This window comes from Hyperolius riggenbachi, chromosome 8, assembly GCF_040937935.1.
Source record: "Hyperolius riggenbachi isolate aHypRig1 chromosome 8, aHypRig1.pri, whole genome shotgun sequence".
Classification (NCBI taxonomy): Eukaryota; Metazoa; Chordata; class Amphibia; order Anura; family Hyperoliidae; genus Hyperolius; species Hyperolius riggenbachi.
In genome coordinates, this window is record NC_090653.1 from 209,723,635 (window position 1) to 209,795,723 (window position 72,089).

A 72,089-nucleotide genomic window follows, 5' to 3' on the forward strand; every position below is an offset into this window, starting at 1 on the left:
TGGGAGAAACACCTCTGTAAATGACAATCTTTTGATTTTTTTACACACAATTGTCCATTTACAGCGGAATTTCTCCCACCCAGCATGGGTATGTGTAAAAATACACCCCAAAACACATTGTACTATTTCTCCCGAGTACGGCGATACCACATGTGTGGCACTTTTTTGCACCCTAACTGCGCTAAAGGGGCCCAAAGTCCAATGAGTACCTTTAGGATTTCACAGGTCATTTTTGTTTCAAGACTACTCCTTACAGTTTAGGGCCCCTAAAATGCCAGGGCAGTATAGGAACCCCACTAATGACCCCATTTTAGAAAGAAGACACCCCAAGGTATTCCGTTAGGAGTATGGTGAGTTCATAGAAGTTTTTATTTTTTTGTCACAAGTTAGCGGAAATTGATTTTAATTGTTTTTTTTCACAAAGTGTCATTTTCCGCTAACTTGTGACAAAAAATAAAATCTTCTATGAACTCACCATACTCCTAACGGAATACGTTTGGGTGTCTTCTTTCTAGAATGGGGTCATTTGTGGGGTTCCTATACTGCCCTGGCATTTTAGGGGCCCTAAACTGTTAGGAGTAGTCTTGAAACAAAAATGACCTGTGAAATCCTAAAGGTACTCATTGGACTTTGGGCCCCTTAGCGCAGTTAGGCTGCAAAAAAGTGCCAATCATGTGGTATCGCCGTACTCGGGAGATGTAGTATAATGTGTTTTGGGGTGTATTTTTACACATACCCATGCTGGGTGGGAGAAATACCTCTGTAAATGACAATTGTTTGATTTTTTTTACACACAATTGTCCATTTACAGAGAGATTTCTCCCACCCAGCATGGGTATGTGTAAAAATACACCCCAAAACACATTATACTACTTTTCCTGAGTACGGCGATACCACATGTGTGACACTTTTTTGCAGCCTAGGTGCGCTAAGGGGCCCAACGTCCTAATCACAGGTCATTTTGAGGCATTTGTTTTCTAGACTACTCCTCACGGTTTAGGGCCCCTAAAACGTCCTAATCACAGGTCATTTTGAGGCATTTGTTTTCTAGACTACTCCTCACGGTTTAGGGCCCCTAAAATGCCAGGGCAGTATAGGAACCCCACAAGTGACCCCATTTTAGAAAGAAGACACCCCAAGGTATTCCGTTAGGTGTATGGCGAGTTCATAGAAGATTTAATTTTTTGTCACAAGTTAGTGAAAAATGACACTTTGTGAAAAAAAAATCAATTTCCGCTAATTTTTGACAAAAAATAAAATCTTCTATGAACTCGCCATACACCTAACAGAATACATTGGGGTGTTTTTTTTCTAAAATGGGGTCCGTTTCTGGGGTTCCTATACCGCCCTGGCATTTTACGGGCCCAAAACCGTGAGTAGTCTGGAAACCAAATGTTTCAAAATGACTGTTCAGGGGTATAAGCATCTGCAAATTTTGATGACAGGTGGTCTATGAGGGGGCGAATTTTGTGAAACCGGTCATATGCAGGGTGGCCTTTTAGATGACAGGTTGTATTGGGCCTGATCTGATGGATAGGAGTGCTAGGGGGGTGACAGGAGGTGACTGATGGGTGTCTCAGGGGGTGGTTAGAGGGGGGAATAGATGCAAGCAATGCACTGGCGAGGTGATCAGGGCTGGGGTCTGAGGGCATTCTGAGGGTGTGGGCGGGTGATTGAGTGCCCTAGGGGCAGATAGGGGTCTAATCTGATAGGTAGCAGTGACAGGGGGTGATTGATGGGTAATTAGTGGGTGTTTAGGGTAGAGAACAGATATAAACACTGCCCTTGGGAGGTGATCTGACGTCGGATCTGCGGGCGAACTATTGGTGTGGGTGGGTGATCAGATTGCCCGCAAGGGGCAGGTTAGGGGCTGATTGATGAGTGGCAGTGACAGGGGGTGATTGATGGGTGGCAGTGCCAGGGGGTGATTGATGGGTGGCAGTGACAGGGGGTGATTGATGGGTGGCAGTGACAGGGGGTGATTGATGGGTGATTGACAGGTGATCAGTGGGTTATTACAGGGAAGGACAGATGTAAATAATGCCCTGGCGAATTGATAAGGGGGGGGGGGGGTCTGAGGGCAATCTGAGCGTGTAGGCGGGTGATTGGGTGCCCGCAAGGGGCAGATTAGGGTCTGATCTGATGGGTAACAGTGACAGGTGGTGATAGGGGGTGATTGATGGGTAATTAGTGGGTGTTTAGAGGAGAGAATAGATGTAAACACTGCGTTTGGGTGGTGATCTGATGTCAGATCTGCGGGCGATCTATTGGTGTGGGTGGGTGATCAGATTGCCCGCAAGGGGCAGGTTAGGGGCTGATTGATGGGTGGCAGTGACAGGGGGTGATTGATGGGTGGCAGTGACAGGGGGTGATTGATGGATGATTGACAGGTGATTGACAGGTGATCAGTGGGTTATTACAGGGAAGAACAGATGTAAATATTGCACTGGCGAATTGATAAGGGGGGGTCTGAGGGCAATCTGAGCGTGTAGGCGGGTGATTGGGTGCCCGCAAGGGGCAGATTAGGGTCTGATCTGATGGGTAACAGTGACAGGTGGTGATAGGGGGTGATTGATGGGTAATTAGTGGGTGTTTAGAGGAGAGAATAGATGTAAACACTGCGTTTGGGTGGTGATCTGATGTCGGATCTGCGGGCGATCTATTGGTGTGGGTGGGTGATCAGATTGCCCGCAAGGGGCAGGTTAGGGGCTGATTGATGGGTGGCAGTGACAGGGGGTGATTGATGGGTGATTGACAGGTGATTGACAGGTGATTGACAGGTGATTGACAGGTGATCAGGGGGGATAGATACAGTACACGGGGGGGGGGGTCTGGGGAGAATCTGAGGGGTGGGGGGGGTGATCAGGAGGGGGCAGTGGGCAGGGGGGGAGATAAAAAAAAAATAGCGTTGACAGATAGTGACAGGGAGTGATTGATGGGTGATTAGGGGGGTGATTGGGTGCAAACAGGGGTCTGGGGTTGGGCAGGGGGGGGGTCTGAGGGGTGCTGTGGGCGATCAGTGGGCGGGGGGGGGCAGATCAGTGTGTTTGGGTGCAGACTAGGGTGGCTGCAGCCTGCCCTGGTGGTCCCTCGGACACTGGGACCACCAGGGCAGGAGGCAGCCTGTATAATACACTTTGTAAACATTACAAAGTGTATTATACACTTTGTATGCGGCGATCGCGGGGTTAACATCCCGCCGGCGCTTCCGTATAGCCGGCGGGATGTTGCGGCGGGCGAGCGGTGACAGGCGCCGGCGGAGGATCGCGTCACGGATGACGCGATCGCTCCGCCCATGCCCTTAGAAGGACCGCCGCCTCTGTGGGTGAGCCGGTCCTTCAGGGCTCCACTTCCCGGCCGCCTCTGTGCGTTAGGCGGTCGGGAAGTGGTTAACTAAGGACTCTAACCTCTTGTGCTAGTACGATGGGTTTTAAATGCCACAATTCTTTTTTTTTTTTTTTTATCCTTTCATTTTTGAGTCATATGCTGGGAAGATAGTGTTTACTGTCACTGTTCATTTTATATGATTTCATAGCTGGGAAGATGGTTTTAAATGTCACAATTCTCTTTAGCTTAGAATGTAACCAGCCCAGTTACAATTTGAACTTGGAATTTACGATGTCTCCCCATCACCAGAGTCTACTTCATGTTATGTTGAGGAAACTGTTGATCTTATCAATTTAGCCAGGATGCCTGGGAAAGCCACCTGAAGTAACAGTTAAGGCATCAAATTACATTTATGTATGCTAAAGAATGTTTCTCTTCTGTATGTCAGTATATAAAGCTGTGTTTTTCAGTTTTTGTCAGGAACAAGTCCAATGAAGGCTTTTTATAAGCCAATAAATTAAGTTAGCCAATAAATGGTATCATCCTGATTCAAAACTCCTTGCTCTCTCTTTTACAAAGCAGTTTCTAGGCTTAATAGCTCTCAGGGCAAAATTGGAATAAAAAACAACCCTCTCCCTCTTTGCACACTGTTGTGATGAGGTACCCCCCAGTATTAGGTAGCACCCAGAATAGGTTGTCCCTCCAGTAGTTGGTAGTCAGCCAGAAGGAGCCCCTCGTACATGTAGCCAAATGTGTCCCCCAGCATGAGTAGCTGGAGCGGGTGCCCCCTGTATGGGTAGCCAGAGAGCCCACCTATGTGTAGGTAGGCAGAGAGCCTCCCCATTCAGTATAGGTAGCCAGAGAGTCCCCCAAGTATAGTATCCAGAGGCCCCCCACCACTATATGCAGGGCCGGCACTACAGAGGCAAAGGGGGCAGTTGCCCCGGGGCCCCAGGGTCTGTAGGGCCCCATGCATCCCCCTTTGCCTCTTTAAAAAAAATATCCTGCTGGCTGCTGCTGCAGCACGGAAACTGACAAACCCCAGAGCAATGTGGCGAATGGCAGACCTGCAAATCAGTGCGGGACCCGAGGCAGAGAGAGCACTTCATATGCGGAATTTACATCACAAGTCACTTTCTGCAAGTGATGCGTGCGGTTGCTGTGGCTGCTCTGATTAAGGTCCTGTGCTGATCTGCAGTTCTGCCAATCACTGCGCTGCTCTGGGATCTGTCAGTCACCATGCTGATATGCAGGTCTGAGAAAATGGTGAGTGGGACACCTTATTATCTATACAACTCTACTTATACTGGGGGCAGCACTCTACCAATACTGGGGGCAGCGCTCTATCTATACTGGGGACAGCATACTACCTATACTGGGGGCAGCATACTCAGGGTTGGACTGGGACCCTTGGGGCCCACCACAGAAATTTCAATCTAGGGCCCACACAGCCCATGACTTGGAGTTGGAGCACACATACCCAACCTTAAGCATCAGAACACTGTAACATGCTGTAGAAGCTGACAATGCTATAGAAATACATACAAGGGTGGGACATTAGTATGCGCCTAATGTAGGGATTAGATTGTGATCTCCTATAAGGACAGTCAGTAACATGACTATGAACTCTGTAAAGTGCTGCAGAAGATGTCACTGCTATATAAATACATAATAATAATATGTTAGAGATTAGATTGCTGCAGCCTGCAGAAGATGCCTGAGCTATATAAATACATACAAATAGAATAGTAGGACATTAGACTATGACTATGGTAGGATTAGATTGTGAGCTCCTCTGAGGAAAGTCAGTGACATGACTATGTACTCTGTAAAGTGCTGCAGAAGATGTCACTGCTATATAAATACAAAATAATAATATGGTAGGACACCAGACTATGACTATGGTAATTGGTAGGGGTTAGATTGTCAGCTCCTCTGAGGACAGTCAGTGACATGACTATGAATTATGTAAAGTGCTGCAGAAGATGGCAATGCTATATAAATACCTAATAATAATAATATGGTAGGACATATGACTATGGCAGTATTAGATTGTGAGCTCCTCTGATGACTGTCAGTGACATGGCTATGTACTTTGTAAAGTGCTGCAGAAGATGTCAGTGCTTTTTAAATATATAATAATATGGTAGGACATTGGACTATGACTATGGGAGGATTAGATTAGCTCCTCTGAGGACAGTCATTGACATGACTATGTGCTCTGTAAAATGTTTTAGAAGATGTCAGTGCTATAAAATTTAAATAAATTATCATAATTAAATGATAATTTAAATGATAATATTCAGACATTTAGAATGAGCTGTTGCTTATTTTTTTTTTCCGAAAGGGGTGTGTGTGTGTGTGTGTGTGTGTGGGGCACTCTACCTATACTAGGGCAGTACTTTACCTATACTGGAGGCAGCACTCTACCTATACCGGGGCACCACACTACCTATACTGGGGACACCACACTACCGAGGAAGAGAGACTAGTGGGAACTTTAAATTTTGCTGTTGGGGTACTGAACCACTGGGCTGGCTGCCGGCTGAGAGGGGGTGATTGACTTTGCCCTAGGGTAGGGAACCCCAGGTTACCTTTGCCCCAGGGCCCCCATGCTGCTTAAACTGGCCCTGACTATAGATGGCCAAAGAGCACCCACATCAGTATAGGTAGCTAGAGAGCCCCCCAGTATGGGTGGCCAGAAGATTCAACCCCAGCAGGGATGGTCATCGCTCGTTGCTTCCAGTGCCACAGCATTTGTTAGATTTTAATTTTGGAAACTGAGGGGTAGGATAGGTTTAGAATCTTTAACCACTTCACCACTGAGGGGTTTTACCCCTTGAGCACCAGAGCAATTTTCACCTTTCAGCGCTCCTTCCATTCATTCGTCTATAACTTTATCATTACTTATCACAATTAAATGAACTTTATCTTGTTTTTTCCGCCACCAATTAGGCTTTCTTTAGGCGGGACATTATGCCAAGAATTATTTTATTCTAAATATGTTTTAATGGGAAAATAGGAAAAATGTGGGAAAAAAATCATTATTTTTCAGTTTTCGGCCATTATAGTTTCTAAATAATGCATGCTACTGTAATTAAAACCCATGAAATGTATTTGCCCATTTGTCCCGGTTATAAAACCATTTAAATTATATAGTACATCAAAACAAACTGTGTTCCCAGGATACCAGCACGTGAACAAGCGCCAGTCAGGCGCGAAACGGCGTTGTGCAGTCCCCTTACCCTGGTCACCCACACCCTGGCACACCTCAGCGCTGACATCTGCAACAGGTTTGACGTATCAAGACTGTATGTATGCTTGTAATATGTTTGGCATCAAGACACAATAAATAAGAAAGTGGAACAAGGATACAGTTGCCCGGTTTGTTTTGATGTACTATATGTACTATATCCATTTAGACTTTCTTCCCAGTGATTGCACCGGTTGCACGTTCCTTTGCTTTGGTGTACATGCTGCCACACGGAGCGTAGAGGTGAAGAGAAGGGATTTATGCAGGCTGTCTTTCTGTCCTCCCTCAAGAAGCAGTACTGAGTGCCGGGTGGTGTGTGTTGCTACAGTGTACTACAACCATTTAAATTATGTCCCTATCACAATGTTTGGCGCCAATATTTTATTTGGAAATAAATGTGCATTTTTTTCAGTTTTGCGTCCATCCCTAATTACAAGCCCATAGTTTATAAAGTAACAGTGTTGTACCCTCTTGACATACATATTTAAAAAGTTCAGTCCCTAAGGTAACTATTTATGTATTTTTTTTAATTGTACATTTTTTAATTTTTATTTTATTACAAAAAAAAATGGGGAGTGTGGGAGGTAATGAGGTAATTTTTTGTGTATAAGTAATGTATTTGTATGTGAAAAATGCTTTAGGGTGTAGTTTTACTATTTAGCCACAAGATGGCAACAGTAACTTTTTGTTTAATGCGACCTCCTAGCGTCCTTCCGGACGCTTGGAGGAAGTACTAGGAGGCTGGGAAAGTGTTTTTTTTTTCACAATGATCGCACTGCTTATCGGAGAAGCAGCGGATCATTGCGGGGCTTAGATCAACGAACGGGAATGGATTTTCCCGTTCATTGATCTCCGGGCGAGTGGCCGGCAGCGTGTTTACTAGCGGGAGTGCACGCTAGAGCGAGCGGGAGTGCGAGCAGCGGCGGGAGTGCGGAAAGTATGGATTTCTCCGTCCCTGGGGGTGAAAGGATGGAAAAAGGGACGGAGAAATTCGTACGGGCGGGGGTAAAGTGGATAAATCCCAAATCTTCCTAAAAATGTAGTGATTCGATGATTCATCATACCATTTCTACTTTTTGTTTGAATTTTTTTTTATTTGTGAAACCAACCACTTTTGACTTTCAGCCCAGCTTTGTAGCAGGATTAATGTCAATAAGGGCCCATTCACACATTCACTCGGAAAAACGCTCAAACGCTAGCGCTTTTGAAATCGCTAGTGTAATAAAACTCTAGTGCATAAAGATGAGGAGAAGGAGGTGTTATCGGCGCTGCAGGTGCTTTATTCCATATTCATACTTGGTAAAATCATGCATGGATAAACGACATGTCACAAAAAGTCACATACCATGTTCAAGTAGTGCGGTGGGTGCTGGGCACAAACTGCCTGACGGCTGTTTCGCGCTATGTATGCGCTTCAACGCAGCCTCCGTTGAAGCGCATACATAGCGCGAAACGGCCGTCAGGCAGTTTGTGCCCAGCACCCACCCTACCCACCGCACCAACCGCACTACTTGAACATGGTATGTGACTTTTTGTGACATGTCGTTTATCCATGCATGATTTTACCAAGTATGAATATGGAATAAAGCACCTGCAGTGCAGATAACACCTCCTTCTCCTCATCTTTATGCACTAGTGATTCTTAACTACATCAGAGCACGCAGGGTGCACCATAAGACAAGAAGTGCAAGTATCCTGTCCGCACCACTCCAGTGTCAGCTGTTTTGTGCTGTAGTGCCAACTATGCATCTCTCTTTTTGTTGATGTAATAAAACCCTATGGGCCCGTTCTTACTTGGGCAATTTGCGCTAATTGCCGCAAATCGCCCAAAATTGCAAAACACAAATGCGTAGCCTGCACCATTTTCAGGTGATTTCCCGGCAATCGCGGTTCAGTGCTATAGAAGCGCTAAACGCGATTGCGGAGAAATAACTGCACTGTCCAGTGATTTTTCTGCGTGAAATCACGGAAAAATCACTCCTGCAAAGCGCCAGCAAAAATCTTGCTGTCGTTTTGCACTTCTAAGTGTGAATGGGCCCAACACGTCAGCATCCAAGAAGTTTTAAATCATGCTAAAGTTTAAGTAATATGGATCACCTGGCACAAAGTATTCATTTTCATAAAAGTTCAACTAATATCTCATGAGCTGCTGTAAGTTTAAATTTTAATGATATCCCTTGTTCAAATAAGACTCTGATGTCCTCTATCTGTCATAAAATCTGAAATAAATCAGGTGGAAATTGGCAGCACTTGGGAAGTGCAATGTAAGGGATGAACTGCTGTTAACTGCTGCACTGTTGCAAGAAAACAACCAGTATTATTATTATTATTAATATTATTATTATTTATTGTATTTATAAAGCGCCAACATATTACGCAGCTCTGGACAATAAATATATGCAATGATACATGATGACAGACATAACAAGGTTATACAACATAGAGCAAAGTTATACATGCAAATTGTACAAAATACATGATCATGCGATATAGGCAGGTTAGGTTGGCCCAGTAATACAAGTACAGGCTGTCATAGGACAGGAGCACATTATTCTGTAGATTACACTAGGGAATGGAGGACCCTGCCAGAGGCTTACAATCTAAAGGGTGGGGTGGAAACACTAGGTGTGGCTGTGAAATATTCAATAGAGAGTTACTGTGTGGTAGGAGGTGGATAGGCCATCATAAAAAGGTGGGTTTTGAGGGCTTGCTTGATTGTTTTGAAAGAAGGAGCAAGTCTGATGGGTGGTGGAAGGGCGTTCCAGAGGGTGGGGGCAGCTCTTGAAAAGTCCTGCAGGCGAGCATGGGAGTGGGAGATGCGTGGGGTGGTGAGGCGAAGGTCGTTGGAGGATCGGAGGGGGCGACCTGGTGTATACCTGTGAACAAGCTCCGAGATGTAGGTAGGGCAGGTTTTGTGCACAGATTTATACGTCAGGCATAGAATCTTGAAAGTTATCCTGAAACGGATAGGGAACCAGTGCAGGGATCCACAAAGGGGAGATGTGGATGCGGAGCGGTGCGAAGAATGGATGAGTCTTGCAGCCGCGTTCATCACTGATTGAAGGGGGGCAGTGCAGTTCAAGGTGAGGCCAGAAAGGAGGGAGATGATGAGGGCATGGATGAGCAGTTTGGTCGTGTCCGGGGTTAAGAAGGGGCGGATCCTAGAGATATTACGGAGGTGGAAATTGCAGGCTCTGGTGATGTTTTGGATGTGTGGGATGAAGGAGAGGTCAGAGTCCAAGGTGACACCCAGACAGCGGGCCTGGGAGTAGTGTTGGGCGAACACCTGGATGTTCGGGTTCGGGAACGTTAGCCGAACATGGCCGCGATGTTCGGCATGTTCGGGCCGAACCCCGAACTCCCTGAACATCCCGCTTTTGGGGGCCCTATGGGGTTGCAGGCATAAGGGGGGAGCATGCCCCGATCGCGGGGGGGGGGGGGTCGGAAATTCCCCCCACCCCCTCCGCTAGCGCTCCCCCCTCTGCCCGCTTCCCCATACAAAAGTTTAAGGAAAGTAAAATAATACCGGTGGTAGTGGCTGCCGGCAGTGGCACTGTGAAGTGAGTCAGGAGGAGGAGTCCGGAGAGTGACGCGTTGAGGGAGGCCGGGCAGCGGGCGGTTCAGCGGTAGTACCCTTGTGGTACTTCCGCCCTTTCTCTGACCTCACGTCCTCTGCATACGAGGGTACGCGTCACGCGTACCCTCGTATGCGTCATCACGCAGAGGACGTGAGGTCAGAGAAAGGGCGGAAGTACCACAAGGGTACTACCGCTGAACCGCCCGCTGCCCGGCCTCCCTCAACGCGTCACTCTCCGGACTCCTCCTCCTGACTCACTTCACAGTGCCACTGCCGGCAGCCACTACCACCGGTATTATTTTACTTTCCTTAAACTTTTGTATGGGGAAGCGGGCAGAGGGGGGAGCGCTAGCGGAGGGGGTGGGGGGAATTTCCGACCCCCGCGATCGGGGCATGCTCCCCCCTTATGCCTGCGACCCCATAGGGGGGCCGTATTCGGCCGAACAGGGCCCTGTTCGGCCAGGCATTGAGCCGTTCGGGCGAACCCGAACAGTTTGGCCGAACACCACCAGGTGTTCGGCCGAACTCGAACATCACCCGAACAGGGTGATGTTCTGCAGAACCCGAACAGTGGCGAACACTGTTCGCCCAACACTACCTGGGAGGTAGGGCGAATGGTTGTGTTGCCGGTTGTGAGGTGGAAATCTGGGAGGGGTGCCGCAGCATAGGGTGGAAAGATCAGGAGCTCAGTTTTGTCTAGGTTAAGATTCAGGAACCTAGCAGACATCCAAGAGGAAATTGTTGAGAGACACGAGGAGACCTTGTTTATGGTGGTGGATGAGAGATCGGGGGTATGGAGGTAAATGTGAGTGTCGTCGGCATAAAGGTGGTATTTGAAGCCCAGGGAGGAGATAAGCTTGCCAATTGAGGAAGTATATATGGAGAAGAGAAGGGGGCCCAGAACAGAGCCCTGGGGGACCCCGACTGAGAGGGGGGCAGGGGTTGAGGAGGAGCCATTGAAAGAAGTTGTGAAGGAGCGATTGGATAGGTAGGAGGAGATCCAGGCCAAGGCAAGACCATGGATGCCCATGGAATGTAGTGATTGGAGGAGGAGGAGTTGGTCAACAGTGTCAAATGCTGCGGAGAGGTCAAGGAGGAGCAGGATGGAATAACTGCCTTTGGCCCTGGCAAGGGTAAGGTTGTTGACCACCTTGGCGAGGGCTGTTTCAGTTGAGTGTGCAGTTCGGAGTCCAGACTGTAGGGGGTCAAGTAGGGTATTGGTGTTGATGTATTGGGTAATTCGTTGGTGGACTATGCGTTCGAGGAGTTTAGAAGCATAGGGAAGGAGGGAGATTGGGTGGTAGTTTGAGGGTAGGGATGGGTCGAGTGAGGGTTTTTTCAGCAGGGGAAGTACAGTGGACTGGTTGAACGCTTTGGGGAAGGTGCCTGTTTAAAGGGAGAGATTGAACAAGGAGGTGAGGACTGGGGCCAGGTCAGGGAAGTGGGGACGAAGAGTATTTGCGGGTACAGGATCGTAGGGGGAGGAGGTGGGGGGGGCCGCTAGCAGCAGGCTGACTTAATCAATAGTGGCAGGAGCAAAGGAGGTGAGGGGTGGATGAGACAGGGGAGCAGCTGGGAGGGAAGGCAAGGGGACAACCTGAGAAGCGTTGGGAAGGGAGGGATGAAGGAGGGAAATTTCATTGCGTATTGTTGCAATTTTAGTGGTGGAGTGGTTGGCAAAGTCGTTGGCTGAGAGGGAGGAGCTGGGATGGGGAAGAGTGGGGTTGAGGAGGGAATTGAAGGTAGCAAAAAGCCGTTGAGGGTTGAAAGCTTGGGTTCCAATCAGTGCTCCAAAGTACCTTTGTTTAGCCTCAGAGAGGGCAGTGTGGAAGAGTAACAGTTTGGCCTTGTAATCTAGGAAGTCAGAATTGAGACGTGATTTCCTCCATTTCTGTTCGGCTGCTCGAGTTTCTTTCCTGAGGTTACGTGTGTGGGTGTTGTGCCAAGGTTGGGGGATGGGGGGCTTGTTAGGGGGAAGATTAAGGGGGCAGCTTGATCTAAAGCAGATGAGAGGGCAAGGTTATATTGTGCAGCCGCTTCATTGGGGCAGTTCTATAAGACAATAAGTAAACTTCCCTATAAGACAATTAGTAAACTTCCCTATAAGACAATTAGTAAACTCCCCTATAAGACAATAAGTAAACTTCCAAAGGCATTTAATAATAAATACCAATTTAGTGATTAATGATTACTGTCCACACACTTCATCAGTAAGTTGGATATATCAAACAATTAACTGAAGCACACCAACAAAAAAACTATATTATTTCATTATTAATTATTCATGCCACATATTTCATGTACACATAACACTATTTTTAGCGTTATTGTGTGTTCTTATATTTTACTAATGATGTTTTGTCAAATTTGTTGCATATATTAAACAGCTACACTTTTTTTTTTTCTTTTTTTTTTTTGTATCATGATGTGTTAATTTATAAACCTGGTTTTAATGTGTGAATAATAATTTTGCATGCCCAAGAAAAAAAAGGAATTGTTAAATACTCAAGGCTTCATAGGTATTTTTTATTTACAATACAGGCTCCAACTGATTGAAAATACCCCCCCCCCCCCTCCCACACCACCACCACCACCACCACCACCATTTCTGTTTTGTGGGTTATTCTCAAAATATAAAAGATCCTTAAAGTCAGGAGTCATGTGATTATTTCCCTGAGATATAAAAGGTACAAAAATCCAGCACTCCAAGAAATTTAGTAAATTAATATTTATTCCGTCACAAAGAACTGTCAATGTTTCACAACCTGAAAGACCCCTTTCTCAAGACTTTGAAGGTACAGATGACATTTAGTCAATCAGTAAACAATCTTGAAAGAGGAGTTCTAGTGGCTAAGAAACATTACCCTTTGATTGAATTAAATTTCATCTATTTTATTTCTTTCAGTGATGGTTTTTTTTTTGTACATTCTATAATAAATACATATATATATATATATATATATATATATATATATATATATATATATATATATATATATATATATACATACATGTGTGTGTGTGTATGTACTATCTATGTTGCTTATTATTCTCTATCATTGAACTACCTCGGATTAAGTTCACATGAAAGAACTCTCATGCAGCATAGATACCGTATTTTCCGCCGTATAACACGCAATTTTTCTCCCCCAAAAATGGGGAGAAAAAGTCCCTGCGTCTTATATGGCAAAGGCAGGGAATCCCCAACTTCCAACCGACCGCCGATATGAACCGCCGCCACGTCGGGTATTCCCTGCCTGTGTGCGTCCTCCTGTCTCCTCCTCCTGTCTCTTCTGTCCTCGCCATGGTCCTCCTGTCCCCCGCATGTGTCCGCGGATTTCCGCATGCCCCCGCCCCCTCCCCTTGTGTTGTGTGGCCCCCCGGGTGTTTATCTGCAGCTGCTTACCTCATCCATCATGCCCGCGTGGACTGCAGACCTCCGTCTTCTGTGTGCGGCTTCCTCTAGTGTCGGCTGCTAATGACGCGTCATCAGTGATGCGTCATTAGAAGCCGGCACTAGAGGAAGCCGCACACAGAAGACGGAGGTCTGCAGTCCACGCGGGCATGATGGATGAGGTAAGCAGCTGCAAATAAACACCCGGGCGGCCACACAACACAAGGGGAGGGGAGGGGCGGGGAAGCCGCTGACACATGCGGGGGACAGAAGGACCATGGGGAGATAAAAGAGAAGACATAGTGGGGTGACAAGTGGATCATAGGGGCGACATGAAAGTGACAGGAGGAAAATGGGGGAGACAGAAGGGACAGGAAGGAGACATGAGGACCATGGGAGAGACAGCAGGAGACATGGTGGGGGTGACAGGAGGACACATGGGCTGACAGAAGGACAATGGGGGAGACATGGAGGAGGAGACAGGAGGACCATGGGGGAGACAGCAGGAGACATGGAGGGGGAGACAGGAGTACGCATGGTGGTGACAGGAGGACCATAGGGTGGGCACAGGAGGATGCATGAGGGACACATAAGAGACAGGAGGAGACATGGTGGGGGTGACAGGACACTGGGGGAGACAGGACGACCCATGGGGCAGACATGCAGACACAGGAGGACACATGGGGGAGACATGGAGGATACAGAAGAACACATGGGGGAGACATGAGGACACATAGGGACACCATAGGATACCATTTGAGAGATAACATGTACAAGGCACTTCTGGAATATGGACGCACCAGGTTTAGTATTTTTTTTTCTTGTTTTTGCCCTCTAAACCTTGGTGCGGCTTATATTCCGGAGCGTCTTATACGGCGCGAAATACGGTACTTTTTATGTTTTTTAAATTCAACATACTAATGTGAGTTCATAATTAATAACTATTTCTGAGATGAGCTGTTTTTAATAGTAAAGTAACTTTTAAAAAGTGAAACATTTCCGTCACTTTGAATAGACGGTCTCTAGTTAGGTAAAAGTCTTTCTACTCACATGAGCATGCAGTTATATTAACCATTTAAGCCTTTTGGACGTAGAGGCTACGTCTAAAAGGCCGCATGTGTGCTCCCGCACCCATTCGCACACGTGCATGTGTGCTCCCAGGCCTCGGTTCGTTACCCCAGGGATTAATGAATCGGGACATGGTGCCCGATCATTGATCCCTTTCCCCAGCAGAAAAGTGACGGCTTCATTTGGAAGCCTTGCTTTTTTTGCCTCTTGCGTCCCCCTATGTCCCTCTAAGCGTACATGTTACGCTTAGAGTGACGTAATGTAAATAAACTCATGGTTGCCATCTTGTGGCCAAATAGTAAAACTACATCTACATGTTAAAAAAAAATAAAAACACATATTAATACATACATAACAAAATTACTATTTACATCCCACCCTCCGAAAAATACCCAAATAAAATGTTTAATAAAAAAATAAATAACAAAAAAAATGTAAATATTTACCTAAGGGTCTAAACTTTTTAAATATCCATGTAAAGATGAAATATTTCTATATTTTTTTTATTATTATTATTATTATTACAATATTATTATAAGCTTGTGCAAAACGGAAAAAATGCACTTTTATTTCCAAATAAAATATTGTCGCCATACGTTGTGATAGGGACATAATTTAAATGGTGTAATACCCGGGACTATTAGGAAAATACAATACATGGGTTTTAATTATGGAGGCATGTATTTTTTTAAAACTATAATGGCCGAAAACTGAGAAATAATGCATTTTTTCAATTTTTTCTTATTCTTCCTGTTAAAATGCATTTACAGTAAAGTAGCTCTTAGAAAAATGTACCACCCAAAGAAAGCATAATTGGTGGTGGGAAAAATAAGATATAGATCAGTTCATTGTGATAAGTAGTGATAAAGTTATAGGCGAATGAATGGGAGGTGAAAATTGCTTGGATGCATAAAGTGAAAAACTACTGAAGGCTGAAGTGGTTAAAGAATAGAGATAGAAACAGGCACTACGATAATGTGAAGATCTGTATGAAGTATACCTCCTGTGAGAGCAAATTAAGTCTCTTACATTGGTTGGCATATTTAGGATACATTAGACAAGATTATATTCAATATGTGCAGAAGTGAAGGAATATCCGGCACTGTGTTCCACCATGTAATAAAAGCTTTGTCTGGCTTAACCTACTCCCGACCTCCTAATGCCTATCGGTGTCGGTAGGGTGGTAGCCCCAGGACTGCCTAATGCTGAAAGGCGTCAAGTCCTGGGGCAGGGTCTTACAGGAGATTGCGCGCGCTGATGCCGCTTAAATGATGGAGCAGATCGCCACTAGGAGACTGTTAAACAACGAAACTGCCGTCTACTTACATTGTACAGCGCTGCGATCTATGGCAGCGCTGTACTGGGGAGTGGGGACAGCCGTACCACTCGGCTGTCCCCTAGAGCGGCTCAGAGCACGATCAGCTCTCATAGGCTTATGCCTATGAGAAAACAAAAATAGGGAAGGAGGAGCGCTCCATAGTGTGATACCGCTTTATTAAAACAAATTGCGCAAAATAAAAATTCACTTACTAGATGCAAGTAGAATATGAGCTTGTAGTCAGGCTTTACAGCCTTAAAACCATGCCTTGGTGAGTGCACTTCAAACTGCCGTGGCCTTCGGAGTTGAATGGATCTGATGGAAAGCGACCCTAGATGCTCCCCCAAGTGATAAACCGTGTGCTGGTGGCGTTATTACGCATTTCGGCGTTCCACGCCTTTGTCAGATAACGCCGCCAGCTCACACACAAAAGGTTTAAATACCCTCTGTTTGGAGGGAAATGTAAAATGAGGGAGGCGTAGGGGCCAGCCTGGGCTTGTCCTTCCCTGTGGGAGTGGTGCTGAGAGGGGCATATTGATAGGTGAAGATACCTATCAGTCACCTGTTTGTTAGAGCCTTCAAATGGGCGTATTTAGGTGTGAGAGAAAGGATTGGTTAAGTCTCTATCTGCCACCACTATGTAAAATGTAAACATTGTACACAATAGGAACGATCTTACCTGCAGAGTGCCAGTACTTTTGGAAAGCGCCTAGTGTGGAGAATAGGGAAAATAATTGGAGCCATACTTCTTCCTGCTGACTCTCCATATATGAAGGAACAGACTAATTAAAACATCCCCACTCGGACGTTGATAGCAGGCAGGGGGCGGGCGGGGGGCGGGCATACATGGTGATGCTTTCCCAATCACCTGCCGCTATGGAGGAAAAAAGATGCGGCCTCTTGGTCGCATGAAGCGGCCAATGGCGACCGTGGTGTCACTGAAAGAGCCGCCATCATTGGCTGACGGGAGTGCCCGTTATAACTGGAGGGGGAAGGGGGCGTGGTCGGAATGCCGAACCCCGCGTCACCTGCTACTACAGTGCAGATCAGGGGATAACTATGGCAACCCGAATCAGGCGGCTGGAGGGGACCACATGACTATGCGAAATTACGTCACATCCCAACTACTCGGGGTGTGCGTACTAGCCCAAGCGCTGCCATGGCAACCTAGCTTTGTTAGTGTGATACAATGGGTTCTCATAGACCCATTGTATATAGCAATGTATGACGCTGGTCGGAGGGATGGGGGAAAAAATCACGCAGGGCCCATACATAAGGGACCCCTGTGAGTGTGTCCATCTATCATTTAATATTATTATAAAATGACAGGCACAACGGCAGTATGTGGTGCTGGTATTTGAGAACCACATGTAAATATACTTGTGGGTAAAGGAGAAAGAGAGAAAAAAAATTATATATAAGAAAATATTGAAAAAAATATATGTATATAGTTGCATATGCACAATAACCATAAGAATAAAAATAAAAATAAAAAATAAAGAAAGAAAAAAATAAAGAAATAATAAGAAATAAAAAGTAATAATAAATAATAAAAGAATGATAAAATAATTATAAAATAAAAATAAAGGTAAAAGAAAAAATGAAAATACAGATAAAAATAAAAATGAAAAATAAAAATGAAAAAAATAATAAGAAGAAATAAAAAACATATACACCAAACTGGAAAATGCAGAACATACACAAGAAACATATATGGAGTGGCTGTGTGATAACTGAGAAAGCCGTCTAACTATACATGAACAGTAAGGACAAGAAACAGGATGGGTGGGGAGGGTATGGAGGGGGGGGGGGGGAGGGGGAAAGAAGGGGGAAAAAAGGGTGAAAAGGGGGGGAGGGTTTGGAAGGGGCAAGACAAGAAAAGGTATAAGGAATGGGAAGGGAGCAGGGGATACTATTTTAAACAAAGTTTGCTGTTTCTACTTCTTCATTCATTAAGACCAAAAGGTGCCAGAGTGTTCAACTTGAAGATCCAGTGGGCTTCTTGTTCACGCAACTTCCTGAATCTCAGGCCGCCTGGTATATTTGATGAAATAGTTTCCAGCCCGAGAACTTCTAGAGTGTCCGTGCATTGATCGTGCTTTTCTAGGAAGTGTCTAGGGACACTGTGGCCCTGATTGCCGTCCCCTATTCCTCTTCGGTGTTCGCCAAATCGTTCTCTCAACGGTCTGGTGGTACGGCCTACATAATATTTGGGGTACCCACAGGTCAGTAAATATACTACATATGTTATGGCACTACTGATAAATTGCTTAACTTGACGTTGTTTGCCTGTATGGAACTGGAACGATGCTTTATATACTTGCAACACTTGCATCTGGTTTTCCCACACCTAAAGTTTCCTTGGATACTGTTATCTTTGTTCGGAATGGTGTCTTTAATAGCTCCGATATTACTCTTTGCCGCTTTATTTTTCAAAGATTTTGCTCTTCTATAAATAGTCTGTGGGCGTTCTGGGAGGCATCAATTTAGGATAGGATCTCGTAACAGGAGCGGCCAGTTTGATTGTATGATTTGATTGATTTTAGAAGCATTGGTGTTGTAAGGAGTGACAACCTGTGGACCTTTATATTTGTCAGATGTTGTCTTTGTATTTCTCCTTATGTGATCTATTGCTTCTTTCTTTCGATATTCAGTCTTGGCTTTTTCTATTATCCCTTTATCGTGCCCCTTATCCAAAAATTTGTTGGTAAGATAATCCCCTTGGATCTCGTAGTCGTTATCCAATGTACAGTTACGTCGAAGACGGCAGAATTGACTACGAGGCATGTTGTTAATCCACCTCGGGTGGTGACAGCTTTCTTTGTGCAGGAAGGAGTTGCCAGCTGTAGGCTTGAAGTGGGTCCTAGATGTTATTACTCCCTCCTCATTGTGTCCCAGTTCTAGATCCAAGAAGACGATGGTCTCATTGTTCTATGAGAGCTGATCGCTGGGATTGGCTGTTGGGGGAGGGGGAGGGGTTAATAAAGAAAGAAAAAATAGCAACATTTAATAACAAAAAATACATAAATAAACAAACATGCCAGCAGGGATCAGAGCCCACCAACAGAAAGCTCTGTTGGTGGGCAGAAAAGGGGGGGGGGTAATCACTTGTGTGCTAAGTTGTACAGCCCTGCAGAGAGCACTTAAAGCTGCATTGGCCTGAATTGTAAAAAATAGCCTGGTCACTAGGGTGGTGTCAGCCTACGGTCCTCAAGTGGTTAATTAATATCGCATATTGTCAAGATTTAGTGACAAACCCAATCCCTGTGCTGAGGCTGTGGGCATAAGGGGAACAGCAGCTTGCCTAGTGACCGTTTTGCTGGGTCAGTGTCTTCAGGGGCTCCATGGCGACTTGGGTATCTCAGTCTGGGATTTAAAGAAACTCCCTCTCTCGTTCACTTTGACGCAGTTGCGTCTCCTCCCCACAGGGATTCCTGGATGACATGTATGATGTCTGCCTCCCAACCAAAGAATTCAGCTGCAATCCACTGCTAGCCACCACAGATACAGAATGTTTCTGTGAGTGACAAAGCTGCGTGCTTACAACATCATGCCCCCAAGGGGGTGCTGTAATGAGGATTCAAATCAAGGATTAGAAAAGCTATGTTTACTACACTTATTCAAGGCTCTGCTTTAAAACATAAACTCAGTGAGGAAATGTCCTTTTCAGGGGTGTTTCTAGCCTTTTTGTCACTCCAGGCAAGAAGTCCTGTGTCAACCCCTCCCTCTCCCCAAATAAAAAAGACACACACACTCGTACACACTAAAGAATATTAACCATGTGGTGTAAAAGGAGGATGCATAATACAGGGAGTCCCCGAGATACAAACAACCCACCGATCCTGTTGCATTTCGTTGCACACTCCCTTCCTGCTCTCCCACAGCTTAGTTTGTAAATGCAGAGAATATCGCAGGAGAATCTGCGCCTGACCTCCCCGCCTGAGTCCAGTGCTTCCTACCACATGTAGCATGATTACACGCGACATGAGAAGAGTGAGGTTACAGCACTAGAGGAAGCAGGAGACAGACAGGATGGTCACACATTGGGCTGGGAGATTGCAGAAGGGGGACATGGACAAATAGTGGCACAAAGGGTCATAAGAAGGCACCGGGGAACAGAGGGAGGCTTGAAGGGGGACAGAAGAAGCCTAGACGCAGTGGGACAGAGGGATGCACAGGGTGGCAGAGCTAGCACAAGGGGACAGAAGGAGGAACAAGGGACAGAAATAGGAATCGGGACAGAGGGAGGCACAGGGGGGCAGGAGGATGCCTGAGGTCCGGAAGGAGTCACAAAGGGGGACAGAAGGAGGCACAGGGGGACAGAAGAAGGCACAAATGCAGCTGAAGGAGGCACTAGGGCCAGAATGAGTCACAAGGGAGGACAGAAGGAGGAATGGGGGGACTAAAAGAGGCACACAATAGGACAAAAGGAAGCACAAAGGGGGACTGAAGGAGGCACACAAGGGGACTTAAGGAGGCACACAGGGGGACAGAAAGAAGCACAATGGGGGACATGAGGCACAATGGGGGACAGAAGGAGGCACAAAGGGGGCAGAAGGAGGCTCAGGGGGGCAGAAGGAGGCACAAAGGGGACAGAAGGAGGCAAAAAGGGGACAGAAGGAGGAACAGGGAGATGGGAGGCACAAAGGGGCACAGAAGGAGGCACAGGGGAGCAGAGGTAGTTGTAGGGAGCAGAGGTGGCACAGGGGGACTGAGGAAGCAGAAGGAGACACAAAGGTAGACAGAAGCACAGGAGGACAGAAGGAGGCAGAGGGGGACTAAAGGAGGAATCAGGGGGCAGAGGTAGCACAAGGAGACAAAAGGAGGCACAAGGGGACAGCAGGAGGCATAAGGGGACAGACGGAGGCACAGAAGGAGACACAGGGAGGCAGAGGTGGCACAGGTAGATAGGAGACACAAAGTGTACAGAAGGAGGCACAAAGGGTACAGAAGAAGGCACAGGAGGAGAGATGGCACAGAGGGACACTGTGACAGCTGCCTGCAACCTGGACGCTGGTGATAGAACACCCGTGGGGGTGGGGCTTAGTCCTGGGTGGGGCTTCATTCAGGGGCAGGGCTTAATTCAGGGGCATGGCGCCCCCAGGACCAGTGGCACTCCAGGTAATAGCCTGTAATGCCTATGCCTAAAAAAGCCCCTGGTCCTTTGTTCCATTATACCTGATTGAATTGGATCTTAGTATCTTTAAAGGAAGAACAAATCCTACACATTCACTATTTAGGAAATGTGTGTGTCCAGTGTCCACAGAGAAAATATTACTGGCTGAAGAAGGCCATGATCACTGCTAGTCATAATTCTTGGACATTATTCAAATTAAGCAGTAGTTAAATCCACTCAGGGGCGTAGCAATAGGGGGTGCAGAGGTAGCGACTGCATCGGGGCCCTGAAGGGTCCACCCTTCATCACAGTATTAGCTCTCTGTTGGTCCTGTGCTGGTAATATTCATTTCTATAGATGCTTTGAACAGAAGTAATCCCTTTTACACTGTTCTCCATCTCCTTCTTGCAACTCTGACTCTGTGGTTGTATTTGGCAGGTTTTGGTACGCCAAATCAATTGTTATGTATAGAGTGCTTGGGGGGGCCCATGTAAAACTTGCACCGGGGCCCACAGCTCCTTAGCTACGCCACTGAATCCACTAGATATAATCTGTAGACCAATCTATAGACAATTTAAAAAAAAGAATATAAGACAACTTTTTTTTTATTTTACTTTCATTGTTTCAGCCATTCTGAGCTTATTTGCAGTGAGAATGTAAATGTCTTTTACTTGGAAAGACCCAAAATCCCATGAGGAATTACCCACAGGAATGGAATTCTCACCTAGTTTATATTCTGATACATTATATTATCATATTGTTCAGAATAATACATTTACATGACATTACCAATTTCATATTTCCCTATTTTCAGGAATTACAAACATTAACACGAGTTAAGTAGAATGAAAAAGTACTTTATTTTTGTTGAAGAGTATTTGTATTTTACATCTCATCTATGTTAGCACTTTGAAAAGATATTGGATGCAGGAATTTAATTTTGAATGGTACTTTATGGAGCTGTATGACTTGGCATCTTAGTTGCATTTGCTATGCTTTGCATTCCATTTTTCTAAATACAGTCTGGCTTATAATTTTGTGTTTGAACTGTTTGGTCATTTTGAATTTGCTGGGGGGCTGTCAACAACCTCAATTCAATCACAAATAAAACACTATACAAAAACAATGAACTCTATAACTAATACCATCTATTGGAATACACCCATGTACACTAGCTCCAATGAGTGCAAATGGAATGGACTATGGACTTGTGAACAAAATAGTTTGTACGTAATCTACACTTGCATAGTGCTTAATTTGTCATTTTATAGCGCTTTCATCAGTTTTTGAATATGTTTTGAAATCCATTTGAATGTAATTTTTAGTGTTTTTGAATAGGGGATATGTACTAAAGTTACTACAATCAGCAAGACTTTAAATGCTTAATAATGTCAGGCAGTGCTTCAGAAATTTACTTTTAGCACTATAAAATGAAAGTACACGGACACCAAAAATGTTTAGTAGTGTTAGGAATAATCTTATAAGTGGTAACATCAGCTGTCAGCTGCTAAAGATACTTACCTTCTGCATTACAATATTGCTGCTGCTTTGTGCAAACTCTGCTCTTCCGGATCATGTGTAGGGTTTTCCCTTCCAAAGCGTGATGCATGCTATCCAAGCAACTAGCCTCATGGAAATTGCAAACTCTAATATTCAGTGATGAAAGAACCTTTATGAAGGGAGTGAACAGGCAATACTTAAAGAGGCACCGTAGTGACATAAAATTGAATTACTAAATTATCCAGGATACCCACTTTTATGTTATTTATCCTGGATTCAGCATCAGAAGCACTTCCTGTATTTATAAGTCTGTATAGTGGTAGGTAGCCCAGCCCTCTCAGTGATATAACAGTCTAGGCTGTTTGGCTATGTTGAATTCTCCTGCCAGAGAATTCTGGGAGACCAGGTATTTTTCAGAACCCAGAGTTAACAAACATTCACCAAACATTCCATGCATCTGATGCACCTGACAGCGCTAAAGTTGCCACCACCTGTGATAAATATTAGACTGTAAATCAGGGAGAGGAAAGGGTGAGGAAAGATTTTACAATGGGAAAACACTGTCTAAATTCTTTGTAAAGTAATATTGTAAAAAATAGGCAATTGTATTAATTAGTACATAGCAAAGAAATGAACAGCGCTACTTAAAAACAGATAAGTGCCTACCTGCAAGAAAGTGCAAGCCCCACTTGTGGGATAAAATACACCCCCAGCATACACATAACCTGTCTACCACTGGAGGATGTTGGTTTCCTGTAACAGAATCAGAATTAGAATCATTTTTATTCGCCAGGCACGACAAGGTCGTGCTCGGAATTGGGTTTGGCACGTACAATTTAACAGATAGAGGATAGGAAGTCTAGATAACAGAGGACATACAATAAACAGGGAGTCAAACAAAAAGAAAAACACATAACCAAAAACGGCTAAAAACAGAAGCCTGATTAATAATTAGTTCATGAACAGAGTGCAGTTCTGGAACACAGTGTTGCTCTGGTGCTGGGCTCAGAGCGAGTCAGGAATGCAGGTTAGTGAGTGCAGGAGGGTGACAGCTGAGGGGAAGAAAGAGTTCCTGTGCCTTGAGGTTTTGGTGGCGATGGCTCGAAACCTACGGCCTAACGGAAGTCTGCTGAAGAACCGCTGGCCAGGGTGAGAGGGGTCGCCGGCAATCCTCCGTGCTCTTGAGCGTAGCCTGGAGTTGTGGAGGAGGTCAAGCGAAGGTAGAGGTCTGCCGATGATTCTCCCTGCCGATCTAATGACCCTGTGAAGTTTGTATCTGTCTCTGGTGGAGGAGCCAGCATACCATACTAGGATGGAGGAGCAGAGGACGGACTCGATGGTGGCGGTGTAGAAGCATGTCAGTAGCTCTTGAGCCATGCCAAACTTCTTCAGTTGGCGGAGGAAGAAAAGCCTCTGCTGGGCTTTCTTCTGGGTCACGGCTGTGTTTTCCTCCCAGCTCAGGTCTTTGGAGATGGTGGTGCCCAGAAGGCGAACGCTGGCTACTCTCTTGACCTCGGTGCCATTAATAAAGATTGGTGGGGGGGAGGGGCATGCTTCCTGAACTCCACAATCAGCTCTACAGTTTTGGATGAGTTGAGGACCAGCCTGCTCTCCCTACACCACTGGCAAACTCTGTCAACCTCCTGGCGGTAGGCCTGCTCATCATTGTTTGTTACTAGCCCAACGATGGTGGTGTCATCTGCAAATTTGATGACCTTGACAGAGTTTTCCTTGGATCTGCAGTTGTTCGTGTAGAGGGAGAACAGGATCGGTGACAGGACGCAGCCTTGTGGGGCCCCCGTGTTCGTTGTCCTCGGTTGAGAGGTGACCTCCCCAAGCTTAATGGCTTGTGTTCTGTTAGTCAGGAAGTCTGTGATCCACCCACGGAGTGTGGGAGGGACATTCAGCTCTGTAAGATTGTCCTGCAGTATGCGGGGGCAGATGGTGTTGAAGGCAGAGCTGAAGTCCAGTAGTAGAATCCTGTTAGGTTTGTCCAGGTGGTCGTATGTGAGCTCAAGCCAGATGTTGACAGCATCATCAGTGGATCTGTTCGCCCTGTATGCAAACTGGAAGGGACCCATTTGGGGGGAGGTAACAAGCTTGTTGTGTGACAAGACGACTCTCTCAAAGGTTTTCATGATGTTAGATGTCAGGGCCACTGGTCTGTAGTTATTGAGGTCAGAGTTACCATGTTTTTTGGGGACAGGGATAATGGTAGACTTTTAAAAACATGCCAGGACTTTGCCGACCTGGAGGGATTTGGAGAATATGGAAGTGAGGATGGGTGCCAGCTGATGTGAGCAGGTTTTCAGACAGGCTGATGACACGCCATCCGGGCCAGAGGCTTTCCTGGGGTTTAGCGAGGACAGGTGGAAGAGGACATCAGCCTCACTCACAGCTGGAGGTGGGGGGCTCGAGACTGAGAGATAATCCGCGCCAGGAGAGGGGTGTGCTGGTGCTGTTACTGGCTCCCCCAGTGCCTCCAGGTCCTCAAACCTGCAGTAAAAGTTGCTAAGGTCCTTGGCTAGCTCAGTACTGGGTATTGCGTGTTGTGGGGGAGGCTTAAAGTTTGTGGTGGCTTTAAGCCCCTTCCAGACAGCTTGTGTATCATTTGATCGCAGGTTGCATCTTATTCTTTCTGCGTACTCCCTCTTTGCAGCTCTCAGTTCTTGCTTCAGGTTGTTCCTTGCTCTCTTGTATACCTCTTGGTTGCCAGACTTGTGCGCCACCTCCTTGCTCCTCCGCAGTTTCCGTAGTTTGTTGGAGAACCACGGTTTATTGTTCGGATAGACTTTGACGGTCTTGGTTGGTACACAGCTTGCATGCAACTTGTTAAGTACTCGTCCCTCCCACTGCGGAGAAGTCATTCCCCTTTGGGAGGGAACCTAACACTAACTAAATCCTAACCTATGCATATGCATAGCCTGGGTGCGCTACCAAGTAAAATCGAAAATTGAAAATTGCGCAAAAGGTGGATCAGCGCATCACTAGGCCGCCTCCGAATGGCCTACAATCAGAGGTGCGCTGAGCCCCCCCCAGAAACTGCAAACGCACCTTGAATCCAAACAGAAGCCCAGCTGTCAGCTGTTAAAGATACTTACCTTCTGCATTACAATATTGCTGCTGCTTTGTGCAAACTCTGCTCTTCCGGATCATGTGTAGGGTCTCCCCTTCCAAAGCGTGATGCATGCTATCCAAGCAACTAGCCTCATGGTCTGTACAGAGCCACATGAAGGTAAGAAGAGCTATGAAAATTGCAAACCTGTAAGGTTTTGAGATGAGATCTGCAATGGAGAGTTGCATCTATGTACTGTGGTGTAGGCTCTAATATTCAGTGATGAAATAACCTTTATGAACAAAGAAACAAACACAGAACATTTATATCGCGCTTTTCTCCTGGCGGACTCAAAGCGCCAGAGCTGCAGCCACTAGGACGCGCTCTATAGGCAGTAGCAGTGTTAGGGAAACTTGCCCAAGGTCTCCTACTGAATAGGTGCTGGCTTACTGAACAGGCAGAGCCGAAATTCGAACCCAAGTCGCCTGTGTCAGAGGCAGAGCCCTTAACCATTACACCATCCAGCCACTGCCGTGTAAACAGGGAGTGAACAGGCGATACTTAAAGAGGCACCATAGTGACATAAAATTGAATTACTAAATTATCCAGGATACCCACTTTTATGTTATTTATCCTGGATTCAGCACCAGAAGCACTTCCTGTATTTATATATATTTGTATACTGGTATGTAGCCCAGCCCTCTCAGTGATATCACAGTCTAGGCTGTTTGGCTATGTGCAATTCTCCTGCCAGAGAATTCTGGAAGACTGGGTATTTTTCAGTACCCAGAGTCAACAAACATTCAACAAACATTCCATGCACCTAATGCACCCGACAGCGCTAAAGATGCCACCACCTGTGATAAATACTAGACTGTAAATCAGGGAGAGGAAAGGGTGAGGAAAGATTTTACAATGGGAAAACACTGTCTAAATTCTTTATAAAGTAATATTGTAAAAAATAGGCAATTGTATTAATTATGATATTTTCAAAACAGTTCATCTTTGATTAATCCTCAGGCAAACGAGGAACAACTGCTAATGAGTTCACAGTGCTCGAGCTTCAAATGCCACTTGCAGATGGAAATGGTGAATCACCGGTTTCTTCAAAGTTTGAAGAAGGCACCCTGCTTATTGTAAGCTCATACAGTTCCAGGGTCATACTGCCACCAGCAAGTGAAACAAGACTTTTCAAAGTTCTTGAAAGAGCAAAACAGAACACCATTTATTGTCCTTCCCTGTCCACTCTGCAGTATCCCTTGCATTGGGTGGGCAGAGTAGAAAAGGAGTACTGAAAGTTAAAAACATACAGCTTCATTTGAACTAATTATGTGTGTCTTGACTATAAGTTAATTACCCATAGGCAGAATTACATTTTAAGAGACGAAGGACAGTACAGCTCTGATACTTACCCGAGGCTTCCTCCTGCCCCATAAGCACGTCTACGTCCCACACCGTCCTCCCACGGTGTGCCGTTCAGCCGCAGTGAGCTCCGTTACTAGCCTCAGTCGATGCCAGTCAGAGTTTACTGCAAATGCGCAGACCCCCCGCACATGCGCAGTAGACCCAAACTGATGTCACTGAGGCTGGTAACGGAGCTTACGGCTGAACGGCAGACCGCGGAAGGATGGCATGGGACTTAGACGTGTTTATGGGGAGGAAGCCCCAGGTAAGTATCAGAGCTGCACTTTCCTTCGTCTATGAGCCTCTTTAAGCCAGCATTTTGTGACTCCAGTATGTATAATATATGTCTATCTATCTATCCATCTATCTAGTATATATATATATACCAAATGATATTTCATGTAAAGATGAAAAATGGGAATACAAACGTTATACAATACAAACAGTCAATCATAAAATAGACAGACCCTTAGCAATGCCAGAGTTCTTGAAACTTCAGGCCAATCCAGATTTTCTTTCACAGTGTTATTTGATCCCCTATGAATACAAAGAGGCATAAAAAAGAAAACCAAAACGTCAAGAAAACAAAAAAAAAATATTCTAAAAGAACACTGAATAAAGCAATGCTGTGTTAAAATAAAGGTTTTTTATTTTTTACTTGGCATTACCAAATAACAAATCACTCTATCTATCTATCTATCTATCTATCTATCTATCTATCTATCTATCTATCTATCTTTCTACAGTGGGATGTGAAAGTTTGGGAAACCTTGTTAAATGGGATGCTTTTCCTGTATAAGTCATTGGTTGTTAAGATAAAAAATGTCAGTTAAATATATTATATAGGAGACACACACAGTGATATTCGAGAAGTGAAATGATGCTTATTGGATATACAGAAAGTGCAATAATTGTTTAAACAAAATTAGGCAGGTGCATAAATTTGGGAACCACAAAAAAGAAATGAAATCAATATTTAGTAGATCCTCCTTTTGCAGAAATTACAGCCTCTAAACGCTTCCTGTGGGTTCCAATGAGAGCCTGGATTCTGGTTGAAGGTATTTTGGACTATTCTTCTTTACAAAACATCTCTAGCTCATTCAGGTTGGATGGCTTCCGAGCTTGGACAGTTCTTTTGAACTCAAACCACAGATTTAAAATTATATTCAGGTCTGGGGACTGAAATGGCCATTCCAGAACGTTGTACTTGTTTCTCTGCATGAATTACTTAGTGGATTTTGAGTAGTGCTTAGGGTCGTTGTCTTGATGAAAGATCCAGCCTCGGCTTCAGCTTGGTCACTGATTCTTGGACATTGGTCTCCAGAATCTGCTGATACTGAGTAGAATTCATGTGTCCCTCAACTTTGACAAGATTCTCAGTCCCTACACTGGCCACACAGCCCCACAGCATGATGGAACTACCACCATATTTGGTGTTTTTCTTGGAATGCTGTGTTCTTTTTCCTCCATGCATAACGCCCCTTGTTATGGCCAATTAACTCAATTTTAGTTTCATCAGTCCACAGCACCTTATTCCAAAATGAAGCTGTCTTGTCCAAATGTGCTTTAGCAAACACTCGAGTGAGTCTTTGTGCGCTGTGGGTGGAGAAAAGGCTTCATCTGCATCACTCTCGTATACAGTATTTCCTTGTGTAAAGTGCGCTGAATGGTTGAATGATGCACAGTGACTCCATCTGCAGCAAGATTATGTTGTAGGTCTTTGGTGCTGGTCTGTGGGTTGAATCTGACTGTTCTTACCATTCATCGCTTCTGTCTATCCGAGATTTTTGTTGGTCTACCACTTCGAGCCTTAACTTGAACTGAGCCTGGGGTCTTCCATATACTCAATATACTCAATATATCCCTAACTATTGAAGCAGACAGCTGAAATCTCTGAGCTTTCTTTTTCCGTCCCCTAAACCATGATGGTGAACAATCTTTGTCTTCAGGTCATTTGAGAGTTATTTTGAGACCCCCATGTTGCTACTCTCCAGAGAAAATTAAAAGAGGAGGGAAACTTACAATTGACCCCCTTAAATACTCGTTCTCCTAATTGCATTCACCTGTGTATGTAGGTCAGGGTTCACTGAGCTTACCAAGCCAATTTGAGTTCCAATAATTAGTTATAAAGGTCTTGGAATCAATAAAATGACAACCGTGCCCAAATGTATTCACCTGCCTAATTTTGTTTAAACAATTATTGCACACTTTCTGTAAATCCAATAAACTTCATTTCACTTCTCAAATATCGCTGTGCATGTCTCCTATATGATATATTTAAGCGAAACAGCTGTCGACCTCCCCACCAGCCTTGTACCTCTCTCTATACTGCATGGAATATGTAAAGTATGCCTTTTTTAGAATCTAAATAAAAGTGATGTTTTATCAAGGGATGTGCACAACCGTCTTTTTCTACTTGCTGGATATATTTAACTGACATTTTTTATTGTAACAACCAACGATTTATACTGGAAAATCATGACGATTAACAAGGTTGCCCGAACTTTTGCATCCCACTGTATCTATCTATCTATCTATCTATCTATCTATCTATCTATTATTATTATTATTATTTATATAGCGCCAACATCTTACGCAGCGCTGTACAGAGAATATAGTCTTGTCAATAACTGTCCCTTCCTCCCCGGAGGAAACCCACGCAGACACGGGGAGAACATACAAACTCCTTGCAGATGTTGACCTGGCTGGGATTCGAACCAGGGACCCAGCACTGCAAGGTGAGAGCGCTAACCACTACGCCACCGTGCTGCCCAACATTATGTACTAATGTGAGAATTTCTACATTAAGCTCCCAATAGATTTATCAAAACTCTGGCCTTTTGTCTTTAAATCTTCAATCATAGTGACGTTATGAATCTGGACAGAATTCAGTATCAAATATAGAATGAAACAATCTGTATTTTGTATGTTTTACAACTGTTAAACTACTACTGTTGTTTGCATTTTGTCTTGAATTAGCACTTACGCTTCCTAGTATCAATCTTGCATGTACAAAGCCTTCAGGAAATAGGATAAAAGGTTTGCGTTGCTCCCTTAAATTCATAGTGACAAGGAACCAATAATATATTACATTACATCAGTGTGCAACAGCTGTGCAGGTATGGCAGAACTTGATCTTCTATAACTAAACTGTCATCTGTTCTACAATATAATCTTTTCACAAATTTCAGAAGAAATCTATCCTTGGGTCTCCCGAGTAATTTCTCTAGATTAATTTGTGAATGCAAATCCTTCAAATGCTTTATTCTTCTATCAGTAGCACTAAGTAGAACGTTTTACTGAATTTGATTCCAACCTGAATCTCAATTTACAAAGGAGTTCTACTGTATGGTGAGAATTTGAGCTTGGGCAGAAGCCGAATCAACTGCTAAAGCTTTTACATATTGAGAGGAATTGTCACCAAAGGGATTTGTGCTGTTCTAATGGAATCTTACCTAACAAAGTTGAAATTTCACTGCGTCCTCTGTCTGTGTCCAAGTCAGCCATAGTGTGCATGTTGCTGTCCCTCCCATTCCCTGGCGCTGGTTCTGAACTGTATTTGCACAGCTAAAGGAAGTGCATGTCCACAAGCTCTTTTTTTCATTTTTGTGAATGTGCTGTTGGAAAGTTGCTTATGTGCAGTTCAGATGTGATCAGTGCTTTGTGGGAACTTCCAGAAGGCTGGGGAGTGAAGAGAACATAGTACATTATTGGGAAGGAACGCAAAGACAGCAACAGAGACCAATTTTGGGATACTTTAAGTTCAAACTGGATTGAATCCTTAACTTCATGAATCGATCCTTAACTTAAAGAGAACCAGAGATGAAGCACCCTCATGTATTTTATTACATTTATCAGTGGGAACATGACAGTAAACACCTACCCTGCTTTTAGTTTCATTGTTATCTGCTAAATTAGTCTATTAGCAACTGTGATAAGAATCCACCGACTATTCAGTCGAGGTTTGACCTGGAATCATTATAGCTGAGTCACTCTTCTGTGGAGTCCTTTCAAGCCCAAGCCTTCCCCCTCCTGGCTTAGATCTTCTGCTTTGCATACTGAGAGCTGTTATGACTGGGAGGGGCTGCTGCTCCTGAGAGAGAAGCTCTGTGGCTGTAATATGATCCCTGTGTGCTCTTTGTGCACTAGATTCTCATAGGAATGAAACTGCAGTTATTATCAGTGACACTTCCTACAGGCAGATCATACCAATATGAAAGCACATAGATGAAAGGCTGCATTTAGCCTAGATAGCAGCATAGTCTCATATAGCCTAGACAGCACATCCAGAACAACTCATATAACCCGGAAGGAGAAGGGATATGAGCCGGCGGCCATATTTGATTTTTCCTGGAGCAATAATGGATAAAAAACACTAAAAAAGGCACACCAGAGCGGCAAAATTATCAGGTAGAGCATTTATTCTTTACAAGCTATCAACTGATATGTTTATTTTGTGTGAAACGTTCATCTCTGGTTCCCTTTAAGGAGTGCATATGGGTATGTTGGTTAGTGAATACTAAATTATTTATCACCAAGGTGATAGTAGGAAAAATGTCTCACAATCCTTATTAAAGACATGAGGTGATAGTAGGAAAAATGTATCACAATCCTTATTAAAGACATGAACTGTGGCCATTAATTTTAGTGCAATGCTTTTACAATGAATTTTATCTTTATTATAGTGATAAGAAAGATGTCCAATATTGCTAACTGCCCATTCACTCTAAATGAAATGCCACTTTTTTTGTTTCAAGAAATGAATATGGACAGGCCCCTACTTGAAAACAGGTTACATTCTGGGAGATTGTTTGTAAGTTGATTTTTTTTGTAAGCTGAGTCATGTGTTATACAGTACATAGTAAAATATGGCTAAATGATTTATTTTGGGACGATTCCGGATTTGGATATATAGTATAAACTATGTTTTTTGGTTTCAATGTGCCTTTAATTTGTTTTAAACTTACAACAGTTTATATTACACTGTAACATGTAATAACAAAAATAAGTAATAAAAACTGTAATGTATATGATGTATACGAAGACAACTTTGTATCTATCAAAAAAATTTAACTTGAGTCATTTGTACGTGAGGACTTCCTGTATTTCTGAAGACTAGGTGTATACATATCTTTATTCTAATTCAATCTGGTGTGCATTAAATTTCAATTGTACCTTTCTACAAATTCCACATCTTACACTTGGGCAGACGGATATCTGTACCTACAGCACAAAGCAGTAAATTCTGCCCTAATTGTATCATATTTTATCAGTAAGTACGGTATAGAGAGGTACACTGCCTGTCCAGGTAAAGAGCACTGGAGCCCACAAACTTTCAGGCACTAATTGTAGTGGAGAGATTCAGCAGCTCTGCATTACCTGGTAAAATATTGTCTCTATTAGTTTACTGGGGTTAGTTAGGTAACGTTAGTGTGGAGGTAAGGCTAGGTTTTGTTTAAAGGTTAAGATTAACTTTAGGCAACACTATTAGGTTAGTTTGGTGGTAGACTTCTTAGGAGTAACAGCTTATTAGCAGGGTTACGATACGTCTTAGGTTTAGTTTAATATTAAGCTTCAAGCAAGAGTGACAGGTTAATTGGCATATTAACATGGCATAACGGGGATAAAATAGTAGTGCCCTAATAGTGTTCTGGTTAAGGGCACCAGTTCTAATATAGGAGACCAGGGTTTGAATCCTGATTGTACCTGTTCAGTAAGGAATTCTTAAGCAAGACTCCCAAACACTGCTGGGTGGCCTACTGAGGCTGTGGCTCTCAAGTGCTAGGTACACACAATTCAATTTTCTGACAGGTTTACTGTCAGATCGATTATTTCCAAAAGGTCCAATCTGATTTCCAATTGATTTTCCATTCACTTCTATGGAAAATCGATTGCAGAATCGATCAGAAATCAGATCGGACCTGTTGGAAATAATCGATCTGACAGTAAATCTGCTAGAAAATTGTATTGTACCTAGCATTAGAGTTCCACAGAAGAAAATCGCTGTAAAAATGTTAGCATTATTGTTATTATCTATTGTTGGGAATTGTAGCGCTCAAGCTTTCACTGGTAGAACTATATACATTTTAAATAATACAAGATAATGTTAATAATTTAGCTTAAATACACAGTATATCAATGCTATATAAATGTGTACTCATCTTGCCTATACTATAAACTAAACCCAGTATCCAAGCATTGTTAGGTCAAACCACTAGGCCACCAGACCAACAGGCTACACTACTATTACTAGAATTATGGTTATAATTAGTTTCATATAAAACCATTATCTTCCGTAGCACTGAAGAGTTATCAAATACATATATTATATTATTATACATTCAAAAGAGGAAATGCAGATAATACCCAACTGAATAACACTGTATAAAAAACTGTACGACGGTACATAGAGATGGAATAGCAATGTATAAACAGCAATACTGGAAGCAGTAGTAGAGAAGGCCCCACCCACAGGGTAGGGTTGTCATCTAGTTTGATAAAGTGTAGAGAAACCGAGAGCCCAATATAGTGTAGTATGTTAAGTATAAATGAAGTAAAGGTTATCGTGAGAAAATTATACTCACAAACATGGGTTACCACACAGGCAACCACTGTATAGGCAGGTGAGGAGATTAGACCTGTCCTCACTCAGGGATAAGAAGGCAAAAAAGTCCAGGTCAGCACACCGTTAGAAGATACAAATTTTTTCAATTTATTGCTTCATTAGCACATGAATATGACAATTGTTTCGGGGCCACAGCGGGTCCCCTTCTTCAGATAGTGCAAACAAACAAAAAAACAAACAAAAAACAGTTTTTTGTTTGTTTGCACTATCTGAAGAAGGGGACCCGCTGTGGCCCCGAAACAATTGTCATATTCATGTGCTAATGAAGCAATAAATTGAAGAAACTTGTATCTTCTAACGGTGTGCTGACCTGGACTTTTTTGCCTGCTTATGATACTGTTGGATGTTTGGGCTCAGCATCCACAGGTTGCAGCACCCGGACTTGGGGTAAGGTGTGCCACGTCTACAACATAATTGCATCATTTAGGGATAAGAAGTCGCTCTCTGTAGATGCGAAAGGGGGTAGATCACCCCTCCACCAGGGGTGGACACGGTATAGCAGTAGGAGAACAGAGGCGCCAGCAGGATAAAAGTGGATGAAAACTTTAAAATTTGCTGGGAGGAAGTGGTGGACTTACCTCCATAAAGCAGACACGAAAGACTGTCTGAATAGTAGTCACATTTATTAATTAGTACCCCAAAACAGTGCAACGCGTTTCGCAGGCCCAGCCCGCTTCATCAGGCAATAAAAATGGGGACAAGACAGAATTTCAGCAATAGCAGGTGTAGCGCCTCAGTACTAATCAGACAGTCTTTCGTGTCTGCTTTATGGAGGTAAGTCCACCACTTCCTCCCAGCAAATTTTAAAGTTTTCATCCACTTTTATCCTGCTGGCGCCTCTGTTCTCCTACTGCTATCTAGTTTGATAACTTAGGCGAGCCACCCACTTTTATTACACCAACAAGCAATGGCATATATCTTTCTATAAAATAAATAGATACATAAATACCATAAAAACATTTTATGTTTTCACATATACTTTCATTAATAAGCAATGGCATATATCTTGCTATAAAATAAATAAATACATACATACATAAATACCGTACATTGATGTTTTCACATATATTTTTCCTTGATTAATTATTTATTTGGAAGAAAATTAATAGACTCACTGTTAGGATTCCTCCTGTGATGTGTTCTGTCCATTGCAGGTGGAGCCGCAAATGAACAGTTCTGGTTTGTCAGTCTGCATTAGGTGGTGCATTCGCAGTGAGTCACTTTATCATTTGCAATTGCTCTGCAGTTCTGGACAGCTCAGAATACTGTCATTATTCCACTAATGGTTTGCTGCAGCTGAGCTGCAGCCAGATACCTCTGGATTTCCTGCATGCATGTTCTTGCATAGCACTGCATGCATTTGTTATGATGGTCTTTCAGCCAGCAAATGGTGTTCAGGCCAGCACAGGATTGAGTGATTACCATTCAGCTGTGTGGAGATTTGCATCTCTGCTCTCATTGGATGACCTCAGTATAAGGGGTTGCTTCCTGCAAGCATGCTCCGCCCGTCATAGTTTCAGCTCTGTCTAGGCTGTTAATGGGTCCCTTGATATTGTAAATTATATTCCTTGTCTTAGTTCAGTTATCCTGTGGAGCTACGTTATATATTTCCCACGGGGACATATGTACGTACTCCTTCTAGTATAGAGATTTGTATTCCTTAGCCTTGTTGCCTGTATTGCTCCAGTTCCTAGCCAGTTTTCCTTGCTTATGTTATTTATCGGTTCATAGCTGATATATACATATGTTAGTCAGTCGTTTGTAGTTTCATTGATAGCTGTAAATTGTAATACGCTAGGAAAGCATATTTATTGTATATTTGTCTATGTATTACGTTTTCCTGCCTTTTGATTCTGCTATTCCCTGACTATTCTGTCCTGTCCTTGCGAGGGAGCCATTGCTGTGGTTGCTATTGGTTACCTCACTCTTGTCTTTGTGAATGCTTGCTGTCACTGAGGCGAGTGATGTCCTTGCAGGTAGCCATTGCTGTGGTTGCTATTGGTTACCTCACTCCTGTCTTTGTGGATGCTTGCTGTCACTGTGGCAGTAACTAGTTTTGCGAGCATTCATTCTGTCAGCCTCTGTCCTCCTAGTCCTGTCTTTGCAGGTAGCCATTGCTGTGGTTGCTATTGGCTACCTCACTCAAGTCTGTCTTGTATTGGTCTGAATGTTTGCTATCGCAAGAGCAGCGCAACATCGCACTGCACTGCCATTGGTCTTATCAGAAGCCCAGAGCTGCAGTTGCTCTGGGCAGCCAGTGTAGCCTCTCACATAATTCAGCTCTCAGCTTTGTTATGCAGGCTGGTCAGAAAGTATGACCCCCCAGCGTTACACTCACACTTTACCCAAAGGGGCTAAAGCCAATCTGTACTGAAATTGGTTACAGTTGATAATCTGAACCTCATAGATGAAAGGGTACACAAGTCTGTGCTACCCCCATGTCTGAGATACTAGTTCTAAAAACAAATAAAAGACTCATATGTTGTCATGCAATTAATGATGTGGTAAGATAGTGTGAGGAAAAAGGGTATTTGCTGATCCCCCCCACTTGATAGTTAGTGGTTTGTAGCTATCTTCTCCCAACACACTCCACAACTGAGATTTGAGTACTGTATATAAGTCTAAGTATTAATGGTACTTATACTGGTCTGATAATAGAAGGCTAGGATCCTCAATAAACACACTATATAGTCATAATGCGGTGCGTGTATCCTCACCATTGTAACACTAATTAGAAGAATGTCATTGTTGATAATCAGAATTTAGCCATTACCAAAATAACGTACTGGCTGTATGAGGAGTTTGTGCTCTCTGGAGCACCCCAAAGAAATAACCCTCCCCTCCACCCACCTCACTCATAGTGCAAGAACTGCAAGTGGTTTCATTGCTTTATGTTTGGGCACTACAGCTCAGCTAAAACACCTGCTACGACCGAGGGGCTAGGAACAGGAAAAATAGGCATGGCCAGATCAGAAGAAAAAATATATTTTGGTATCACTGTATGACACTGTAAAAGCCAAACAAGTTAATAAGCTCACTGCGACCTTAAATGTCAATAGTGAAGAGAATAGGTCCAGGGACTGACTCTTGCAGTACTCCAACAGAGGAGAATATAGAGTTTAACCACTTAACGACCACCCACTGCACATGGGCGGCCGGAAAGTGGATCCCGCAAGGACCGCCGCATGTACGAGAGGCGGCGGTCCTTGTACGGGCATGGGCGGAGCGATCGCGTCATCCGTGACGCGATCCTTCGCCGGGGATCAATGGCTGGGGATTTAGCCTCCAGCTCGCCGGCCACTTAGCAGCGCCGGCGGGCGGAGGAAGGAAGAAATCCGCCGATCCATTTGTATAATAGGCTTTGTAATGTATACAAAGCCTATTATACAGGCTGCTTCCTGCCCTGGTGGTCCCAGTGTCCGAGGGACCACCAGGGCAGGCTGCAGCCACCCTAGTCTGCACCCAAGCACACTGATTCCCCCCCCTGCCCCCTGATCGCCCACAGCACCCCTCAGACCCCCCCCCCCGCCCACCCCCCAGACCCCTGTTGGGGTCACCCCCCTAATCACCCATCAATCACTCCCTGTCACTATCTGTCAACACTATTTTTTTTTATTCCCAAAACTGCCCCCTGCTCCCTCCTGATCACCCCCCACCCCTCAGATTCTCCCCAGACCCCCCACTGCGTACTGTATGCCTTTATCCCCCCTGATCACCTGTCAATCACCTGTCAATCACCTGTCAATAACCTGTCAATCACCCATCAATCACTCCCTGTCACTGCCACCCATCAATCAGCCCCTAATCTGCCCCTTGCGGGCAATCTGCTCACCCACCCACACCAATAGATTGCCCGCAGATCCAACGTCAGATCACCTCCCAAATGCATTGTTTACATCTGTTCTCTACCCTAAACACCCACTAATTACCCATCAATCACCCATCAATCACCCCCTATCACCACCTGTCACTGTTACCCATCAGATCAGACCCTAGTCTGCCCCTTGCGGGCACCCAATCACCCTCCTACACGCTCAGATTGCCCTCAGACCCCCCCTTATCAATTCGCCAGTGCATTATTTACATCTTTTCTTCCCTGTAATAACCCACTGATCACCTGTCAATCACCCATCAATCACCCCCTGTCACTGCCACCCATCAATCACCCCCTGTCACTGCCACCCATCAATCAGCCCCTAACCTGCCCCTTGCGGGCAATCTGATCACCCACCCACACCAATAGATCGCCTGCAGATCCGACGTCAGATCACCTCCCAAGTGCAGTGTTTACATCCGTTCTCTACCCTAAACACCCACTAATTACCCATCAATCACCCCCTATCACCACCTGTCCCTGTTACCCATCAGATCAGACCCTAATCTGCCCCTTGCGGGCACCCAATCACCTGCCTACACGCTCAGATTGCCCTCAGACCCCCCCTTATCAATTCGCCAGTGCATTATTTACATCTTTTCTTCCCTGTAATAACCCACTGATCACCTGTCAATCACCCATCAATCACCCCCTGTCACTGCCACCCATCAATCAGCCCCTAACCTGCCCCTTGCGGGCAATCTGAACACCCACCCACACCGATAGATCGCCTGCAGATCCGACGTCAGATCACCTCCCAAGTCAGGGCCGGATTACCGACCAGGCAACAAAAGCAGTCGCTTGGGGCCCCATTCAGAGTCAAAGGGGCCCCATTAGCACATAAACCAGCCCTTGCCATCCTGTCAGCGGTGGCTGGATGGTATAATGGTTAAAGGGACTCTGAGCAGTGCAGTAACTATGGAAAGATGCATATCATTTTAAAGCTCTTTTTCTCCCCTTTCCAATGATATCCAAACGGCTGCTCTATGCCTTTTAGTTTTCGATATTTTCGCGATTGAAATCGCGGCCACAGGACGACTTTTCTCCAAAGTCAGCGGTGGCTGGATGGTATAATGGTTAAAGGGACTCTGAGCAGTGCAGTAACTATGGAAATATGCATATCATTTTAAAGCTATCTTTCTCCTCTTTCCAATGATATCTAAACGGCTGCTCTATGCCTTTTAGTTTTTGATATTTTCAGGATGACTTTTCTCCAAAGTCAGCGGTGGCTGGATGGTATAATGGTTAAAGGGACTCTGAGCAGTGCAGTAACTATGGAAAGATTCATATCATTTTAAAGCTCTCTTTCTCCTCTTTCCAATGATATATAAACAGCTGCTCTATGCTTTTTAGTTTTCGATATTTTCGTGATCGAAATCGCGGCCACAGGACGACTTTTCTCCAAAGTCAGCGGTGGCTGGATGGTATAATGGTTAAAGGGACTCTGAGCAGTGCAGTAACTATGGAAAGATGCATATCATTTTAAAGCTCTTTTTCTCCTCTTTCCAATGATATATAAACAGCTGCTCTATGCCTTTTAGTTTTTGATATTTTCACGATTGAAATCACGGCCACAGGACGACTTTTCTCCAAAGTTGGCAGCTCGATTCAGCACAATGCAATGAAATATAAGGAACCCAGGGGAATATAATTACAAACATCATGCTGGTAGGTGTGAGGATGTAATGAATTAGTTGTGGGTATGCTTAAAGGCATATCCACAGCACTGCTTGGAGTCCCTTTAAGGGCTCTGCCGCTGACACAGGAGACCAGGGTTCAAATCTCTACTGCCTGTTCAGTAAGCCAGCACCTATTCAGTAGGAGACCTTAGGCAAGTCTCTCTAACACTGCTACTGCCTATAGGGCGCGTCCTAGTGGCTGCAGCTCTGGCGCTTTGAGTCCACCAGGAGTAAAGCGCGATATAAATGTTATTTGTCTTGTCTTGTCAAATGATGCCGTGCGCTGCTGATTGTCTTCAGAGCCAGGCTCTCCTCCTAGGTCCCCCTCCTGCTACTGTGCGCTCTGCCGCTGCCCACTCCACCCTCCCTTCCCACAGAGAACCACAGCTGCAGCAAGAATGATAGCAGCAGATGGCAAACGCTCACTCACCTATCCATGATCCAAGCAATAGAGATCCCGTCATCTGAAACCCATCTGTCTCTTCTACAGTGCAGTTGCTCGCTCTGAACTTCCTGATTCTCAGATCAGACATGAAGTAGGAAGTAGTAATAGTAGTAGTAACAGAGCGGCAGCACTCTAGAGGAGACAGATGGGCTCCGGATGACGGGACCTCTATTGCTTGGATCGCAATAGGTGAATGTGATTCATCTGGTGCTATCATTCTCCCCCACTGCGGCTGCCTTCTCTGCTGGACTATCGTATTCACTGGGATGGAGGCTGCATGGTGACTGTCTAGTTTGGGAGGAAATTAGTTGTTCGGTGGTGGGGGTGGTTATGTAATTCTGTCTGGGGAACGGCTTCCGGTTTGGCGGTGTCCAGAGCTTTCTGCTATTGCCAGGCTGGAGATGCAGGGGGAAAGTGCTGCTGCTGTGATATCTGGCGCCCTCTTCACAGGGGTGCCCCAGCCCCTGAGTGCAAATGTCCCAGCCATTCATCTCTCACTCTGCATTTTGCCGCTGCTATTCCCTGCATTGTGCACCCACAGAGGAAAGCGGGCTGTTGCCCATAGCAACCAGTAGCTCGGCTGCCCGGTGTGTGCGACATATTGCTGTGCAGCTGCATCTTCTGATTCTATTACAACATGATGGGGGGGCCCAAATCAGTTACTTCGCTTAGGGCCCCATTTAGCCTTAATCCGGCTCTGTCCCAAGTGCAGTGTTTACATCTGTTCTCTACCCTAAACACCCACTAATTACCCATTAATCACCCCCTATCACCACCTGTCACTGTTACCCATCAGATTAGACCCTAATCTGCCCCTTGCGGGCACCCAATCACCCACCCACACGCTCAGATTGCCCTCAGACCCCCCATAATCAATTCGCCAGTGCATTAATTACATCTCTTCTTCCCTGTAATAACCCACTAATCACCTGTCAATCACCACCTGTCACAGCCACCCATCAATCACACCCTGTCACTGCCACCCATCAATCAGCCCCTAACCTGCCCCTTGCGGGCAATCTGATCACCCACACCAATAGATCGCCCGCAGATCCGACGTCAGATCACCTCCCAAGTGCATTGTTTACATCTGTTCTCTACCCTAAACACCCACTAATTACCCATCAATCACCCCCTGTCACTGCTACCCATCAGATTAGACCCCTATCTGCCCCTAGGGCACTCAATCACCCGCCCACACCCTCAGAACGCCCTCAGACCCCAGCCCTGATCACCTCGTCAGTGCATTGCTTGCATCTATTCCCCCCTCTAATCACACCTTGAGACACCCATCAATCACCTCCTGTCACCCCCTAGCACACCTACCCATCAGATCAGGCCCTAATTTTCCCCGTGTGGGCTCCTGATCACTCGGCCAAACCCTCAGATCCCCCTCAGACCCCCTTCCGATCACCTCCCCAGTGCATTGATTGCATCTATTTTCCCCTCTAACCACCCCCTGAGACACCCATCAATCACCTCCTGTCACCCTCCTAGCACTCCTATCCATCAGATCAGGCCCAATACAACCTGTCATCTAAAAGGCCATCCTGCTTATGCCCGGTTCCACAAAATTCGCCCCCTCATAGACCACCTGTCATCAAAATTTGCAGATGCTTATACCCCTGAACAGTCATTTTGAGACATTTGGTTTCCAGACTACTCACGGTTTTGGGCCCGTAAAATGCCAGGGCGGTATAGGAACCCCACAGGTGACCCCATTTTTAAAAAAAGACACCCCAAGGTATTCTGTTAGGTGTATGACGAGTTCATAGAAGATTTTATTTTTTGTCAAAAGTTAGCGGAAATTGATTTTTATTGTTTTTTTTTTCACAAAGTGTCATTTTTCACTAACTTGTGACAAAAAATAAAATCTTCTATGAACTCGCCATACACCTAACGGAATACCTTGGGGTGTCTTCTTTCTAAAATGGGGTCACTTGTGGGGTTCCTATACTGCCCTGCAATTTTAGGGGCCCTAAACCATGAGGAGTAGTCTAGAAAACAAATGACTCAAAATGAATAGGACGTTGGGCCCCTTAGCGCACCTAGGCTGCAAAAAAGTGTCACACATGTGGTACCGCCGTACTCAGGAGAAGTAGTATAATGAGTTTTGGGGTGTATTTTTACACATACCCATGCTGAGTGGGAGAAATCTCTCTGTAAATGGACAATTGTGTGTAAATAAATCAAACAATTGTCATTTACAGAGATATTTCTCCCACCCAGCATGGGTATGTGTAAAAATACACCCCAAAACACATTATACTACTTCTCCTGAGTACTACGGTACCACATGTGTGGCACTTTTTTACACCCTAAGTACTCTAAGGGGCTCAAAGTCCAATTAGTACCTTTAGGATTTCACAGGTCATTTTGCGACATTTGGTTTCAAGACTACTCCTCACGGTTTAGGGCCCCTAAAATGCCAGGGCAGTATAGGAACCCCACAAATGACCCCATTCTAGAAAGAAGACACCCCAAGGTATTCCGTTAGGAGTATGGTGAGTTCATAGAAGAATTTATTTTTTGTCACAAGTTAGCGGAAAATGACACTTTGTGAAAAAAAACAATTAAAATCAATTTCCGCTAACTTGTGACAAAAAATAAAATCTTCTATGAACTCACCATACTCCTAACAGAATACCTTGGGGTGTCTTCTTTCTAAAATGGGGTCATTAGTGGGGTTCCTATACTGCCCTGGCATTTTAGGGGTCCTAAACCATGAGGAGTAGTCTTGAAACAAAAATGGCCTGTGAAATCCTAAGGCTGCTTACACACCAAGACGTTACAGGCGCACGTTAGTGCGCCTGTAACGCTCCCCAAACGCACAGCAATGTAACACAAGTGGGCTGTTCACACAGCCCACGTTGCGTTACATGTAACGCTGCATGTTCTGTGCAAAGTGCAGCATGCTACGGCATTGGAGCGGCTATAGCCGCGTTAGACTGTTTGCACATGCGCAGTGAGGGGCGGAGAGGAGGCGGGGAGAGCCAGCTACAGTAGCCGCGCACATGGCTACTTAATATTCACTGCACTGGCGGGCGCTGATTGGCCGGCGGGACCACGTGATGCGGAGTGTCTCGCTCCGCATCACGTGGTCCCGCTGGCCAATCAGCGCCACTCTGGGAGACATTATAGGACTCGAGCCGCCTAACGCGGCTCACTCTACCGTCGGCTCTTGCAGCACCATACGTTGTGTTAGGTGCACGTTATGCGACCTTAACGTGCCACCTAATGCAACGTCTTGGTGTGCAAGAAGCCTAAAGGTACTCATTGGACTTTGGGCCCCTTAGCGCAGTAAGGGTGCAAAAAAGTGCCACACATGTGGTATCGCCGTACTCAGGAGAAGTAGTATAATGTGTTTTGGGGTGTATTTTTACACATACCCATGCTGAGTGGGAGAAATCTCTCTGTAAATGGACAATTGTGTGTAAAAAAAATCAAACAATTGTCATTTACAGAGATATTTCTCCCACCCAGCATAGGTATGTGTAAAAATACACCCCAAAACACATACTACTTCTTCTGAGTACGGCAATACCACATGTGTGGCACTTTTTTGCAGCCTAACTGCGCTAAGGGGCCCAAAGTCCAATGAGCATCTTTAGGCTTTACAGTAGTGCTTACAATTAGGCACCCCCCAAAATACCAGGACAGTAAACACACCCCAAAAATTACCCCATTTTGGAAAGTAGACACTTCAAGGTATTCAGAGAGGAGCATAGTGAGTCCGTGGCAGATTTCATTTTTTTTTTTTTTTTGTCGCAAGTTAGCAGAAATGGAAACTTTTTTTCTTTTCTTTTTTGTCACAAAGTGTCATTTTCCGCTAACTTGTGACAAAAAATAAAATCTTCTATGAACTCACCATGCCTCTCAGTGAATACTTTGGGATGTCTTCTTTCCAAAATGGGGTCATTTGGGGGGTATTTATACTATCCTGGAATTCTAGCCCCTCATGAAACATGACAGGTGGTCAGAAAAGTCAGAGATGCTTCAAAATGGGAAAAATAACTTTTTGCACCATAGTTTGTAAACGCTATAACTTTTACCCAAACCAATCAATATAGGCTGAATGTTTTTTTTTTTTTATTAAAAACATGTTTGTCCACATTTTTTGTGCTGCATGTATACAGAAATTTTACTTTATTTGAAAAATGTCAGCACAGAAAGATAAAAAAATCATTTTTTTGACAAAATTCATGTCTTTTTTGATGAATATAATAAAAACTAAAACTCGCAGCAGCAATCTAATAGCACCAAAAGAAAGCTTTATTAGTGACAAGAAAAGGAGCCAAAATTCATTTAGGTGGTAGGTTGTATGAGCGAGCAATAAACCGTGAAAGCTGCAGTGGTCTGAATGGAAAAAAAAGGGTCTGGTCCTTAAGGGGGGTAAAGCCCACGGTCCTCAAGTGGTTAAATGTGTGCCACTGAACATCTTTCCAGTGAGGTAAGTTTTTAAAGAGAGAGTTTCACCCCAAAAGCGTGGCAGAGAATCTGGAGTATGAGAGTACGGTGCATAGTGCCAAGAGCAGAGGACAGAGCAAGACAAATAGAGGATAGATAAGTAGCCTGTAAATGTAACATTTTATAAGTTATTTGTCACTGTAACAAGAGCAGTTAGTTACACCGTTCCATATGTGTCACTTGTGAGGTAAATTATTAAAGCAAATATGTTGCTCTACTTCATAATTTCTCCATTCTATCAATTATATACTGATAATATATCCACAAATACATGTTTAGGTCCTAGAAGTAGCAATCCCATTACCACGATAATCTATATACATTTCAATGAAAGCAGTGTGTGCTGAGCTCGTCCATACCGCTAAGGTGGTTAGAGGCCGAGGATCAGCCGGAGAGCCAGGAATTGTTTATTATTTAAAAGGAAATGAACATGTCAGCCTCCATATCCATTTCACCTCGGGTTCTCTTTAAACATGACTTTCAGAAAATGAAACAAAGTTGCAAACATTTTTATTATAAACCTAAAAGAATCGAGATTATTTGTTATATTGTTATTATTTGTATAGCCCTGTTAATTTTAAAAGGCTTTATGGAGAAGGAAGCACCAGTTCATTGTTCACTACCCTAGAAACGGCTAATTTTGAGAAGTCAGTTAGCCTACCAGTGTGTTTTTGGGAGTGAGAGAGAGAGTATGCGACGACCAGGGGATACACACCCAAGCATAGGGGAAACACTCATACTTCATGGAGATAGTATTCCTGTGGGGTAGGGTTGTAAAAGTAAGAGTACTCAAAGGGACACTGTAGTGGGGTCGGGGGAAAATGAGTTGAACTTACCTGGGGCTTCTAATAGTCCCCCGCAGACATCCTGTGCCTGCGCAGCCACTCACTGATGCTCCGGCCCTGCCTCCGGTTCACTTTTGGAATTTCAGACTTTAAAGTCTGAAAACCACTGCGCCTGCGTTGCCGTGTCCTCGATCCCGCTGATGTCACCAGGAGCATACTGCGCCGGCCTAGTATGGTCTGTGTCTGCGCAGTACGCTCCTGGTGACATCAGCGGGATTGAGGACATAGCAATGCAGGCGTAGTGGTTTTCAGACTTTAAAGTCTGAAATTCCAGAAGAGAACAGGAGGCGGGGCCGGAGCATCGGTAAGTGGCTGCACAGGCACAGGATGTCTGCGGGAGACCATTAGAAGCCCTGGGTAAGTTCAACTCATTTTCCCTCGACCCCCCTACAGTGTCCCTTTAACACATAGCTCCCATGCTACTGCGTTCTGGCAGAAGACTGGGGATTCTGGAAAACAGCTATTTACCTAAAGTTCAACTCCAAAATAGTATTAATTTTTGTTTCATATATTCCTGCCGCTATACTCCTTGGCTAGTCTATCTAAAGAAAGAATCTGTGAGATGTGCTGACTGCGGCAGGGAACGGGTTAGGAGTAAGAAGTTGTCTTTGTGACAGCAATGTTATGTTTGTCTGTGAAAATCAATGTGTACTGTGGCAGGGTACATTCACAGAGTCGTCCCTGGGCTGCTGTAAGAGGCAGACATCTCCTTTATTCGGAACTCAGTTGGGGCCTTGTTATTTTTATGGGTGCAGTGAGGCCGCTCTGCGGGAAGAATGGATTTGTTGAAATAAAATGGCAAAGTTAGTGATAAACACACCCTGCAGTGAAACAAGAGCATTCATATTCCCGGTATTCTTCGCCCATCTCTTGTCAGGCATGCTGGGAATGCTTTGCATTGATGATTTGATTTAGAAGAGCACAGATATGGAAGTAAACATTCATTTTTAAGTCCGAGCACCTGAGAACCGCATACCCCTATGTGTGCTGCTTCTATGTAAAAGTTCTTACAGCAAAAAAAGTACTTAAACTACTTTTCTAACAAACCAGCATTGCAAATAGACACCCCTCCTCTGAATGTGCTAATACATCGTTACACTTGCAGTCAAGGCCTTTTACGCAGTGTAATAATTATGTTTAAGGCTGGACTGCCTGTCTTGTTTTCTGAGTTTGACTTAGGGATGCTCATTCAGATTCCGCAGAAATGCAATTTCCGCATCAAAATTCGGAAATTGGTAATGCAAGCACGGTGTGCAGATTTTCGCAGCAATCGCGGAAATTTCCACCGATTTTAACATCAATTTTCTCAAAAACTACAAAGTCTTTTTAAAATATTTTTTTTCCTCTTGTTTCCACTTTTCTGCTTAACATACCCTGAAAATGTGGTGTTTCTCGAGCCTACGAGGGCTTTGCTATTAACCCCCAAAATTGGCCGCTGTTGACTGTAATGTAAAATGCAGAAAATGTGCATTACCAATATGCGGTATGATGCTGACTTTAAAGGTTAATAGCAAAGCCCCCATAGGTGCTAGAAACACCAAACTTTCAGGGAATGTTAAAGTGACTCCGAGCTCATAAAAAAAATGAAAGTTGTACTCACCTGGGGCTTTCTCCAGCCCAGTGCTGGTCGGGAGGTCCCACGACGGCGTCCTAGCTCTTCTCCTTCTCCCGCTCCGGAATGGCTGACAGGCTGCAGCCCGGGCGACACTCGCCCGAGTGTCGGGCTGCTCCTTCCGCGTATGACGCGGATTACGTCACACGCCGGCCGCCTCGCTTCATCACGGCGGCCGGCGTGAAAGTACTGCGCATGCGCGATTAAAGCGCGCATGCGCCGTACTGCCACGCCGGCCGCCGTGATGACGCGAGGCAGCCGGCGTGTGACGTAATCCGCGTCATACGCGGAAGGAGCAGCCCGACACTCGGGCAAAAGTCGCCCGGGCTGCAGCCTGTCAGTCATTCCGGAGCGGGAAGAAGGAGAAGAGCCAGGACGCCGTCGTGCGACCTCCCGACCAGCACTGGGCTGGAGAAAGCCCCAGGTGAGTACAACTTTCATTTTTATTATGAGCTCGGAGTCCCTTTAAGCAGAAAAGTGGGAACAAGACGTAAAAAATATTTCAAAAAGACCTTGCAGTTTTTGAGAAAATTGATGTTAAAATTGCCAGAAATTACCGCAAAAATCCGCATGGGAACCGCTATGCGGTATGATGCCGACTTTAGAGGTTAATAGCAAAGCCCTCATAGGTGCTAGAAACACCAAATTTCCACATCGGAATGCGGAAATCATTAGCGGAAAGCGGAATCAGTAGCGGTAGAGGTAATTGGCAATGGTGGAAAGCGGATTTTCGGCAGAAATGGAAATTGTCCTTCCCGACCATCCCTAGTTTGACTGGCAGGACTGATTAAGTAGCTGGAAACAGAGGTGACAAAATAAGATAAAATATATTAAAAACAGTTTACATTAGGAAGTAATGGTGGACTTATTGCCCACAATATACACTCAGAAAGTCAGGATTCAGCATAAATCAGACTTAACCAGCTGAGCGGTCTGGACGAGCTCAGCTCGTCCAACACCGCCAGCGGCTGCCGCTCAGGCCCTGCTGGGCCGATTTTAATGAAATAAAAAGCAGCACACGCAGCCGGCACTTTGCCAGCCGCGTGTGCTGCCTGATCGCCGCCGCTCTGCGGCGATTCGCCGCGAGCAGCGGCGAAAGAGGGTCCCCCCAGCCGCCTGAGCCCAGCGTAGCCGGAACAAAAAGTTCTGGCCAGCGCTAAGGGCTGGATCGGAGGCGGCTGACGTCACGACGTCGGCTGACGTCGATGACGTCACTCCGCTCGTCGCTATGGCGACGATATAAGCAAAACAAGGAAGGCCGCTCATTGCGGCCTTCCTTGTTTATTCTGGGCGCCGGAGGCGATCGGAAGATCGCCTCCGGAGCGCCCTCTAGTGGGCTTTCATGCAGCCAACTTTCAGTTGGCTGCATGAAATAGTTTTTTTTTTATTTAAAAAAAACCCTCCCGCAGCCACCCTGGCGATTTAATCAGAACGCCAGGGTGGTTAAATCATAAAGCTCCTAACAGGCAACGCGTTTCGCAAGGCTTTCACATGCATCTTCAGGCAATAAAAAGGAGCAACTTAGTTGAGTTCAAAGCCAGAAATAGCACCTCCAGAGGCCACATCAGAGTGTCCGGTTAGTCTTATTAGCAGCTGTGAATCAAAGCTGTGAGCTGTGCCACAGCTCTCTGCTGGTAAAGTAAACACGGAGGTTTACTTTACTCCCAGGAAAGTTATATAGGTAGAAAAAAAAACATCGTTTTGTAAGAAATAATACCTTTTAATGGCTAACTAATAGAGTTACATGATGCAAGCTTTCTGGGATCTAGTCCCCTTCTTCAGGCATATTTCCAGATGTAAGCTGAAGTAAAACACTGATGCAGATAAATGGTAAACACGAAGATGACAGTTGTGTTGGTATCTTCTTCGTGTTTACCATTTATCTGCATCAGTGTTTTACTTCAGCTTACATCTGGAAATATGCCTGAAGAAGGGGACTAGATCCCAGAAAGCTTGCATCATGTAACTCTATTAGTTAGCCATTAAAAGGTATTATTTCTTACAAAACGATGTTTTTTTTCTACCTATATAATTTGTTTGGCTAACACGGTACAGAAACTTTTTTGCTACTCCCAGGAAAGTAAAACCAACTTGTAAACTTCAAGTTTTCTAGTATTTCCATAGATTGTAAACATTTTTCTTTTTTTTGCCTAAAGGTTATCATGCTGTGGCTAATCTTTTAGAGAGGAAGTTCTGAGTTTAGTTCCACTTTGAAGTATACAAAATGTACGTAATTAAACGCTGTAGCTAATGTGTATAGTGTGTGCATGCTCCCCTCCGCATGTACCAGATACACAAAGTAGTTAAGTATAAAAATAAAATATTAAATTACATCTTTTCTCCCCTTTTTTATATATATGCTACATATATACAGTATTCCCTCTATCTATTTAGCATATCATAACTGTAAGAGTGTCCGTTTTCATTTGTATATGTTGGCCGACCAATGTAGCTCACATGAGGACAGTACATTTTCCATTGATTTAGAGTTCATCATTTTCATGTAAACAGAAAAAAAAGAAACATTCAAATGTTCTGATTCCAGTAACTTTACTAATACTGTTTAAATGTTCGCTTGAGTTCTCAGTGAATGAAAGGAACATTACAGACTTTCCCCTTGCCTTGCTTCACTGGACTGACATTTGGCAGCAAAGCAAAAATCTGAGAATCACAATAGAGTAACCCTTTGGAGGCAGAAACAGGTCCTCCATGAAATATTTTTAGCTGTAATATTCCTTAGTGGTGATACAGGTGAGCAAATGTGAGTGCATGCAGCATACTCCAAAACCTACTAATTGTTCAGCATAAGAAATAACTCTACTTTATGCCATGTTATGCTGAACTTAGAATGAAGTGGCAGCAGTAGTGTACTGCTCTTGATATACTGATGGCTATCTCATTGGGAGGAATGATACAGCTGATCGATAGAGCCATGGCAACATTAATGTAATGGGATGGTCGAAAATGCCCATTCCCGATTCTGCGACAATACTCATTGTCGCCAATGCCAATTTCCATTTTTCTTATTTCTGTTTTTCTGATTTTCCGCTTTACCGATTTCCATTTTTCCGATTCACCATTTTTCAAAATTGTTAGGAGTATTTTATTTGTCATCAGACAATTAAAAAAAAATGACAAAAAAATTGGAAATCAGAAAATTGGATGTCGGAAAAATGGACTTCCCTCAGGTGGTTTCCCCACTTTCCATTATGTTTGGCCCACTCTAGACCACCAGGAAAGCTGGAATGCCCTAGAACACCAGGGAAGCCATATGGCCGAGGTAGGGGGAAGCCATTAAACACTAGGGAACTGTATAAGGGAGGGTGGAGGCCTGCAGACCCCATGAAATTGTATAGGGGAGGGAGGACCACTAGACACCAGGAAACTGTATATGGGAGGGAGGCCGACACCCGGGAACTTTATAAAGTAGGAAGCTGGCCAGTAGGCATTGAGGTTGGCCCGTGACTTGGTCCCAGTGTACAATTTCGGCCTACTTTGTATTTGAGTTTGACACCCCTGGTCTAAATTGACCATGGTAACCCGATTTTTGCTAAAAAAAATTCTGCAATCTCTGATTGGTTCAATGCTTCCAAGTTTAGTGATTGAGCTAAAATAACAGAGTTGTAGTAAATCGCGATTCCATGGAATCCGAATGAGCATCCCTATTTGTGTACTTGTGTCCTAAAAATATCACCAAGTAAGTGGAATATATTTAGTGTGCATGAATTACATGGTGATTGTGATATGTTTCCTAATGAACTACTAGACTGTAGTGCCCTTTCCGTGTGATTGACAACTAGCCACTGAGGATTTCTGTAGCGATAATTCACTGGAATATACACTGATCATCCACAACATTGAAACCAGTGACAGCTGAAGCAAATTAAATTGATAATTTCATTATAATGAGCGCGGTGTCAATTTGACAAAGGCCAAATTACGATGGTGGACAACTGAGACAGAACACCTCTAAAATGGAAGATCTTCTGAAGTGTTACTAGCATACAGTGGTACTACCTACTAAATGTGGTTCAAATAAGGATAGACCAGTGACATAACACAATATCCCCCATGACCCCTGGCATCACGGATAGGAGGGGCCGCTCCTGTGGTGACTTGCAGAGCAGCAGCAACTGAATTTGATGCTTTACCTGGTCTCAATGGTAAAACAGGTCATCTCTTCTCTCTTTAGTGTAGTCGCTCAATGTACAGCCTATCACCTTGCGGCTTCCAATCAGAGCCGGATCATCCACAAGTCAAACCTAGGCAGTTGCTTCCAATGCACGTCACAAAGAAGCATATTTAGTTGAAAAAAAGATATCTGTGCATCAAATTCAACCAGGACAAATAGAGAGAGGAGCTGTAAAGAGAAGGCTGCACTGAGGAAAGATGGAGGACCTGTCCTACCACTTGAACTAGGTAAAGAATCACACTCCACTGCCGCTGCTCTGCTATATTTAGGATGGGGGAAAGGGGTGTTTATGTCAGTGAGGGGGGTGCTAGTGCAAAAGCAACCTTACTGGGATCTTGGGGGGAGGGCTTGGCAACTTGTAGTTATGCCCCATGACAGGCAATAAAGCAGTGACAGGGTAATAGGTGCTTTTGGCTTACTGATGGGCATTGGGCGTGAAAGCAAGTCTGCCTGGTCCAATCCAATAATAGTAGCTACTTTACCACAGATTGCTGAAAAACATAATGCTGGCCATGGCAAAATGGTTTTGGAGTACACAGTGCATCACAGCTTGCCACATATGGGGCTGTGTAGCCACATTCCCATGCTGACCCAGTTTACCACCAAAACAGCCTTTAAATGGGAAAATGCACATGAGATATAAATCTTTAGAAGCAAACTATCAATGATGGATCGGCAGATAATCCTTGAGAAAATGTTGCCTAACAATCAGCTGCATAACTCCAAATCATGGGCCACACAGCAAAACTTTGATAAGGGCCCCTTATGTTCACACGTCTTCCCTTGCTTCCCCTTGGTGACATTTACAGCCAGGGGCTCATCCTTCAAGGGTGATAAAACAGGTGTGCGCATTCTAATCTTCACATCCATAGCAAGTGTAGCCACACAAGAGCTGATCTGGAGAATGGCCCCCTGTATCGGAGGAAGGGAAGGCTAGGAGCTAGGGGGCCCCCAACAGCTCAGGGCACCCCTGCAGTCGCATGGACTGTTCCCCTGTAGTTATGTCCTTGCTAACAATCTAAAAAGATATCATTGAAACATGTTTGTCCTTCAATCTGTCAAACTAATTCCAGCTGATTTTTTGTGATGTAAATTGTCCTATCCAGAAGGTATGTATGAGACCATCAGATATTTCATAACGTTTGTGTGCACAGCGCAAGTGTGAAGACGAAGGAAGTTAATGGACTACAAAAGCATTTTTTGGAGTCTTAGCATGAACTGATTGTTTGCCTGTGTACAACATTGTTAGAATGATCCATCCTTCAATCCTTCCTGCCAAACCCATGCAGCAGATTGATTCCTCGTGTGTACGCAACTTAACATCCTAGTACCAGATACATACCACCTGCTGAAGCCAAAATAGGAGGACTGGTCATTATGACCCCGGTCAGAAGCCTTTAATCCATCTGGTATGGTAAAGGGTTAAATATGTACTCTCTTGTTTTCCTTTTCTATTTACAAAAGCCAATGAAAAATAGTGGAGTGTTCTCACTCCTTAGTTATGCACAGCCTTGTGCGTACTTGGCTGCTATTGTCAGTTTGCAAAGGCCCCCAGTCTATTTGAGTGGTCAGAAGGGACAATGGGCAAGTTCTCTTATTCACCGATGATGGCCTAGGGAATATTTCCTACTCAGTGAGCAGCGCCTTTCAGCTCCCCTTTGCCTGTCTCTGAGTGACAGCTGAATCACAGAGGAACTTTCCAACAGCAAAACCTCAGAGCCAGTGCCAAGAGAGGCCTTGTTGTATTCAGAGTTCAGCACAGCTGCGGTCAGTGGGAGGTCCCCCCCATTGTCCTGCGAACACAATGCCAACCGCAGAAAAAGATGCTTCTGTACAGGCCTCTATAACCGAATGAAACAGACAAGATGAATGGAAATGTCACAAATAGGGAACAAGCAGATGTGAAGCTATTTAGAGGGACTGACACAAGTACACTGAACATGCCATCCCTTCCTTTGCTAAAGCCACAGTTTAAGAAGAAAGCACTTCAGTAGTATTTAAGAGACACACTCATGGGTTCCCAGTGCTGCGGCTGTACTATTGAGAAGACATCCTTACCTCTGATTACTTCTTGCTTTTTATACCTTTCTCCCCTCCTGTTGACAATGAAACCCCGTAAAGTGGTGCAAAGTCTTTTTAAAGACTAGACTTTTCTGTGAATGTTGGGGCCTGAAAAGTTTGCTTGTTTCTTAGCATTAAATGTTTATGATGGAGGATTTCCTGACATAGAAGTAACCCTTACGGTGCAGGAATAAAGTATAGGGAGACAACTATGTTAGAGCAACTCTATGACATATAGTTGTAATTGAGCACAGCTTATAGTGGCATGTATAATCTCATATCAAAAGTCCAATTTAAAATGTTTTGTTACATTATAAGTCACTGCGGCAGTTATGCAGCAGTTGTAAAACTGGTGTAAACTTGTCTACACAGGTTTAAACGAAATCCAGTAATCTTCCAGGGAAAAAGACAGAGTAGGAATACAAAGTGAAGAGAGAAGGGGTACTCTTACTGCCAAAGAGCAACAGCTGTCAGCGGCAGCGCATGTGAAAGTGTATCTTCCTCCAGTCTGGCCATCCTCCAAAAAATAATGTATAAGGAGACAGAGGCGCCAAAAGGATAAAATATTCTAAAACGTTTAAAATGAGAGGAGGTGGACTTGCCTCCTCCAAGCAGACACACACGAGTATTGAGTATATTCAAAAGTAACAACAATGTATTTACATACTCCTTTTGGCGCCTCTGTGTGCTTATGCAGTTCCTGAGTCTACCCTTAGTGGAGGGGTATTGCCCCTTTTTCCTATCTACAGAGAGCGACTTCTTAATCCTGAGTGTGGACAGGTCTAATCTCCTCACCTGCTGATACAGTGGTTACCTGTATGGTAACCCATGTTTGTAAGTATAAATACATACTTACCTTTCATAACCACTTACCAGTACATACTACACTATATTGGGCTCTCGGCGTCTCCATTCTGTATTCCAAAAAATAATATTTATGAGACCATGAGGCTCTTTTAACACATACAGTACCGTTTTCTGCTGCAAGGTCAGTTTTAGTCAATGGAACTACATCTTTACAGTGATGTAATGCTCCGGAAGTGCGCCATGCACTGCAAACTCTGCAGTGCTTTACTGCTCAACCTCTCACGGCAACAGTGGTACTGGAAGTGATGCAGGGCAATAGAAACACTTAAATATCCAGTGACCATATGCAATTAACTTTTTTATTTGAGTTATTCATATTCTTTTTAAAATAACTTTTAAGCATTTTACAATTGGAAAAAAGTACCCAAAAGTTGATGAAAGAGTAATATCAAAAAAATACTTTTAGTATTTTCTTGCTTGCTGGTCATTTTAAGGGATTTTATGACAAGGTATAACATTATCACCTAGGAGAAAAAGTTAATTGCATATGGACACCGGCCTTTATTCAATTCACTTTTTCTCCTAAGTCTTCTCCTAGGTGATATTTTTATACCTATTCAACAAAATAACTTTTAAGCCACCAGCAAACAAGAATCATGTTGACAGTACTTTTTCAACTACTTTTTGGTACTTTTTAAATTGCAGAGAAGTTATTTTAAACAGAAGATTAAAATGATCTACTAACTACTAAGAGAAAACCTAGGAGAAAGGGGCTCATACGCAATTAACTTTTTCTCCTGAGTTTTCTTCTAGGATATAGTTTTTCATCTTCAATGTAAAATAACCTTTTAAAACTTTGCCATGGAAAAAGTAGCAAAAAGTAGGTGAAAAAGTACTGTCAAATTTATTTTGAGTTTTTGTTATCTTGCTGGTGATTTAAACGGTTTATTTAGAAGTTGTGAAAATATCACCTGGGAGAAAACTCATGTGAAAAAGTCAATTGCATATGGCACAAGGTGTATTGAATAAATGCCACAACCTCTAAACAGAGGTGAAATGGTAAAGTAAAATAATTTGAGTCACCCATTGTAAGAACACTTTTCCACTTGCTGTTTTCTTCTACAAGGGATAGTAGAATATAGATGAGTACCAGAGCTAATCTTGCTCCATCAGTCAGCCGGTAAAACAATAGCTGACACTAGAGGCTAAATAGCGACAGTTGAGTTCTGCTACTATGTTGCAGAAATCTGCACTTAAAGAAAATAGGAAGAGTCCAAATGGGTGTGTGGTTTTCAGCAGCTATATAGCCTCTCACTTGGAGCAGTAGTGCACCCGAGTTTGGCTACACTGATTATGTGGTTGGCTGGGAAAGTTAATTGCTGGGATTAATGTTAGAAGTAGGGGGGGGGGGGGGGGTTAGCGTTAGGCATAGAAAGGGGAGGGTTCGTTTGTGAATTAGAGCACGGAGGTTGATTATAGAATATCGGTAAAATGATTGGGGATACTAGAATATTGGTATAATTACCAGTATTCTGCTATCGTTTTCTTCGGTGCCCATTTTTCCTCACGCCTCTATTGTATGTACGCGGAAGCAGCAGTAATCCTTGACATGGTATGAAAAGTTAAAATGAAAACTGACGTGTGTCAGGAATAAATGACTGCTGACATTTTATGGGATGCTAGGATGATGGCTGTCTGATATTTTGGAAGATTTAGTGGCTGCAAACCAGGTAAACATAGAACATGTTGAGTGGGATATGTTGCAGGTGGAATCCGAGGACATAACAACAAAAGTTGTTTAGGAAATACCCCTAATGACTAACTGTACAAGATTTCTTTGCAAGCTTTCAAAACTTTAAGTTACTTCTTCAGGCATGATACAGATATGTACTCTGAACTCCAATTACATCTACAACAACCTACTGCTCAGGATGGGCAACTAACATCCTCTGTTGCTTCATTCATTACACACTGCCCTAATCCAGTCTACAAATCTTATGTAAACCAAATAACTGTTCCTATAACAAAATAAATCGGCAATGAAAAGCATTTCAGGTTTGTGTGGTCCCAGTTGGAATTATACGCAGGGGCCCTGTTATGTGAAAACGTGTGTGTCAGAGAATACCAATAGAGGCAAAGTGGTATATTTCAGTGCAGGATGTATGGAGACATGATAAATAAAAATGGATCAACTTTAGCTTGGTGAGAATAAATCAGTACCAATGACTTAGGCTACCCCCATTTAAGGTTATTTAACTACTTCAGGACCATAAACTTACACCCCAGGCTATTTTTTACAGTTCAGTCCACTGCAGCTTTAAGGGTTCGCTGCAGGACCGTACAACTCAGCACAGTGATTTCCCCCCCCCCCCCTTTCTGTTGGTGGGCTCTGATCACTCCTGCAATGTTTATTTATTTATTTGTTTATTTTAAATACATTTGGCTTTTTTATATTTTTTCTTTTACTCCCTTTCTCCCCACGCCAGCCAATGACAGCGATCGGCTGTCATAGGCAACAGCCTATGAAAGCCGATCGCTCCTGTGCCTCCCCAGGGGACAGCTGAGTGACACGGCTGCCCCCAGTACAGCACTGCCATCGATCGCAGCACTGTACAATGTAAACAGATGGTGGTTTCGCCATCTAACAGTCTGCTAGCGGCCCTTGGGAGACTGATGACAGAGCGGACGCGCGCGCAATCTCCTGCAAAATTCTGCCCGAGGACCTTACGCCAATTGGCGTTAGGCGGTCCTGGGGGAGCTGCGGTTTTCACGCCAATTGGCATGAGGCGGTAGGCAAGCAGTTAAAGGACACCTGACTTGAGGCAAAACTAACTAATGTAAGCACATAGGTATGTTTATGCTGGAGACACATACATTTGTGCATTGTCCGTTCCTCTCCTTGTTCCACCTGGTCCCTGTAATATCTCTTCAAAACATTTGACTGACAAGAGGCAAACTTGCCGAGTTGTTCCCTCCTATCCTCTCCCCATGCTCTCCTCTTCCCTGCCCCTATCACTTAAAACAGTGGTTCCCAACCTTTTTGGAGTCGTGACACATCAAACCAAACGTTCAGATCTCCGTGACACATAGACTAAATGCATGTAATGAGAGACAGCGTTTCCCCACTAAATGCACATAAGAGACAGCGTTTCACCAGTTAATGCAGGTAATGACAGACAGCCTTTCACCAGTAAATGCACGTAATGAGAGACAGCGTTTCCCCAGTAAATGCACATAATAAAAGACCTCTTTTCACAAGTAAATGCACATAATAAGAGACAGCTTTTCACCAGTAAATTCACATAATAAGAGACAGCTTTTCACCAGTAAATGCACATAATAAGAGACAGCTTTTCACCAGTAAATTCACATAATAAGAGACAGCTTTTCACCAGTAAATGCACATAATAAGAGACAGCTTTTCACCAGTAAATGCACATAATGACAAACAGCCAGTTGTCCCCAGTATATGTAGCCAGGGATATATGTGCCCAGTATATGTAGCCAGGGATATATGTGCCCAGTATATGTAGCCAGGGGTATATGTGCCCAGGATATGTAGGTAGGGGTATATGTGCCCAGGATATGTAGCCAGGGGTATATGTGCCCAGGATATGTAGGCAGGGGTATATGTGCCCAGGATATGTAGGCAGGGGTATATGTCCCCAGTATATGTAGGCAGGGGTATAAATGCCCAGGATATGTAGCCAGGGGTATATGTGCCCAGGATATGTAGGCAGGGGTATATGTGCCCAGGATATGTAGGCAGGGGTATATGTCCCCAGTATATGTAGGCAGGGGCATATGTCCCCAGTATATGTAGGCAGGGGTATATGTCCCCAGTATATGTAGGCAGGGGTATATGTTCCCAGTATATGTAGGCAGGGGTATATGTCCCCAGTATATGTAGACAGGGATATATGTCCCCAGTATATGTAGGCAGGTGTATATGTCCCCGGTATATGTTCCCAGTATATGTAGCCAGAGGTATATGTCCCCAGTATATGTAGCCAGGGGTATATGTCCCCAGTATATGTAGCCAGGGGTATATGTCCCCAGTATATGTAGCCAGGGGTATATGTGCCCAGTATATGTAGGCAGGGGTATATGTCCCCAGTATATGTAGGCAGGGGTATATGTCCCCAGTATATGTAGGCAGGTGTATATGTCCCCAGTATATGTAGGCAGGTGTATATGTCCCCAGTATATGTAGGCAGGTGTATATGTCCCCAGTATATGTAGCCAGAGGTATATGTCCCCAGTATATGTAGCCAGGGGTATATGTCCCCAGTATATGTAGGCAGGTGTATATGTCCACAGTATATGTAGGCAGGTGTATATGTCCTCGGTATATGTAGTCAGGGGTATATGTCCCCAGTATATGTAGTCAGGGGTATATGTAGCCAGGGATATGTGCCCAGTATATGTAGCCAGGTGCCCCCCCCCAGGAGGAGAGAGTGAGGGAAGGAGAGCGGCACCTCAGGGTGCTCTCGCTCTCTCCTCCGGAACGAAGTGCGGTGGCTGGCAGAGGGGCGGAACTTACCTTCCATGTCTCTGTCCCGTCTGGTCTCGTCGCCTGCGCGGGATGATTTGCCACTACTCTGGCCTGATCCAGACCAGAGCAGCGGCTGCAGAGCCAGAACTTCCGGCCGGCGCATGGAGCGACACGGAAGGTAAGTCCCGCCCACTGCCAAGTGCCGCCAGCCCGCCACAGTTAGTATCGGAGGGGAGAGTGAGGGAGGCAGAGCACCCTAAGGTGAGAGAAGGGGGGGAGATGGCCCCCTTCTCCGCCGCTGCCCACAGTTCTTCTCCCTCCACTGCGCTGCTCCCCTCCGAGAGCCGCGACACATACCCAAAGCTGCCGCGACACATGTATGTGTCGCGGCACATGGGTTGGGAACCACTGACTTAAAAGGATGAAATGGAAGGGTGATAGGAGATAATCTCACAGCATGTCTGATATTTTCTGTCTGAAAATTTGACTTTAGGCAAACTCAGATTTTTCAAGGATGGATTATGAGGTCTGAGGGGAAACAAAGTAAGGATCGGACAAAGCACAGAGGCTTGTTGGTCACATACTGTACTGTACATACTGTACTTCTGTGCTTACCTTTGGTAGCTTTGCCTTGTCTTGGGTCAGATATACTTTATTTGCAAAAAACATACAGTTTATGTACACCAGTGGGTCTCAAGAAAGAACCATAAGCATAGAAGATAACATCCTTATATACCTGTAATGTGCTGACACATCTCATATCTCATATATATTTGTAGTGTTAGATTAGTGTAAAGCTTCATACACACGGTACAATTTGCCATCAGATCGACTGGTGATCTGATAAGAAATTGCATCGCGTGTAAACGTCCAAATTGTTTCTGATCGATTTAGCTTTGATATGTACCCAAAATCGATCGCAAAATCGATTAGAATCTGATTGGACCGATCGGAAATTATCTAATAGATCAGTCGATCTGATGGAAAATTTACTGTGTGTACCCAGCTTTAGACCGGAACTAGAGGTAGCCGGTGTGTGAGATCTAGTATTTATCTAAAACTACATTGCAGACCTTACAGTATAAAATACAGCATACCTTATATTAGACTAATATATAAGGTTTCTATCCCCTATAAATTATTTTATTTTGTTTTAAAACTTACTTCAAGTAGAAGTTGTTTTTGTGTTAGATAAAGTGGAAAAGGGCTAGAGGATACACCAGACTTCTGTTACTGGCTTAGCCATGTTTTCGAAAAGGGCATAGAGGACAGGAGTTCATACAACAATGAAAACAGTATTGTGAGATAGTGTTTGTTTTAAAGAAAATCTGTAACGAAAAACAAAAAAAAACCTCCCCTAGGGGGTACTCACCTCGGGTGGGGTAAGCCTCCGGATCCTATTGAGGCTTCCCCCGTCCTCCTCGGTACCACGGTGGTGGCGAAAATCCTCCTGGAGCGGCCATGTAAATATTTACCTTTTGGCTCCAGCGCAGCCGCAGTATCCGCTCCTTCCCACGGAGATAGGCAGAAATAGCCGATCTCCGTCGGGCTGCTCTACTGCGCAGGCGCAAGTCTCATGCGCCTGCGCAGTACAGCGAGCCCGACGGAGTTCGGCTATTTCCGCCAATCTCCATCAGAAGAGCCGCAATAGCACCCCCACTGTAGCCTGGAAAGGTAAATATTGAACAGGCTGTCGGGTCTGTCGGGCCGCTGTTCGGAGGGCTGCCGCCAGACCCCCGTGGGACAGAGGAGGACGGGGGAAGCCTCATTAGGATTCCGGAGGCTTTCCCCTCCCGAGGTGAGTACCCCCCCCAGGGGACTTTTTATTGTTAAAGTGTCTCTGTAGAGAATCATGGCATTTCTGTTGATGTGTTTGCCATGGTTGTCTAAATACTTCATTTCCTGTCCCAGAGCTAAGAGGAATAAGAACAGGTAATGACTAGTGAGAAGAGTGCACCCCAAGTGAGTACATTTATTATAGACATACAGTACATGAGTTTGTCAAAAGTGGTCAATAGTATTAATATTAGTAATTTTATATTACTACTGTGATTAAATGTCCTTTCCTAAACCTTTCTCTCACGCTAACCTTACTAACGCTGTTGCACCTAACACTACCCCTCCTACCCCCGCTACACCTAACGCTAGCTCTATTACTTCCACCTCTACTGTCATTGTACCAAACTGCTGCGTCTTCTAACACTAGCCTCACTACTGCTACTTTTACACTTCACTTAGTGCCCCTAGCTCCAACACTAACCTCACTTCTGCTATACTTTCTGCTATACACTTCACTCAGTGCCCCTAGCTCCAACACTAACCTCACTTCTGCTATACTTTCTTTTGTTCAGTAAGAGCGGTACCCCTGTTGCAAGCCAGGAACCTTGATCCACACTCTTGCAGCTTGTCTCCACACCCGACCAAAACCATCTGATCTCTTTCCCAGAGCACAGGGGAATGTGTATCCACTTCCACAAGCAAAGTTAACCCCTGTGCACAGGTATTTATTTAGCTGCAGTAATCACCAGACAGGTTCTGGGGTGGAATTGGAAGTGCCAGTTCAGCCTTTTCCTTACACTGCAAAAACAGGGATTCTTAATCTTCAACAGTTTCTAGAAACCATGCAACTATCAGCTGTGAAACTATCCCCCACTCCTTCCCCAGCTGCCCGTCTAGTGGAAACTGAAAACACCCATCTGGGACCCATCGCTGGAGTCCTGTATACCAACTCACCAAGTGCACATGTATGAGCTCCCAGCAAATGTACAGTGGCCCACCTCTGCCTGAGACTACAGCTCCGGCAACTCCCCTTCTGATCCACCAGACTGACTGGAGGGTAGATGGTCTGGTCACTAAATTGGCACCAGCACAGCGAGGTGAAAACTGTTAAAGACAGCTGGACTAGAGATGTATTAATGCTGAATCTGATGCATGGAACTTCTCAAGGGATAAGCATATACTGTAGCTGTGTATTGGCAGCATGCAGCATGTTTTATGGGGGAACTAACTCCCATTTCCTCAGGTAGAAAGATAGCAATAGACACATGATGTGAGATCTAAAACATCCTCTCTCAATGCAAAGCGAAAACCCAGTGTAGAGTTACACTTTAATTGTTTTCCCTAATATTGTCTTAATCTTTACGTGTGTGATTGCACACATCCAATTGGAGGCACCTATGAATACAGAGGAAATGCACTGTATAATACATTTGAACTATATCAATAGAGAAGAATGATATCAAACACCATATGTAACAACATCCGTCTAAACTGTACAACAACTGAGAAGTGATACAAACATATGTCTGATGATTTTGTCTGTTGCTTTTTTTCACCAACTACACGAAAGCAGCAGGCTAAGCCCAACAGTTTCCTTAATGTAGAGGGAGAAATGGTTAAATGCGGAGCCCCTACTCCACCCTTCTCACCTGCAGAGCAGATTCTTTGCCGCCGGCCAGCATTTTGCACCCCTACACTTATTATTTTAACTTCAATAAAGATAGGATTAAAGAGAATGAAAGACACACTTCAAACGAGGGAAGAGCATTCCCAAATGATTTTTTTCTCCTCTCGCTTCGGTGAGATAACTCATGTTTAAACACCAGATTCCCATTTAAAAAGGGATCAAAGTCAGATCACTTACTAAAGAAAGCGTTACAAAAGAGCAAAATAGCTGCGGGTGAAATATACAAAAGGAAGCAAGCATCTTCGTTCAGGAGATGGGCATGTATGTGATAAATTAGCACACATACTGACTGTCAAGAAAGATTGTACCAAAAATACTAAACCATGGCTCAGAACATCTGGCAGTTGCCTTGATGATGCACCTAGTGCAGTGTACAAACGTGTGCGGGTTTATAAGTATCAATAAAGTTTCATTCTTGCAGCACAAGTCCTGGGTACCGAACTACAAAGGAAGTCATGTCTCATCAAATGAACATGGTGGTGCCGTCCTAAGCAATCAATCACATTTAGATGTCACTTTCAAGAACACTGAAGACGGGTCTTTATAGTATGTGATTGGTTACTACAAGCCATTATTTTGTAGAAAATTAAAAATTAGTCCTACAGATAATTGTGAAAACAGATTGTCTTACCAGTATGTTATGCATTAATATATATAGATGTAGAGGTAATATAGATAGGAAGGTTAAGAAAACCTGTTAGCAAATTTCACACCCCAGCTTCACTCACTCCCCAGCTTCACTCACTCTCCCTCTCCTCCACCCCTGCTTCACTCACTCTCCCGTTTGATCTTTTACCACCGCAGTTTACTTTAAGTAATTTTTCTCCACATAATAGTCATCATGTTGGACAATGCAGTACAGTGTACATCCTGCAACATGTATGCATGTCTTGATCAGCAGATTAAGGGTGTTTACTGTTGCCCAGGGCGTGTGCGTGTTGCTCATTTAGAGGCTACAATCACAGAGCTAAATAAGCATCTTGCAACACTGAGACGCATACACAACACGGAGAAGAGCTTGGATCTCACGATCCAGACACTGGAGGAAACCGGTGAAGATGAGGTGGGTGGAGTACAGCCGAAGCAAGAAGCAGAGGTAGCCGCTAGTTGGGTCACAGTTAGGAGGGTTAGGGGGAAAAGTGGCTTGGAGGCTAGTCCCGAGTTGTCCCTCCCTAATAAGTATGCTTGTTTGCGTAATATTGGGGAGGATGATTCTGGAGTAGCAATGCTGCAGCAGGATGTGTCCCTTAGCAACCAAGGGGCAGACTGCTGCCACAAGAAAGGGAATAGGGGTGCAGCTAACGCTAGACAGATACTGGTGGTAAGGGATTCAATTATTAGGCACACAGATAGGGTAATCTGTCGAAGAAACCGGGAATGCTGTACAGTCTGTTGTCTACTGGGTGCTCAGGTTCGGCATGTGGTGGAAAGAATTGACAGATTATTGCATGGGGCTGGGGAAGATCCAGCTGTCATAGTACACATTGGCACCAATTACAAATTTAGTGGGAGATGGAAGGTCTTCAAAAATGATTTTCAGGTACTTGGAGAAAAGATTAAAGTAAGGGCCTCCAAGGTGGTGTTTTCTGAAATACTGCCAGTGCCACGTGCTACATCTGAGAGACAGAGGGAGCTTAGGGAGTTAAATAAGGGGCTGAGAAATTGGTGTAGGAAGGAGGGGTTTGGGTTCCTGGAGAACTGGGCAGACTTTGCAGTCGGCTACAGGTTCCACAGCAGGGATGGGCTGCACCTTAATGGGTAGGGTGTAGCTGCATTGGGGGAGAAGATGGCTAAACGGAGGAGATTTTAAACTAGAATCTGGGGGGAGGCGGGAGGGTAAAGTCTCAATATGTAGACAAGATGAGGTAAAAAGTCAGTGGGAGCCTAACATTATGGGGGGTGGAGAGGGGGGTGGGGACAGTGTAAGGAGGTTGGTAAAACTTCAAGTGGAAATGGAAAATGCGGTGGTAAAAACATAAAATGCATGGTAACCAATGCTAGGAGCCTTGCAAATAAAATAGATGAACTAGAGTTCATACTAATTGACAAATGCTACATACCTTGGCCTGGGAATTGAACCCAGGTCTTGGCCGGGAATTTAACCCAGGTCTCACTCTCTCACTCCCTCCTCCCTCCTCCCTCACTCCCTCCTCCCTCACTCTCTCCCTGGGTTCAATTCCCAGGCCAAGGTATGTAAGCTGGCTTTTAAAAGCCTACAAATCTTTAAGCAAGCTTATTTTTCTCTAGGATATATCATAATGGTACATGCTAGGCTGCCTTCAGCATGTAGTGTTGGTGGTAGTATAGCAGTTAAGAGAGCTGACTACCAAGCACTCAGACCTGGGTTCAATTCCCGGCCAAGACCTGGGTTCAATTCCCAGGCCAAGGTATGTAAGCTGGCTTTTAAAAGCCTACAAATCTTTAAGCAAGCTCATTTTTCTCTAGGATATATCATAATGGTACATGCTAGGCTGCCTTCAGCATGTAGTGTTGGTGGTAGTATAGCGGTTAAGAGAGCTGACTACCAAGTACTCAGACCTGGGTTCAATTCCCGGCCAAGACCTGGGTTCAATTCCCAGCCAAGACCTAGGTTCAATTCCCAGGCCAAGGTATGTAAGCTGGCTTTTAAAAGCCTACAAATCTTTAAGCAAGCTCATTTTTCTCTAGGATATATCATAATGGTACATGCTAGGCTGCCTTCAACATGTAGTGTTAGTGGTAGTATAGCAATTAAGAGAGCTGACTACCAAGCACTCAAACCTGGGTTCAATTCCTGGCCAAGACCTGGGTTCAATTCCCGTCCAAGGTATGTAAGCTGGCTTTTAAAAGCCTACAAATCTTCAAGCAAGCTCATTTTTCTCTAGGATATACCATAATGGTACATGCTAGGCTGTCTTCAGCATGTAGTGTTGGTGGTAGTATAGCGGTTAAGAGAGCTGACTACCAAGCACTCAGACCTGGGTTCAATTCCCGGCCAAGACCTGGGTTTAATTCCCAGGCCAAGGTATGTAAGCTGGCTTTTAAAAGCCTACAAATCTTTAAGCAAGCTCATTTTTCTCTAGGATATATCATAATGGTACATGCTAGGCTGCCTTCAGCATGTAGTGTTGGTGGTAGTATAGCGATTAAGAGAGCTGACTACCAAGCATTTAGACCTGGGTTCAATTCCCGGCCAAGACCTAGGTTCAATTCCCAGGCCAAGGTATGTAAGCTGGCTTTTAAAAGCCTACAAATCTTTAAGCAAGCTCATTTTTCTCTAGGATATATCATAATGGTACATGCTAGGCTGCCTTCAGCATGTAGTGTTGGTGGTAGTATAGCGGTTAAGAGAGCTGACTACCAAGAACTCAAACCTGGGTTCAATTCCCGGCCAAGACCTGGGTTCAATTCCCAGGCCAAGGTATGTAAGCTGGCTTTTAAAAGCCTACAAATCTTTAAGCAAGCTCATTTTTCTCTAGGATATATCATAATGGTACATGCTAGGCTGCCTTCAGCATGTAGTGTTGGTGGTAGTATAGCGGTTAAGAGAGCTGACTACCAAGCACGCAGACCTGGGTTCAATTCCCGGCCAAGACCTGGGTTCAATTCCCGGCAAAAGGTATATAAGCTGGCTTTTAAAAGCCTACAATTCCCTGGAAGATGAGACCCTCCTCCCTCCGGGAGGAGGGAGTGAGGGAGTAAAGAGGCTATAAGAGTCTAACTAAACTCTCCCTAGCAGAGTCTGTCAGCAGCTGTCCCTTATCCCTTAACTAATTAGTGAAGGCAGAATAGTGAGTAAAACAGCACAAGGACCTTGCCTTGTATAAGGGGGGGGTGGGGCTCCAAGAGTGAGTGCAGTCTGATTGGCAACAATGTGCCTGCTGATTGTGATGTAGAGGGTCAAAGCTTTGCTCAATAGAGCATTATGGGGCGAATCGAACTTCCGGGAAAGTTCACCTTCCTCAGGCGAACGCGAACCACCAAAGTTCACCTGGAACCGTTCGCAGGCGAACCGTTTACGACATCTCTAATCACAACATGATAACGTTTGATCTGGTGACTGATAGGCTGCGGGCCAGCGGGACCACTAAATCTATGAATTTTAGAAAAGCACAGTTCAATCAACTCAGGCAGGCACTAAGTTTGGTGAACTGGGATAATGTACTACAAGGGGAGGACACTGAAGGGAAATGGCAAGCTTTTAAACGTATTCTCAATCAATATTGTAGTATGTGTATCCCATATGGAAACAAAATGTCTAGAGGCCTCTATGGATGAATAGAAAGGTTAGAGATAAAATGAAGGGGAAAAATAATGCCTATTAGGTCCTAAAACAGGAGGGGACCAAGGCTGCATTAAGCAATTATAAGGAGTGCAATACATGTTGTAAAAAAGAAATTAAGCTGGCAAAGATTGAAGCTGAAAATCAAATCGTTAGGGATATCAAATCTAACCCAAAGAAGTTTTACAAGTACATCAACTCTAAAAAAAGAAAGGTTGACTGTATTGGACTCCTAAAGGATGAGGGTGGGAACTCAATGGTGGATGACCAAAGCAAGGCAGAGTTATTCAAATGATTTATTTGCTTCTGTCTTCACAAGGGAAACATCACTGTTGCAAATTACAGATGCAAAAGAGTCTCATTCTTCCAACTGTAATATTAAATACTTAACGTAGGAAGAAATTAAGGCATGACTAAATAAATTAAAAATAGACAAGGCACCTGGCCTGGATGGCATGCATCCTCGGGTCCTAAGGGAAATAAGTTCAGTTATAGATAAACCCCTTTATCTTATCTTTTGTGACTCTTTCAACTGCCAGAGTCCCAGTGGATTGGTGTACAGCCCACGTTTTCCCATTATTTAAGAAAGGCAAAAAATCAGATCCAGGAAATTATAGACCTGTAAGCTTAACATCAGTTGTATGCAAACTATTTGAGGGGTTACTAAGAGATACTACACATGACTTCATAGTAGAAAATAATCTTATTTCTCAGCATCAACATGGGTTTACTAAAGACAGGTCCTGTTTGACTAACATGCTTAGCTTTTATGAGGTAGTGAACGCTAATGTGGATATAGGGAATGCTGTAGATGTGATATACTTGGACTTTGCAAAGGCCTTCGACACTGTTCCACACAAAAGTCTGGTGCAAAAGTTGAGGATGCAAGGACTGGGGAAGAGTCCATTGACCCCTTCTCTTTGTTTTCTGTCCATTAGCCAGTTCCCTATCCATGCACACAGAGTGCAAAGAGAGGACAGAAAACAAAGAGTAGTGGTCAATGGATCGTACTCAAAATGGGAGACTGTTAGTGTCAGGAACCGGCCCGCGGCACGCCTGCGTATACGGTTCCCGACTGCGGGTTTGACCAGATTAAGCGGGGAACAGCCTTATTTAAGCTACAAACAAGGCTGGAACCCCTCAAACACTTCCCACTGCCACCACTAGCGTTGCTAGACACGTCCCCTCCGCTGTCAAGGGCTAAACACGCAATCTGCGTTTTCGTATTTGGGTCAGCTTTGCGCTTAGGCCGAATACGAGAACGCCACGCACCTACACACAGTTGCAATCTTACACTGTAATGAAGCAAAACCACTAACAGTCGTTCCGAACGATACTGTTAGCCACTCTGCTGTCGCTACTCGCACTGGCGTTTTTCGTACGTTGGGTCAGCTGTGCGCTTTAGGCCAACGTATGACAAACGCCCCCACACACAATGCAATTACAATTTCATACGGTAGTGTTGCTCAAGCGTACAATTAGGCATGAACTTATACACAGTTACACTTAAGTCTCTTCTAGGCTATGAGTGTTAGTTTAGTACAGCAGAAGTCAAGCTTATTAAATAATGATTTAATATTCCATAAAAACATAGAACAATGCAGAACTTAATATATACAAAAGATTACAAAAAGACAAAGTAAAAATGTTACAAGATTAAGAGTTACAAAGATAACACACCAAGCAGTTTGCTTACCAAAATACAGGAATCCAGATAGAAGAATCTTGGACTTTTGTGGACGGACACAATTCTGGTTAGACCAGGAGTCCACTAGCTTGGGCCTGAAGACCAGCCGCAGCTACCGTCAGAAGAGAACTGATTTGAGGCAGCTGTCCCCTGGTTTTTATAATGAAATATTTGCCTCGAGGCTGTAAGCCTGTGTGGACGGGGGGAGACTAGATTTAATTACATCCTCAGTCATAATTGGATATTCAGAGATCCAACATCCACTATAGTACCCACACCCAACAAAAGACTTCCTTAGCCCACTTTCGCCAGGTTACAATGTCTATACATCAAGAGATTGTTAAGTAAGGCTTTTCAACTCCACCAATAATTTAATTTCCTCACAATGAAATAGGGTTTCTTCACCACAAGCTGACATGTTTTAGACTTTTCCTGACTAGGCTTGCTTTGTGTATTGAGACAATGGGCCGTCTCCTGAGTTCAAAAAGCCAGGCAGATAATCCCATTAGCAGAAACTCAAAGCACCTCATATGGTCAAGACAATACCCACTTCCTTGCCCCAAGCAATCAACGCCAACAGCTCCCTTCTAGCAGACCTACATGGAACACAGGCAGAAAAATGAAAGAATATGTTCCTGTTCCTTACATCCTAAGCACCCCAATATATTCCTGACAGTTAGCAGTGGGGTACCACAGGGGTCTGTTCTGGGTCCAGTGCGCTTCAATTTATTTATTAATGACCTAGTAGATGCAGTAGTGAGCAATGTTGCTATTTTTGCAGATGATACAAAATTGTGCAGAATCATCAACTCTCAGGAAGATAGTGTCATATTGCAACAGGATCTGGATAGGATGGCTATATGGGCACATACATGGCAGATGAAATTCAATATTGAAAAATGTAAAGTCATGCATTTTGGTCGTACCAATGGTTTAGCACCATACAAAATAAATGGGATACAGTTGGGGACATCAAACTTGGAGAAGGACTTAGAAGTACTCATCGGCAACAAGTTAAATAATCATACTCAATGCCAAGCTGCTGCAGCTAAAGCTAACAAAATTTTGGGATGCATTAAAAGGGAAGTAAAAACTCGAGATGCTAGCATAATATTGCCCCTGTTTAACTCTCTAGTAAGGCCACATCTGGAATATGGAATTCAGTTCTGGGCACCACATTACAGGAAAGATATTGCAGTTTTAGAGCAGGTGCAGAGACGAGCAACAAAATTGATACGTGGGATGGAAGGTCTCACTTACCAAGAAAGGTTGGATAAACTGGGTTTATTTAGTCTAGAGAAAACACGCCTTAGAGGGGATCTAATTAACATGTATAAATACATCAGAGGGCAATATAAAAGCTTGGCGGATGAGCTTTTTGTCCCTAGGCCTTCTCAAAGGACTAGAGGACATGATCTGAGCATGGAGGAAAAAAGTTTTAGCCATTTATTTAGGAAAGGTTTCTTTACAGTAAGAGTGATTTAGATGTGGAATGCATTGCCACAGGAAGTAGTTATGGCAAATTTTCTATCTGCATTTAAAGGGGACTTAGATGCTTTCCTTGCGTTGAAAGATATCCATGGCTACAATTACTGGGTAATGCCCAATGAAGTTGATCCAGGGATTTTATCTGATTGCCATCTGGAGTCGGGAAGGAATTTTGTCCCTTTTGGGGCTAATTGGACCATGCCTTGTAAGGGTTTTTCGCCTTCCTCTGGATCAACAGGGATATGTGAGGGAGCAGGCTGGTGTTGTACTTTGTTCTCTGGTTGAACTCGATGGACGTATGTCTTTTTTCAACCCAAATAAGTATGTAACTATGTGGATGACGAGGGAGTATATCAACCTTACATTGCTACTTTTTCTTTATAATAAACAATATTTATTTCCATGGTTAAAATAAAAAATGTTGGCCCTTCTGAGCATTTTCAAACAACCTTAAAGAAGAACCCCACCCTGCCAGTGATGCTTAACCTAGGCTATGATGTCACACAGTCTTCCACCCCAGAGAACTCTAAACAGTATAATCATAACACTGAACTAATTGTTTTTTTTTTCCTTTTTTTTTTTTTTGTTGGAATTAAAAGGTTGTGTCATGTGAAAGCCCTATATTTGCATTTCCCTCTGCACAAAGACCTACTTTTAAGCCTGAAAATGGAAACAGGAAATTTGGGCTTGCGCTTGTTATTTGTTGCTGTATTTTGCATTACAGGCTGGCGGCCCTAGCGCCTGCTGTTCATCGGGTGCATCTGGTGTCCAGAATCCCCCTCATAGCTGCTTTTTATATAGGCTTTTGCTGTGAAGTTTTTCAGCAGATTGGTGTGTGTGTGTGTGGGGGGGGTAATTGAGGTTAGGCAAGAGGAGGTGGTTAAGGTTAGGCATCAAGGGGGGACTATTAAGGTTAGGCGTGGAGGGACTAAGGTTAGGCGGCTTGGGGGGGGGGGGGGTAATGTTGGGCATGTTAAGTGATTAAAGAACAAGTGATGCCCATGTTACCCTAGAAATAAAAAACATATATAAGTAGATACATACTAGTTCTACTTACATAACAGATGTATTGCACTGTCCACGTTATGATTCCTGTGAATTTTATAAAGGAAAAGCAGAAAATCCTATTCTAGACAGTTTCCATCTTGGTTACCTTTGACCTCCTGACATCATTTCCTCCCTCACTTTTTTCTCCTTTTGCTAATTGTGTATTCATTACCCGCCCTCCTCCCAGAGTCTGCAGACATTCCCACTGAGGTCTATGCTAGGAAGTGCACTGTCTAATGTCAGTAGAAGGAGGGGAAACTAAAGGGAAGAGGAGGAGTATATTATAGATAAAAAGACCCCCAGCATGCAACTGTTTGGCAATGGCACTTAAAGGGCCAGTGCTCCTAAGGTATGTGATAACTCCAAACCATAACAGCAGAAAAAGTTTTGAAAGTTTTGTATGCAGGATTAGCATCTTTATCACTTAATACACTCAGAGCAGTTGCTGTTGAAATTCGATTTCTATGATGACAATCCCGCTTTAAAGTGAATCCGATATCAACTTGTGTTCCTTTCATATAGTTTATAGGGCATTCCTCAAGCCAAATACTTTTTTTGTTTTGTTTAAATACTCTAATAAACTAAACAAGCCTCACCCACAGCTTTTCAGAGAGCCTTGGCACTCAGTCCCAGGTAGCAGGGGCTTATGGGAGCTCATTCTGGGCAGGAGGATGTTACTAGCCATTGATTTCAGAGGCAAAGGAGAGGTGGGAGGAGGAGAGGGGACTAAATTTACACACAGGCAAGCTGATAGCATCTCCAGCCCTCAGGCCTGTGACAACTGACAATGTGACAAACAGGACATGGCTGCCCTCATTGTATCACAGCAATAAATAATCATAAACTTTTAAAGCTGTTTGCAGCTAGATTTGCTGTGTAAACTATCTAAACTTTAGATAAGATATATAGACAAGTTATTTGTTATAGTTACTTTTTCATATCGGATCCGCTTTAAGGTTAGACATTGAGGTAAACAGTTATTGTTAGGCATTGGAGGTGGTTAAGGTTAATAACCTTCACCATCCAGGGGGGTGGTGAATGTTAGGCATCAGTAGGGGGAGGTTTCAGTGTGAGAATAGGGTTAGATTTAGCTGCAGTAAAATGTTGGTATCTCTTACCAATACTTTACAATCGTCATTAGCACTACAGCAGTAGGATATCAGTATGTTTCTCAATATTCTACTACTGACTATTTCTGAGTGGCCAAATTTCAGGGTGCCCTTTTTACGTGCATGCCTGGCACACTTATTTATAAAATGTTCTGCAGAAATAATGCCAATTTTTAGATGATATGTGCAGGGCCGGGCCGAGGCATAGGCTGGAGAGGCTCCAGCCTCAGGGCGCAGTGTAGGAGGGGGCGCAAAATTCATTCAGCTGTCATTCCTAATTGTGTATGAAGCAGAAAGAAATAAGAAAAGGGGATACATAGCAGTGACTGCAAGCCAGATAACTAGATATTAAGGTGTTGGGGAGGTTGTGGGCCCTGTGGCCCTCTTAGTCTAATAGCAATCAGTGTGTGACAGCTGAGGTGGGAGGGATGGAGGGGCACACTTTGGTGTCTCAGCCTTGGGTGCTGGAGGACCTTGTCCCTGCTCTGGATATGTGTATAGAAAGGGTGAGCTCCTGAAATGGGTTTCAACCTTTCACCAGTCCCCAGTTTCATTTGATCACCAATTTCAGCAGAAAAGTAAGATCAGATTCTGTGACCATAATTATTAAGGGACAACCAGTCTAATCTACACTTTATAAACTGCCAAGTAGTTTAGCTAACATTGTATTGAGATAATTCACTAAATTTAACTCATGAATTATGTCACCTTACTTATTTTTCACCTCAACTATAAGAAGATATAATTAAAAAAAGAAAGATAAGGAAGGATAATTCATCAGATAGACAGATAAGGGGCCTTATTCAATTAACTTTTTTCCTGCACTTTCTCACAGAAGATATTTTCACACCTAATTGATAAAATACCCTTTCAAAGCAAGAAAATAGTCAAAATAAGTTTGATAACACTATTTTACC